The sequence below is a fragment of the Somniosus microcephalus genome, chromosome 10 (assembly GCF_052327205.1).
Source record: "Somniosus microcephalus isolate GS21.2 chromosome 10, FLI_Smic_1.0, whole genome shotgun sequence".
Taxonomy (NCBI): domain Eukaryota; kingdom Metazoa; phylum Chordata; class Chondrichthyes; order Squaliformes; family Somniosidae; genus Somniosus; species Somniosus microcephalus.
Window position 1 is genome coordinate 112,895,587 of NC_140996.1, and position 72,089 is coordinate 112,967,675.

At 46.8% G+C, this 72,089-nt stretch overlaps 1 protein-coding gene across 1 annotated transcript; it reads left to right on the forward strand.

Annotated features, from left to right (window-relative positions):
- Window positions 1–23,155: 23,155 nt before the first annotated feature.
- angptl5 (angiopoietin-like 5) lies at window positions 23,156–42,645 on the forward strand. Its single transcript, XM_085999921.1, has 8 exons — window positions 23,156–23,344; window positions 25,193–25,382; window positions 26,620–26,723; window positions 27,399–27,492; window positions 28,463–28,563; window positions 34,050–34,170; window positions 37,841–38,026; window positions 42,031–42,645. Exons 1-8 carry the CDS (start codon window positions 23,246–23,248, stop codon window positions 42,342–42,344), a joined length of 1,209 nt encoding a protein of 402 aa, XP_085856047.1. The 5' UTR covers window positions 23,156–23,245; the 3' UTR covers window positions 42,345–42,645.
- Window positions 42,646–72,089: the final 29,444 nt, after the last annotated feature.

Consider the following 72,089-nt stretch of genomic DNA (forward strand, 5'->3'; position numbering starts at 1 on the left):
AAGACTGGTTGCCCTACATTGAAGCTCCTTGTCGGCTTCTCATTGATGTGCTGGAATTGCTTATTCTCAACATCTCTTCGTACATTTGGTCTGAGCAAATCCAGACGAGATCTCAACCTTCAGTTAAAGAACATTATGGCCGGGGTCTGGTTGGTGACTGCATGTGTCGCATTTCTGTAGGCTAACAGGAAATTGTCCACCTTATGCTGCAGTGGAATGTCGTCATCGCACATGGCCCTTACTGCTTTTTTAAAGGTTTGTACGAACCTCTCAGCCAATCCATTTGTGGCTGGATGATACGGGGCGGATGTGTAATGCCTTACCCCATTCCTTTTCATAAATCTTCGAAACTCTTCGGACACAAACTGTGGTCCGTTATCAGAGCAAATCGGCTCTGGCAAGCCGTTCCTGGCAAATGTGGTCCGTAGGACTGCAATAGTTTTCTCCGTGGTGCTGGAGGACATTTTGACCACCTCAGGCCATTTCGAGTGCGCATCCATGGCTATTAAAAACATTGAGTCCATGAATGGACCAGCAAAATCAATATGCACCCGTTGCCATGGAGATGAGGGCCACTCCCATGGGTGTAGAGGGGCATGTGGTGGTGCATTATGGACCTTCTGGCATCCTGAGCAACTCTTCGTCAGGTCCTCGATTTGCTGATCGATCCCCGGCCACCACACATCAGCCCTAGCAAGGCTTTTCATTTTCACCCCTCCCAGATGGCCTTCGTGAAGCTCATTGAGCACTCTCTCCCTTAGCTTGGGTGGAATTACCACTCGGGATCCACACATCAAGGTCCCCTGGCATACTGACAGCTGTTCTCTTCTGGATGAGAATGCTGGCAACAGTGAGTCGCCATGTGTTGGCCATCCCTTCACCGTCAAGTCATATACCCGAGACAGTGTCGGGTCATTTCGGGTCTCCTTCTCTATATCAGCGTTAGTTACTGGCAAGCGTTCAATTATAGTCGAATAAAATATTTCGACAGGGTCCACTGCTGGTGCTTCCTCCACAGTAGGCAGTGGCAGGCGTGATAGCCCATCAGCGTTTCCCTGCTGTTTCGTGCCCTTATACTCGATTTCATATTGGTTCGCCCCTAGAAAAAGGGACCATCTTTGTAGCCGTTGCGCAGTCATCACCGGAACGCCCTTCTTTGGATTAAAGATGGAGACAAGTGGTTGGTGGTCAGTCAGCAAGGTGAACTTCTGCCCGTGCAGATAGTAGTTGAACTTTTTCACTCCCCACACTAGGCTGAGGGCCTCCCTGTCAATCTGGGTGTAGTTATGCTCGGCTGAGCTTAGTGACCGAGATGCAAAGGCTACTGGCCTCTCCGAGCCGTCCGGGAATTTGTGCGACAGCACCGCTCCAATGCCATAGGGTGATGCATCACACGCCAACCGAATTGGTAGTGCTGGGTTGAAATGAGCCAACACCTCTTTTGATGTGATCAATTCTTTGCAGTTCTGGAAAGCTCGTTTACATTCGTCATTCCACTTCCATGGTACCCCCGTTTGCAGTAGGGTGTTCAGTGGGTGTAGTACTGTAGACAAATTCGGCAAGAACTTATGGTAGTAGTTCACCAGCCCGAGGAACGACCTCAGTTGTGACACATTTTCCGGTGCTGGAGCCTTGACTACTGCCTCAATCTTTTCAGGGGACTTATGTAACCCCTCTTCATCAATAACGTGGCCACAATACGAGATCTGCTTCTGGAAAAACTCGCATTTGTGGCGATTAGCTCGGAGCCCATATTCCTTCAATCTAGTGAGCACCTGCTCCAGGTTGGCGAGGTGATCACTGTCATTTTCGCCCGTGACCAGGATGTCGTCCAAATAACACTGGGTCCCTGGAATCCCTTGCAGGACTTGATCCATTGCCCTTTGCCAAATAGCCGGAGCTGATGCTACCCCGAACACCAGCCGGTTGTATTGGTAGAGACCTTTATGAGTGTTGATCGTGAGGTACTGTTTCGAGGCTTCTACCTCCATTTGCAGGTACGCCTGGGCCAGATCAATCTTAGTGAAGCGTTTCCCTCCAGATAGCGAGGCGAAAATATCTTCAAACCGCGGAAGCGGATATTGTACCGTGTGAAGGACTGGGTTCACTGTCACCTTAAAGTCCCCACAGATGCGAACCTTCTTTGGTTCCCCAGGCGTATTACTCAACGACCTCTTCATTACAGGAACGATGGGTGTAGCCCACTCGCTCCAGTCCACTTTGGACAGTACTCCTGAACGTTCCAAACCTTCCAGCTCTGCTTTGATGGCTGGGCGGATCGCATAAGGCACCGGTCTGGCCTTAAAAAACTTTGGGCTCGCATTTTCCTCTATTTTGATCATCGCTGTTATGCCTTTTAGTGTTCCGAGTCCCTCCTGGAACACTTCTTGTGCGTCAGTTAGCATTTTTGACAGTCATCCAGGTGTGACGTCGTCATCCTTTTTGGCATCTACAGTCAGTGCTTGTGTGGAATGCCAATCTAGCTGCATCTTCCAGATCCATTCACGTCCTAGTAGTGGTGGTCCTCCATCTGGCAATACATATAGGTCCATTTTTGGTGTTTCCTTGCCGTTATATATAATGTTCACCCTTATTTTTCCTTTGGGGTAGACTTTTTGCCCCGTGTACGTCTTCAAAACAATCTCTGTATCTCTCAAGGGTATATGTGAGAATAGCCGCTTGTAGTCCCTTCGGTTTATGACTGTTAGGGCTGATCCTGTGTCCAATTCCATTTTCACTTGGACTCCGGCTATCTTGAGCGTGACCCAGATAGTTTGGTGATCCTCCGTTTTGATCACATTATGCAGTTTCAGACAACCCAGCTCCTTGCTTCCGGAGTCTGTATCACTTTTCTGCTCGTCTGAACTACTCTCCATCACCTTATGTACGTTCTTGTACTTCTCCTGTGGAGATTTCTTGCTGCTGGTTTTCTTTCCCGACCTGCAGACTCTTGCTATGTGTCCTACTTTTCCACACTGTCTGCACACTTTGTCCTTGAACCAGCAATCATTATGGTCGTGTGTTGTTCTGCCGCAGCGCTAGCACTTCACTGTTCCGTATGACATTTCATTTGTGCCATATTCTTGCGGTCTCCGTTGTATCTCTGCAGTGCCCCGTGCGGCTGCTTCGTGTGACACTGCCATGCTGAAAGCCTTGTCCAGCGTAAGATCCTTTTCTGATAGAAGCCATTTCTGGGTTCCTTCACTTTGAAGCCCACACACAAACTTGTCCCTTAAAGTATCTGCTAGTCCCGTTCCAAACTGGCAGTGTTTCGATAGCTTGCGCAGTTCCGTTAAAAACTCAGCATTACTTTCATCTTTATGCTGGTTCCTTTTGTGAAACTTAAATCTTTCCACTATCAGCAGCGGTGTGGGGTCTAAGTGGTCCTGTAGGATTGACTCTATGTTTTCAAAATCCTTTTCCACTGGCTTCTATGGGGTTACTAGGTTTCGCAGTAAGCCATACGTTTTCACACCCATTGAATTCAACAATACCAGCGCTTTCCTGTCATCTGGCACTTCATTCGCCTTGCAGTACACTTCTATGTGTTCGACATATGTCGTCCAATCTTCGACTTCATTGTCGAACGCTGTGACACTGCCACTCTTCGGCATCCCTGGGTGTGGTTAGACTGGCTCAAAATGGCGTCTCCCGCGCTCTCCCTTCTTCTCTGCTGTGGCTCAAAATGGCGTCTCCCCCGCTCTCCCTTCTTCTCCGCTGCGGCTCAAAATGGCGTCTCCCGCGCTCTCCCTTCTTCTCCGCTGCAGCTCAAAATGGCATCTCCCGCGCTTTCCTTTCTTCCCCGCTGATGCTGCTCGGCCCTTGAACACCGGCTGCGCTCTGCGCGTTTTCCTGCGCGCCTCTCTCTCTCGTTGACGCTGCTCGGCCCTTGAACACCAGCTACACTCTGCTCTCTCTCGTTGACGCCGCTCGGTCCTGAACACCAGCTGCGCCCTGTGCACTCTACCCTCTCTCTTCTCCCGTCGACGCCGCTCGGTCCTGAACACCGGCTGCACCCTGTGCGCTCTACCCTCTCTCTTCTCCTGTCAACGCTGCTCGGCCTTTTTCTGTGCCATCGGTCGGCTCTAGCCGCCGCTGTCCGGGAAGGGTCTGCGCCGTACCTGTTGCCAGCCCGTTTCGCTGGACCACCGTTACTGGAGAACCAAGCCCAGCTCTCAACAGCCTCCCCTGCGATGCTCAAGTCTCCGCTGGATGGTCGACGCCCGTGCTTCTGGACTCGGCCTTCTTCTTTCACTGTTCTCCAGGAGCGAATCCCTGGGAGGTGATGCAGAGTTGCAGGTAGGTTTGAATCTTCTCGTCGCCAATGTTAGATCCGTGTATCTTGATGTTGTGTGTCCTCCAATAATTAGACAAGAGACTGCAGGGAACAATCAACAGGTGTTTACTGGATGAGAGTTACTCTAAAACTAAGTGTACAGATCCCTACTCAGGGTTTATATACAGGTGTGGTCACTGCCGGTACTACAGTATACAGGAGCTGTAAAAAGTAGTTCTCCCCTTAACGGTACATACACTACAAGAACTCTCTTTGCAGCAGCAGAAACACCTGTTCGAGCAACACCCAAGTTACAAGTGCTGACTCTTCTCCTTATATCAGGTGTTGCCTATTTGAAGTTAAGCATGCAAAATCAATAAAAACTGTAACTTAACAAAAATGAAAAGGAAACTTAACAAATTAAATGAAAATACTATTCCTTGGGGTGATGATGTACTTCAGTCCCTCCGGTGCCCACCTCGAGCGTGCCAGTGGACACCGCGTGCTCCATCTCCAGGGACACCCGGGCGTGAATGTAGCCGCGGAAGAGAGGCAGGCAGTCTGGCCGAACAAAGGTTGTTGGAGTTAGACTCAAAGCTGTAGGGATTCATGGTAAACCTTGGGAATGGAGAAAAAAGTGGCTGAAGGGTAGAAGATAACAAGTACTCAAAGGAGTTATGTCTGGGGGTGGGGATGTTTTTTTTTAGTACTGGGTGGGGTACCCTAGGGTTAAGTATTGGGACTGCAAATATTAATTGCATAATTAATATGAATTCAGAAACTCAATGCAGAGTGGAACTTTATCAAATGGGGGCTATATAACTATAATTGGCTTCTTTCTTTCTGGTGGTTTTTAGAAAGGGAGTGTAAAACCTCAGTAAGTGAAGGTAAAAACTCATTTCAGAAGGGCTAGAAATCCAATATTTTAATACAGGTTGAAGTTCAAACAATGACTCCTAAGCAGCTCGGGTATGTATTACCATAAGGTAATTGCTGCTGCTCCCTGCCTATTTACCTTGATAATCTGAAAAAGGAAAGGAATCTCAAATAAAAACAGAAAGCGCAGGAATAATTTTTATGGAACCCTTCAGAATTGCATAGGTTTCGCATTTTGTTTTTATTTCAGATTGCAGCATTCATATTCTTTTTATCTTTGTAATTTTTTAAACTTTTAATGTAGGAAAATTAATCCACTGATTGATTAAATAGACAACTAGATGACTGAATGAGATATAATGGGGGGTAATTTTAACCCAAAAAACAGGTGGGTTTGGGTCAGGTGGGATGTTAAAATTTAAAAAATCTCAAACCCGAACCCAGAACATCTCAAACCCAGCCACCTCCAGTCTTAACGAAGGCGGGATGGGGGTCAGGCAACCAACCTGCACCCAGGAGGTGGGCTGTTCATTTAAATATTTTAATGAGGCTGCGTGCTTCAGATTTTATCTCCCATGCCCCGGGAAACCTGGCAGCTAAAGGGAGGTGAGTACTGCTGCGTGGAAGAGGTAAGTGCTTTTCCAACACTGCTTGTGGGCCAGAAGGAACAGGTGTGTTTCCCCCCGGCCCACTGAGCAAACCTGTTTCCCACTCCCTGCGATCCAAACCCCCCCCCCCTACTTGTGAACAGACCACCACCACACAAATTGGAACCCCCCCCACGATCACTGACTCCCACCCCCCCCACATAATCACCAAACCCCCGCGATCATCGACCCCCCCCTTATATTCGCTAGAGTTTAGAAGAATGAGAGGGAATCTCATTGAAACTTATAAAATTCTAACAGGACTAGACAGACTAGATGCAGGAAGGATGTTCCCAATGGCGGGTGAGTCCAGAACCAGGGGGCACAGTCTAAGGTTAAGGGGTAGGCCATTTAGGACTGAGATCAGGAGGAACTTCTTCAACCAGAGAGTGGTGAACCTGTGGAATTCTCTACCACAGAAGGCAGTTGAGGCCAATTCATTTAATATATTCAAGAAGGAGTTAGATATATTTCTTAAGGCTAAAGGGATCAAGTGATATGGAAAGAAAGCAGGGACAGGGTACTGAATTTGGATGATCAGCCGTGATCTCATTAAATGGCGGAACAGACTCGAGGGGCCGAATGGCCTACTCCTGCTCCTATCTTCTATGTTACCTCTGGTGTCCCCCAAGTATCTATCCTTGGCCCCCTCCTATTTCTTATCTACATGTTGCCCCTTGGCAACATCATCCGAAAACACACCGTCAGTTTCCACATGTACGCTGACGACACCCAGCTCTACCTCACTACCACTTCTCTCAACCCCTCCACGGTCTCTAAATTGTCAGACTGCTTGTCTGACATACAGTTCTGGATGAGCAGAAATTTTCTCCAATTAAATATTGGGAAGACTGAAGCCATTTTTTTCGGTCCCCACCACAAACTCCGTTCCCTAACCACTGACTCCATCCCTCTCCCAAACATTTGTCTGAGGCTGAACCACACTGTTCGCAATCTTGTATCATATTTGACCCTGAAATGAGCTTCCAACTACATATCCTGCCCTAATTTCTCCTTATGTGGCTTGGTGTCAAATTTATTTTTGTCTTTTAGTACTCCCGTGAAGCACCTTGGGACGTTTTACTATGTTAAAGGCGCTATATAAATATATTTCCACCTCCATAACATCGCCCATCTCTGCCCTTGCCTCAGCTCATCCATGCCTTTGTTACCTCTAGACTTGACTGTTCCAATGCACTCCTGACTGGTCTCCCACATTCCATCCTACGTAAACTTGAGGTTGTGGCAAAGTCACCAACGGACTCCTGTATAAATGTATAACTGCCTTTAACAGAGTGCTACAGCACCTATGTTTGTTTACTGTATGTAAATAGCCGTTCTGGATAAGCCCCAGAATCAGCGCAATGACGTCATCACGTTGGTCACGTGACGCCCCGAACGGCGGGAAACGTGATGACGTCATGACGTCAGAGAGTGGGAGGTTCCCAACTCAGACCTCGTGAAACCAGCACCAGAAAAGACCTGTTGATTATTTCTCCTGCATGCAATTGTTTGTTCTCTAGTTTCTATTAAACTTCGTTTTATTATCGGACTGACTCGACCTCAGTGCTTTTTGTCTTTTAATACTCCTGTGAAGTGCCTTGGGACGTTTTACTATGTTAAAGGTGCTATATAAATAGAAGTTGTTGTTGTTGTTGGAATTATAGGAGTGAATTCCCGTGGGGCTTCCCCCACTCGTCTGCTGTAACTTTGCTGGAAAAGTGGCAGAAACCCCCGAAATGATGAAAACAAATGGGGGAACCCCTGTGCAAAAATAACTTTCTGTGAGTAGAAAAAACTGCACATTTCACGCAGCAGTTCATTAGATGCCATACGCTTGCACTGCTGTAATTTATTCAAAGACTATTCTATTTTTGCTGAGGAATATGATTACTAAGAAGTATTTCATAAGAACATAAGTAATAGGAGTAGGAATAGGCCATACGGTCCCTCAAGTCTGCTCTGCCATTCAATAAGATCATGGCCGATCTTCTACCTCAAATCCACTTTCCTGCCCTATCCCCATATCCCTTGTGTCCCTTAGTGTCCAAATATCTAGTGATCTCTGTCCTGAATATACTCAATGACTGAGCATCCACAGCCCTCTGGGGTAGAGAATTCCAAAGATTCCCAACCCTCTGAGTGAAGAAATTTCTCTTCATCTCAGTCCTAAATGGCCAACCCCTTATTCAGAGACTGTGACCCCTGGTTCTAGACTCCCCAGCTAGGGGAAACATCCTCCCTGCATCTACCCTGTCATGCCCTGTAAGAATGTTGTATGTTTCAGTGAGATCACTTATCCTTAGGCCAACCCATTATTCTGAGACTATGAGGGTGAAATTGGGTATCGCCCCATTTGGGCCGCTAACATTTGAAATTTTGAAAATTTAGCACCAAGCACTAATGATTCTGAGCTTCTACTAAATTGGGTGTTAGCGCCCCAGGAAGGAAGTGGGGGTGCTAAATCAAGCGCTAATGGCCTCAGTGGGGCATTACAGGGGCGTTACCAGAAGAGCGTTAATGAATTTCATGTGCAATGTATTCAGCAATGATCCTTCACACTGGCTCCTTCCAGCTCTTAAAGGGGAGGTTGCATTATTGTGCAGATGCTCATTTTCAGCATTGCTGGCTTTGAGGTGACCTGCGAGCAAGTGAATCCCCTGATGGCTATGGCTGTTCCCACTCCCAGGGAGAGAGCTCGTCGGTTCACAGATGTGGTATTGGAGGCATTGGCGGCTGGAGTGGAGCAAAGGAGGGCAATGCTGTTCTCGGCCACTGAAAAGAGGCCATCGCCTCAGGTGTTCAGGGCAATGTGGAGGGAAGTGGCCAGTAGTGTGGTGGAACGCAGCCTGACACAGTGCCGCAAGAAATTCAATGACCTCAGTCGGGTGGTCAAGGTGAGTACATGCTTCAATAGCTCCTACATACCAGCATCTTAACCTCAGTCTGTGCACACTCCGCAAACAACCACACCGTCACCACTCACCTACCAAACATCTTCACTTACTCAAACTCACATCCACATCTCACGCCTTGCCTACAATCACAGCTATTCAACAACGGCAGGCATATCTCCCAAACACATAGCTGGACTCTGATTCAAACACATTTTTTTCTCTTGCAGGCCAAGATGGCCCACAATAGGAGGGAGCAGCAGAGAACAGGCGGGGGCAATGCGCAGCTCCAGCAGCTCTTAGACCTTGAGGAGCGAGTGCTGCGACTCATTGGGCAGCAGGTGGTGAACGCCATACCTGACGGCGATGTCGACCCCATTGGGGGCAAAAATGGTGTCTTCAGCCCTTCTCCTTCTTTCACCCCACTTCCCCCTCACACCATAAACCTTTCTCACTTTCCACCTCCTGAGAATGTCTGCATTCCTTGCTCCATTCCTGTCCCACCACCCTCACCTTAACGCAAGGGTTGTGCCTTCATGAGTTCAGATAATCAGCAACCAGCCTATCCCTGAGCCTCCCCACTGAGAGTTAGGAAGGAGAAGAGGAGGAGGAGCAAAGCACCGCGTCACTGCATCTCTCACGCGCAGGCACCACCTCAGATACTATGCGATCTTTAGAGGCAAGTTTAGTAGAGGGGTCTGCACTGGGTGATGCACCAGGAATGAAAGGGCTGCAGCAAGGCCAGGGGGAAAGGGTAGCTCGGGAGCCAGCTCCCCAGAGGGTGAGTTTGCTCGTGACTTCTGCTGCACAGGACTCAGGTGAGGACCTCGATGGGGAGGCGTTCACAAGAAGGGTGATGGGGATGCACACCAAGATGATAGGTGCAATAGCAAGAGTGCCCGAGAGCCTCTCGGCAATGGTAAGGAGCGCGGAGGTGTCTGTTAAGTCTGTGTGTTATAATGCGAATTACTACACAGACCACAAGAGTAAACTTTAACAGGTCTTTACTGGTTGAAGGTCAGGGCGGAACTGCCCAATAAATCATTACACAGCACTTATATACCGGTGTGGTCACCACCGGTATTACAGTATACAGCAGCCAAGATAAAGTAGTGCAACTCTTAAAATAGTTCTCTTAAAGGTGGAACGGTTACATACACTACAATCCTCCCTTTTTAGCTTAACAGTATATATTTCCCATTAAACATAACATCATAACATATATACACAACTTCATGTAAAAACAGTTCACAGATTCAGTCTCTGAGGCGGCGCCTCCTGCGCCTCCTGACTCGCCTCGGTGGTGTAGTAGTTTTCGGTGGTGTAGTAGGTTTTCGTTGCTGGGGTGACTTATCTAATAGTCCTTCACTGGACTTAACAGCTTGAATTTTCGTAACTTCAGAACCAGCATTGTTGACTTCTAAAGGCTCGAGTCCCTTGGGAAGTTTTTCTGCTTCCAGACTGATTTGGCTCAGTTCGGAGGGACCACGTGCGTGACCTGGTAGGGTTGATAATGGTTCAGATGAGTTATCATCTTCATCATCATGGGACAACTCACATGAATATACTAGATTGCTGTCCTCCTCAGTATCTACGTCCTCCAAATGTTTTATTATTTCTATTTTTGGAGCTTCAACTGTGAGTGTGGCTGTGGTCTGTGCATTACCTGATTTGCAGCTATATTCAGCAGAATCTTTGGGTGTGAGATTTGTAATGGTAAGTTCTATCACATTCTTATTTTGTTTAAATTTGTATCGGTCAGAAGATTCGATTAAGCTCTGGTCTTTGTACCATCTGACCACCTTGGAAGTAGGTGTAAACTCACAGCTCAAAGTAGCAGAATGCTTCTCTTCCACTGTAATGTTCTGTAGTTCTTTGACTACCTTTGACGGAGGCTCTTTAATAGTCAGCCTCGCCTCAGATTTTGATTTCCCTGCGATAAACTGCAGCAAGCCGGTCATCTTACAAGTTGTTTTTTTCAGAGTGAGATGCTGAATAGTGCCATGATGCTCAATGTCCACCTCTTCAGAAGCATGAAGAATTTCACTATTTAGTATCCATTTTGAAGGCTTCACGTCAGCAACTGAAAGCTCACACTCAAGAATGGCGTTACTTGGCTCTGTCACTTCCACATCACATATGGGTTTAATGATGGCAATTGATTGCTCTTCTACATATAACTTTGCTGTGCTTTGGTCATCTATGGCATCGCACATGTAGTTGCCTTCATCTTCCAAAGCGACATTATTAATAACGAGCTCCCTGTACACATCTTCACTCACAATCTCATATTTATTACTGGGATGAATCTCTTTGTCTTTGTAATACCACTTGACAGCAGCATTTGGCCTGGAAACCTTGCATTCGAAAATGACACGATGTTTCTCCATGCCAATCTTCTCTCTTAAGGGTTTCACAATTTTAACTGGCAATTCTTTAATTCGAAGCAAAGCTCTGGAAGTAGCGCTTTCAGCAACAAACTTGATCTCTGCAGCATCTTCAGTTTTTGCCTCTGCCACCAATTCCCTGAGTGGCTTATTACTGCTGACACTGCTCACAAAAGGGTGCTCTTTCTTCTTAGCTTTCAACTGATCGATGAATTTGACATATTCCCTTTCTTGCTCAGCTTTGATTCGTTTGGCCTCATCGCGCAGACGGTTTGTGTGTTCCTGTTCCATTTTCTCAATCAGCTGTTTCTGCTGTCTTTCCAGATTCTCCCACTCTGTGTCAAAGAACTTTTTCTTGGCATTCATCTCTTGCTCAAAACGGCGAATCATTTGTTCTAATTGCTGTTGTAGTTTGAAATTGAGTTGAGTTCGAGCCCGGTGTTCCTCAGAAATGTGCATGTCTGTAGACTGGACAGACTCAGAATTCTCTGTCAAACTATGTTGTTGTTGTTCAGTGGAATTCTGTTCTGATACTTTGTTCTCTCCTGAAGCATTTGTACACTCCTTCGTTTTTCCATCATTAGTCTGCAAGTCCATTTTAGACTTGTCTTTTGCACATGGGCTGGTCTTACCATCATCAGTTCCAGGGTCTGAGCTGATTGTCTTCACCGAGTTCTCACTCTCTGCTTTGTCACTGTCACTGCTGCATATGCCCTCATCCAATATTCTGGACAATCGTGCAGGTTTGATATCTTTTCTTTTTCCGGAATCTCCCGTTATTGCTTTTAGGGGGTGCCAGTCCATATTTATTTTCCTGATCCACTCCCGTCCCAGAAGTGGTGGACCTCCCTCAGGTAGTACATATATGTCCATTCCTTGGTGTTCTTTGCCCTTGTGTACCACCTTGACTTTTATCCTTCCGATGGGGTATACTTTTTGCCCCGTGTATGTCTTTAATACTATCTCCGTATCCCGTAGGGGAATATGTGTGAATAACCTTTTGTAATCTTGCTTATCCATGACCGTCAACGCCGATCCGGTGTCCAATTCCATCTTCACTTGGACTCCTGCTATCTGCAGGGTGACCCAGATAGTTTGTCGGTCAGCTTCCTTACTCACATTGTGAATTCTCAGACTACCCAGTTCCTTGCTGTTGGAGTCTGAATCCGAATTTTGTTCATCCGAACTCTTCTCAGCCACCTTGTGTACCTTGCTGCATCTTTCCTGCGGTGACTTTTTGTTGCTGGTCTTCTTTCCTGACCGGCATACTTTAGCTACGTGACCAAGCTTGCCACATTTTCTACATTCCTGGTTTTTAAACCAGCATTGGTTCTGATCGTGTGTTGTCTTCCCACAATGATAACATTTCATTGTACCCAAAGCCATTTGATCTACGCTGAGTACCGCTGCCTTCAGCTGCATTTCCGCAGTGCCTCTCGCTGCGGCTTCGTGCGATGCTGCAATAGAGACAGCCTTATCAAGTGTAAGATCATTCTCTTCAAGTAGCCGCTTTTGTGTTCCTTCTTTCGACAATCCGCACACGAATTTGTCTCTCAGTGCCTCTGTCAGTCCTTCCCCAAACTGACAGTATTTCGCTAGCTTACGCAGTTCAATTAAGTACTCCGCGTTGCTTTCCTCTTTCAGTTGCGTTCTCGCATAAAATTTAAATCGTTCCGCTAACATCAGCGGTGTGGGGTTCAAATGATCCTTCAGGACAGCAATATTAGCGAAAGTCTGATCCGCCGGTTTAGCTGGTGATAGAAGATGCTTCAATAGCCCGTATGTCTTCGCACCCATTGAGTTTAGTAAGGTTAATGCTTTATCTTCATTTGATATTTTATTTGCCTTACAATATATCTCTATGCGTTCTACATACGTGGCCCAATCTTCAACATCGGGATCGAAATCGTTGATGTTACCACGCTTAGGCATCCTCGCAATCTTCTTGAGAAACAACAAGAAATTTTTCTTTAATTTTTTTTTTTTCAAAATGGCGGTTTCCCGCACTTGTCTTCTTCCCCGCCTACTAAAATGGCGGCTTCCCGCGTTTGCTCCCGCGCTTGTCTTCTCCCCCGCCTACTAAAATGGCGGCTTCCCGCGTTTGCCTTTCTCCCCTGCTGGCTGTAATGGCGATTGCCGTATTGCTGCGTTCGCCCTCCCCAGCGGTTTTCAAATCGTGCCTCCCAGCCCCTCTTGTAGTCCGGTCCTTTCCCCCCCGGCTGCGGCTGAGTTCTCCGCGGTTTTTTTAAAATTTTCTCCCGCGCTTACGCTGTCCCGGTCGCTGCGCCTCGCGGCCTCGGTAGCTGCCCGGCCTTTTTCACCGGTCGCGGTCGAGCTCTCTCTCGACGCTGTTGCGTCTCCCAGCCCGCTATTTTCTCCCGCGCCTTACGCTGTCCCGGTCGCTGCGCCTCGCGGCCTCGGTAGCTGCCCGGCCTTTTTCACCGGTCGCGGTCGAGCTCTCTCTCGACGCTGTTGCGTCTCCCAGCCCGCTTGTAGCCCGGTCTCTCACACCGGCTGCGTTTGCATTCACCGCGGCTTCCGTGCCTTACGCTGCCCCAGTCTCAGCGCCTCTGGCCCCGACTTCTGTCCGGCTCTTTTCCCCGGCCGTGGTCGAGTTCTCCGCCCTTATATCCTCCGTTTTTTTATTTTCTCCCCTACTCACAGTCAACGTGGCCGACTTGCTGTTCGTCGCTGATCGGCTTACCCACCACCGTGATAGAAGGGATGATCACTGCCTGTTGCTGATGGAAGGCTTCGTGTCAGAATTCTTCCTTTGCTCTGTAGACCTGAGTCTTCTCCCAGCAGAATGATGAGGGCGGATGCCTCTTCTCGACGCCCGTTAAACTGCCTTGGATGTATCTCTGCCGCAGGGTAAGATCGTACTCGTCGCCACTGTTAAGTCTGTGTGTTATAATGCGAATTACTACACAGACCACAAGAGTAAACTTTAACAGGTCTTTACTGGTTGAAGGTCAGGGCAGAACTGCCCAATAAATCATTACACAGCACTTATATACCGGTGTGGTATTACAGTATACAGCAGCCAAGATAAAGTAGTGCAACTCTTAAAATAGTTCTCTTAAAGGTGGAACGGTTCTCTTAAAGGTGGAACGGTTACATACACTACAGTGTCCGCCTCCAACATTGCACAGAGCTCTGCGCACACCATGGAGCCCATCATTTCCACACTGCAGAGGATGGTGGACTTCCGAAGAGACTGTGCAGATCCAGACCTCATGACACGTGTCATGGGCAATGTGGCAGCTTCCATCGCAGCACATGTGGAGGTGACACAACATCTTAGTGCTGTAATGCAGTCAATGGTTGCTGCCATCGAGTTTCAGACTGCTCTCATGCAGTCTCTGCTTAATGCCACAAAAGCTCTGACTGTTGCCATCATTGTTGGGTCCATCACAGTCCACCGGGGATCTCACAGTGTCGCAGCAGACCAGCAATCTGTGCTCCAACAGATTGGTAGGAATGCTGAGATGCTGCCCCGGGGGAGTGGCAGTGGGTCAGTGGAGCAGGAACCTGCTGTCCTCTCTCAGGATGACAGCATTCCTGATCCCACCACTGCCACTCCGCCATTGCACTTGTTGCGACCTGTCACCCAGCCAGCCTAGACTGCCGCCGCCCAGCCTGAGGTGGTGCAGTTTACGGCCAGGCCTTCCAGGCCCAGAGCTGGTCGAGGGCATCCTGCAATGCCATCTGAAGTCTCTGACACCGACACTCAGCAGCCTTTCACCAGCCCTGCTGCAGCCACTGGGGAGACACTATGTAGGAGCGCTAGATTAGCAAGGGGGACTGTAAAGAGGGGAGACAAGGGTTTGCACAAGGGTGATTGGACAATATTGTTGTATATATGTGGTTAATGGTTTTTGATAAATTTATTACTGCAATGTTGCAGATTTGGTGCTGTGTCTCATTTCAGTTCTGGGGTGTGGTATGGAATCACAAAGTGATGGAATGATGGTGACGTGCTCAGCAACCGGAACGAGGACTCAAAGTCAGTGGAAACGAAGTCTGATGAGGCGGTCACAGACTGACCTTGCAGAACGCCAATTGAGTGGCTGCCTCCTCCGTCGCTGCTATTCGTCCTCCTGTTCCTCCTGCTCCTCTTCTTCCTCCTCCTCCTCCTCCTGAGGTGGTGCAGCTATGCCTGCTGGCAATGGCTGTGCCCTCATGATGGCCAAGTTGTGCAGCATGCAGCAGACGATGATGAAAACTGACACCCACTCAGCCGAGTATTGGAGGGCTCCTCCCGAACGGCCAAGGCAGCAGAACCGTTGCTTGAGCACGCCGATGGTCTGCTCGATGATGTTCCTGGTGGCAGCATGGCTCTCATTATATGAGTGCTGGGCAGGAGTGTTGGGGTTGCGGAGGGGATTCATGAGTGAGGTGGAGAGCGGATAGCCCTTGTCTCCCAGCAGCCATCCGCTAGTTTGATGTGGTGGCTGGAATAGAGCTGGCACAGGTTTGGCGCAGGATGAAGACATTGTGGCTGCTGCCAGGATAGCAGGCATTGACGGTGAGGATTTGCTGTGTGTGGTCACACACCAACTGCACATTAAGTGAGTGGTAGCCTTTGCGGTTACAGAATACCTCAGGATTGTTATGAGGTGCCCACAAAGCGACACGGGTGTAGTCAATGGCGCCCTGCATCATGGGGAAGCCCGCTCTCCTCGTAAAGTCACATGCACACTCGTGCTGCTTCTCTCTGGTCATGACGAAGGAAATGTAGTCCCTTCTCCTTCTGTACAGAATATCTGTGACCCGGCAGATGGAGCAATGGACGGCAAACTGGGAGATGTTGGAGATGTCACTTGTCGCGCACTGGAATGATCCGCTGGCGTAGAAATTGAGGGCGACGGTGACCTTGAGAGAGCCATAGTGGTCCTGATCTCAGCCTCAAGGTCTGGCTGAAGGAGGTGGCAGAGCTCTGTGACCATGTCCTTGCTGAAGCGGAGCTTTTTAACACACTGGTCCTCAGTGAAAATCATGTAGGAGAACTGCTGCCAGAATACCTTGGGTGGGTAAGGCCTCCTGTTGAGAGCCCTGTTGGCCCTCCTACCTTTGGCCACATTTTGCACTCTTTCTCTGTGCCTCAGTTGCCTCCGACATTGACGCTGGAGGGCAAGGTCCAGTGCCAGTACAGTCCCCATGAAAGGATCCAAATATTGCACTTTAAAATCTCCCCTCAATGAAACTGAAGAATCATTATGTGCCAGAACACTCGTTAAAATGCAAAACGCTCAAATCGGTCAACAGGCCTCTGCCTATGTGAAATTAACAATGCAGCATTGTTGGCCGACGAAAACTATACTGGAAGTGGAGGCCTTTAAATAGTGCTCCTCCAGGGGATATCCAACTGAAAGCCACCTCCGCTACCTGTCGTTGTTAATGGCAGGCGCACAAGCAGGGGGCGAGAGGGAATTTTTCATCCGGGGCGCTACACATGGTAATGACGTCATGATCTCCGGGCGCAGGAGATCTGGGCGCAACGTCTTACCGCTGCCGCAAAACTCCCGCCAAATTTAGTGGGAGGTGTTGATATCGTCGCGCCCGGTTGCAAACCCATTGGCACCCTGTTAGCGCCCCCCAGAGGTGCTAGCTGTAGTGTATGTGCCTTTAAGTCAGAACTACTTTTACAGCTCCTGTATACTGTAGTACCGGCAGTGACCACACCGGTATATAAGCTTTGCGCATGCCTCTGTACCCCCAGTCAAGAGAGTACCCTCCTCCAGTAAAGACCTGTTATTTGTTAATGTACAGCATCCGTGTGATTATTTATCCACTGAACCACGGATCCAACAGTGGCGACGAGTGTCGATTTGAATCTACCTGCAACATTAAAAAAAAAAAAAAATAGTCGAGGCCAGGAACACGGGCGTCGACCACAAGCAACCGCCCAGCAGTCAGGCAGAGATCCAACTTCGCAGGTGTGGTGTATGTAACCTGTTCCACCTTAAGAGAACTACTTTAAGAGATGTACTACTTTCTCTTGGCTGCTGTATACTGTAATACCGGTGGTGACCACACCGGTATATAAGTGTTGTGTAAGGATTTGCTGGGCAGTGCAGCCCTGACCTCCGAATAGTAAAGACCTGTTAAAAGTTATTCTTGTTGTCTGTGTCCAGTGATTGATCCTAAACATAACTGGGACACACAGACTCAACAGCAGGGGAGGCTGTGGAGAGCCGGGCTTGGTTCCCCAGCCACAACGAGCAGTAAGAGACCGACGACAGGTCCAGTGCAGACCCTTCCCGAGCAGCGGCGGCTGGAGCCGACCGACGGCGGAGAGAGAGCCGAGTAGCGTTGACGGGGTAAGACAGAGAGTGAAGAGCGCAGGGCGCAGCCGGGGGTTGAACACCGAGCGGCGTCGAGGAAAAGAAAACAAACCGGAGAGAGAGAGGGTAAGAAACAGCCGGGTTCTAGACTGAGCGGCGTCGAAAAATATCAAAGAAGAGCGCAGAGCACAGCCAGTGCTCACGGGCTGAACAGGGTCCGTGGGGCGAAGAAAGGGGAGACGCCATTGAGCCGCAGACAAGCAGGGAGAGTGCGGGAGACGCCATTGAGCCGCGGGGAAGAAGGAAGAGCGCAGGAGACGCCATTTTGAGAAGCCGTAGCGGAGAAGAAGGGCGAGCGCGGGAAGGAAGGAAAGCGCGGGAGACGCCATTTTGTGCCAGCGGAGAAGAAGGGGAAGCGCGGGAGGCACCATTGGTGATAGTTAACGCACACCCAAGGATGCCAAAGAGTGGCAGTATCTCTACGTTCGACAATGAAGTCGAAGATTGGGCGACATATGTGGAACGTATTGAGGTGTACTGCAGGGTGAATGGTTCTGTTAAATTCCATGGGTGCAAAAACTTATGGGTTACTGCGAAATCTAATAACCCCAGAGAAGCCGGTAAACAAGAATTTTGAAAGCATAGTAGAAATCCTACAGGACCACTTAAACCCCACACCGCTGCTGATAGCAGAACGATTTAAGTTCCATAAAAGGAACCAACACAAAGACGAAAGCAATGCTGAGTACCTAACGGAACTGCACAAGCTATCGAAACACTGCCAGTTTGGAGCGGAACTAGCAGACACGTTAAGGGACAAGTTTGTGTGTGGGCTACAAAGTGAGGGAACCCAGAAACAGCTTCTATCAGAAAAGGACCTTATGCTGGACAAAGCTTTCAGTATGGCAGTATCACACGAACCAGCCGCAAGGGGCGCTGCAGAGATACAACGGAGACTGCAAGAATATGGCACCAATGAAATGTCCTATGGAACAGGGAAGTGCTATCGCTGCGGCAGAACAACACATGACCAGAAAGATTGTTGGTTCAAGGACCAAGTGTGCAGACAGTGTGGGAAAGCAGGACACATAGCAAGAGTCTGCAGGTCTGGGAAGAAAACCAACAGTAAGAAATCTCCACAGGAGAAGTACAAAAAGTTACACCAGGTGATGGACAGTGGTTCAGACGAACAGAAAAGTGAAACAGACTCCGGAAGCAAGGAGCTGGGTTGTCTGAAACTACATAATGTAACCGAAATGGAGGATCACCAGACTATCTGGGTTACACTCAAGATAGACGGAGTCCCAGTGGAAATGGAATTGGACACAGGGTCAGCTTTAACAGTCATAAATCAAAGAGACTACAAGCGGCTATTTTCACACATACCCTTGAAAGCTACAGAGATTGTCTTGAAGACGTATACGGGGCAAAAAGTCTACCCCAAAGGAAAAATAAGGGTGAAAGTGACATATAAAGGCCAGGAAATACCTAAAATGGATATATATGTATTGCCAAATGGAGGACCACCACTGCTAGGACGTGAATGGATCCGGAAGATACAATTAGATTGGCATTCCATACAGGCACTGAAGGTTGAGGCCAAAAAGGATGATGACGTCACACCTGGACGACTGTCAAAAATGCTAACTGACGCAAAAGAAGTGTTCCAGGAGGGACTAGGAACACTAAAAGGAATAACAGCAACGATTAAAATAGAGGAAAATGCAAGCCCAACGTTTCTGAAGGCCAGACCAGTGCCTTATGCGATCAGACCAGCTGTTGAAGCAGAGCTGGAAGGGTTGGAACATTCAGGAGTACTGTCCAAAGTGGACTGGAGCGAGTGGGCTACACCCATCGTTCCTGTAATGAAGAGATCGTTGAGTAATACGCCTGGGGAACCAAAGAAGGTCCGCATCTGTGGGGATTTTAAGGTGACAGTGAACCCAGTCCTTCACACGGTGCAATATCCGCTTCCACGAATTGAGGATATTTTCGCCTCACTATCTGGAGGTAAACGCTTCACCAAAATTGATCTAGCCCAGGCGTACTTGCAAATGGAGGTAGAAGAAGCTTCGAAACATTACCTTACGATCAACACTCATAAAGGTCTCTATCAATACAACCGGCTGGTGTTTGGAGTAGCCTCGGCTCCGGCTATCTGGCAAAGGCCGATGGATCAGGTCCTGCAAGGGATTCCAGGGACCCAGTGTTATTTGGACGACATCTTGGTCATGGGTGAAAATGACGGTGATCACCTCGCCAACTTGGAGAAGGTGCTCACCAGATTAAAGGAGTATGGGCTACGAGCTAATCGCCACAAGTGCGAGTTTTTCCAGAAACAGATCTCGTATTGTGGCCACGTCATCAATGAAGAGGGGTTACATAAGTCCCCTGACAAGATTGAGGCAGTAGTCAAGGCTCCAGCACCAGAAAATGTGTCACAACTGAGGTCGTTCCTCGGGCTGGTAAACTATTACCACAAGTTCTTACCAAATTTGTCTACGGTATTACACCCGCTGAACACCCTACTGCAAACAGGGGTACCATGGAAGTGGGATGACGAACATAGACGAGCTTTCCAGAAGTGTAAAGAATTGATCACATCAAAAGAGGTGTTGGCCCATTTCAACCCAGCACTACCAATTCGTTTGGCATGTGATGCATCACCCTACGGTATTGGAGCGGTGCTGTCGCACAAATTCCCAGACGGGTTGGAGAGGCCAGTAGCCTTTGCGTCTCGGTCACTAACCTCAGCTGAGCGCAACTACGCCCAGTTTGACAGGGAGGCCCTCAGCCCAGTATGGGGAGTAAAAAAATTCAACCACTATCTGCATGGGCAGATGTTCACCTTGCTGACTGACCACCAACCACTTGTCTCCATCTTTAATCCTAAGAAGGGCGTTCCAGTGATGACTGCACAGCGGTTACAAAGATGGTCCCTGTTTCTAGGGGCGAATCAATATGAAATAGAATATAAAGGCACGAGACAGCATGGGAACGCTGATGGGCTATCGCGCCTGCCACTGCCTCCTGTGGAGGAAGCACCAGCAGTGGACCCTATCAAGATATTTTATTCATCAATAATTGAACAATTGCCAGTAACAAACGCGGATATAGAGAAGGAGACCTGCAATGATCTGACGCTGTCACGGGTATATGAATTGACGGTGAGGGGATGGCCAACACATGGCGACTCACTGTTGCCAGCATTCTCATCCAGAAGAGAACAGCTGTCAGTATGCCAGGGGACAGTGATGTGTGGATCCAGAGTGGTGATTCCACCCAAGTTAAGGTAGAGAGTGCTAAATGAGCTACATGAAGGGCATCTGGGGGGAGTGAAAATGAAAAGCCTTGCTAGGGCTTATGTGTGGTGGCCGGGAATCGATCAACAAATCGAAGACCTAACTAAGAGCTGCTTAGGATGCCAGAAGGTCCAAAATGCACGACCACATGCCCCTCTACACCCATGGGAGTAGCCCTCCTCTCCATGGCAACGGGTGCATATTGATTTCGCTGGTCCATTCATGGACTCAATGTTCTTAATAGCAGTGGATGCTCATTCAAAGTGGCCTGAGGTGATAAAAATGTCTTCAACCACTACAGAGAAAATGATTGCAGTCCTACGGACCATATTTGCCAGAAATGGTTTGCCAGAGCAGATTTGCTCTGATAATGGACCACAGTTTGTGTCCGATGAGTTCCAAAAATTCATGAAAAGGAATGGGGTAAGGCATTACACATCCGCCCCGTATCATCCAGCCACAAATGGATTGGCTGAGAGGTTTGTACAAACCTTTAAGAAGGCGATAAATGCCATGTGCGACGATGAAATTCCACTACAGCATAAGGTGGACAATTTCTTATTAGCTTACCGAAACACGACACATGCAGTTACCAACCAGACCCCGGCCATGATGTTCTTTAACCGAAGGTTGAGATCTCGTCTGGACTTGCTCAGACCAAATGTGCGAAGAAATGTTGAGGACAAACAATTGCAGCACATCAATGAGAAGCCGACAAGGAGCTTCAATGTAGGGCAACCAGTCTTGGCCCGCGACTATCGAACAGAGAAGTGGCAACCCGGAACAATATGTACAAGGCAGGGGCCATTAATGTACACAGTGGATGTCGGGGAGAACATTGTGAGATGCCACGTCGATCAGATCTTAGCGTCACAGGAACGCGTCAACCCCATGTCTCGAGTACCTGGGGACGAACCCGACATACCGGTAGCATCTACTTCAGACCCAGTAGCAGTGGAACCCGATGAACTACCCGATGAAAAGGGGTCAGAATCGCCTCTGCACCAAGAACAAGAACCTCTGGAAAGGCGCTATCCCGAAAGGGTCAGGAAGCCGCCCCAAAGACTGAATCTATAAATGGACTTTTGTTGTTTAATGTACAAGTTGAAATGTTAATTGTTATTTGAATATTAGGGGGGTATTACTAATCTAAAAGGGGAGGAATTGTAGTGTATGTGCCTTTAAGTCAGAACTACTTTTACAGCTCCTGTATACTGTAGTACCGGCAGTGACCACACCGGTATATAAGCTTTGCGCATGCCCCTGTACCCCCAGTCTAGAGATTACCCTCCTCCAGTAAAGACCTGTTATTTGTTAATGTACAGCATCCGTGTGATTATTTATCCACTGAACCACGGATCCAACACTAACGGGAGGTGCAAAGGAGCCCAATTTCTAGCCCATATATATATGACCTCCAACCAGGGGAAACAACCTCTCAGCATCTACACCGCCAAGCCCTCTAAGAATTTTATATGACTTCATATTAAGTCTGCAAGGTGATTCCAAATGATCTTGTCTAACTGGCTTGTTTGCTTGTGAACTGTTTCCAGACTTAAAGCATTGTATTGGACTGTATATCGACTTTAATTGCTCCACCATTGGTGGCCGTGCTTTCAGCTGCCTCGGCCGTAAGCTTTGGAGTTCCCTCCCTAAACCTTTCCACCTCTCTACCTGTCTCTCCTCCTTTAAGATGCTCCTTGAAACCTACCTCTTTGACCAAGATTTCATTCATCTGTCCTGAATTCTCCTTCTGTGGCTTGGTGTCAACATTTTTATTGATAGCACTCTTGTTAAGTGCCTTGGAATGTTTTGCTACATTGAAAGCACTATATAAATGCAAGTTGTTGTTGTTTTACATCTCATGCATATTATTTGCTTATGTGAAGTAAGTTGAGATGTGGTAGAATCCTATATACTATCCAGTAGCAAGATTACAATAAAATGGAGAATTATTTGCCACATGGCAAACAGATAAGGTTAAGTTTCAGATGATAGGAAGCATGAACATTGCCTTTTGCTGCGAGAACTAATAAAAGTATTGGGCGCAAGTCCGAATTGTAACAATCTTGTCTCCAAAAATAAAAACTGGATGCACTTAGTGTACCCTAGTATAGCCTCCATAACACTTGCTGCAGCCAGATTGAGTTGAAGGGAAGGGAAGAAAGAAGTTTAAAAAAAAAACCCTGTGGTTGTTTCATTCTATCTCCAATAAGGGTTCATATAGCATCTGTGCGCGATTTGTTTTGAACGTTAAAAATAGAGTCCTTTTTATCAAGGTTTTGAGAATTAATCTTCTGTTGTATTGCTCATTTACAAATTTGAAAATGAAGACCAGAATGTGTGTGAATAGAAGAATAGGTATAAATTTCTTATCACATTGTTTTATATTTAATTTTGTACTTACTTTGAAAAATAATGCAATTCAAACACTTTCCTGATTATTACCAGATGTGAATCTGCTGTTGGCCACATTCCCTCCTGCTCAGATGTGAAACGACCATTTTATCAGAAAGATTGTGCTTGAACCAGAACCTGTACTGCTGTAGAAAGTTAATAATTGAGTTAAAATCAAAATGAGGCTGTGGGAGATTACAACGATCACACAAATCCTTATCTGTTTCATCTCAGAAGTATCATCTGTGGGAAACAACACGCTGTCGCTTAATTCCATGGTAACAAATACTTTAAGCTGTTATTTGGCAGTTCTTGAGTTTTATGCTCTCGGTCTTTGGTTTACCTTTTACTAGATAATGTTAAGAAACTTAATTTTCTTCGTGCACATTTCAGATTAAGTAGAGATATATGTAAGTGGCATTTAACATTGGTTTTGGAGTACATTCTTACACTAGTTAAAAAAAATGTCAGAACTAGTTTTTTTTTAAAGTTATCATAAGCAGACATTCATTCCTTCATATTGTTCTGTTTCTGATGATTTCCTGCACTTTAGTTAAGTCATAATTACTAATAATCTTCATCTTTCTTCACTTCGATTCTTTTATCTGATGTTTCTGCGTTTTCATTTGATTTAGGGTTGATCTCTTTTTAGTGAAGTGTTTTGGCTCAACTGGTAGTACTCTTGCTTCTGAATCAGAAGATTATGTGTTTGAGCTCCACTCCAAGAGTTAGTATACAAATCTAGACTGCAGTAATGACAGAATGCTGTATTGTTGGAGATACTGGCTCCAAATATCCACAATGTTTAGGGTGCATCTGGGGTGCCATTGAGGTGAGTGGTACAACAATGTGCTGCTCTGTAATGTGTGTATGGACAGAAAACAGAGAGCAGGAATAAATGGGTCATTTTCATATTGGCAGGCTGTAACTAGTGGGGTACTGCAAGGATCAGTGCTTGGGCCCCAGTTATTTATAATCTATATCAATGACTTAGATGAGGGGACAGGGTAGATCTGGGAGGATGTTTCCCCTGTAATGTATCCAAGTTTGCTGATGATACAAAGCTAGGTGGAAAGTAAGTTTTGAGGAGGAGGCAAAGAGGCTGCAAAGGGATGTAGACAGGTTAAATGAGTGGGCAAGAACATGGCAGATGGAGTATAATGTGGAGAAATGTGAAGTAATCCACTTTGGTAGAAAAAATAGAAAAATAAAAAATGGTGAGAGATTGGGAAATGTTGGTATTCAGAGGGACCTGGGTGTCCTTGTGCATGAATCACAGAAAGTTAACATGCAGGTACAGCAAGCAATTAGTAAAACAAATGGTATGTTGCCCTTTATTATAAAAGGATTGGAGTATAAGAGTAAAGAAGTCTTACTGCAATTATATAGGGCCTTGGTGAGACCAAACCTGGAGTACTTTGTGCGGTTTTGGTCTCCTTATCGAAGGAAGGATATATTTGCCTTAGAGGGAGTGCAACAAAGGTGCACCAGAGTGATTCCTGGGATGGAGGGCGTGTCCTATGAGGAGAGATTGAGTAGACTAGATCTGTATTCCCTAGAACTTAGAAGAATGAGAGGTGAGCCCAATGAAACATATAAAATTCTTACAGGGCTTGACAGGGTAGATGCAGGGAGGATGTTTCCCCTGGCTGGGGAGTCTAGAACCAAGAATCACAGTCTCAGAATAAAGGGTCGGCCATTTAGGACTGAGATGAGGAGAAATGTCTTCACTCAAAGGGTTGTGAATCTTTGGAATTCTCTATCCCAGAGGGCTGTGAATGCTCAGTTGTTGAGTATATTCAAGACAGAGATCGATAGATTTTTGGATATTAAGGGAATCAAGGGATATGGGGATAGTGCAGGAAAGTGGAGTTGAGGTAGAAGATCAGCCATGAATTATTGAATGGCGGAACAGGCTCCGAGGGCCAAATGGCCTACTCCTGCTCCTATTTCTTATGTTCTTATGTGTATTAACATTTATTACTTGCCAACTGATGTGATGCAATTGTTTAAGTTAAGTGCATTTGCTTACATAATTTAAAAATTGCTAGAAAGGTCTTATTATTAAGGTACAGACTCAGCCACTGCGTAGATAACAGCAATTTAAATATTTCTCTGCTGAACAGGGTACTGAAGAAATCGTTCCAAGTTTAAATAGCTCTGTAGCAAACTTCAATCAACCAAGCAAAAATGAAGCTGAACCTAAAGCCAGAAGCCACCACAATCCCGCAAGTATTTCAAACAAAACCATGGACTGTGTTGTACCATGTGAGATGCCAGGAAGAATGTCAAAAGAAGAAAAATATTATATGTGCAGTATGTAATGTATTCTGTTTGTGATGTATGAATGTACAGTAATAGCTAAATCCAATCTTTTTGATGACTGCAAACTGCTTATATTAAACAATAATAATCAAGTGTAGTTCACTTGATAATTAACCCAAAGTGATGCAAATTATGCTAACGGATTGAATTAGCTAAGGTTGGGTTAATAAGACATCACTGTATGTATTTATAGAGCTCAGTTCTTCCCAGTTCAACAACAATTAGAGACCCTGATTTGATATTCAAAGCACTTACTGACATGGGTTCTGATGCAGAAAATTTGAATAAAGTTTATATTTTTAATTTAGATGCTCAATCTCCAAAATATGAGCCAATTTTGGAATTGCAAATATATAGACAATAATTCAGCCATACTGCAAATAAAAATAGTTTGAGAATTCAAGGATTTGTGTGTGATGTAGTAAATTAGGCTGGCCTTAACTTACAGTGAAGCTTGTACTCTTGCTAAGCTAGATGTTGTCATGCACATATTTTCTGGCAATATAGACATACTGACAAGAAATCACAATCCCTTACAGAGTTATAACTTTGATGTGCTCATTGCACTGTCAGGAAATCCATTTTTGTAATAGGTGGCAAACGAGGTTGCAGCTGGAGACAGCTGTAAAAAGGGCAGATGTCTCACAGAATTGACCCTGGTGGTTGCTGGGCACACAAAAACTTAGAGAAATTGTACTGGAGTACCAGTATGCTGTGCACAGGTTTTGCATAACCTAACATGCCCTCCAGAAATCCTACTTCAGCAGGTGATGGTTTAAATTTCTGCTTACAGAAGCGTTCCAGGCAACAATACTGTCTGGAAGAGAGTTCCATAGGTAAGAGAATTGTCATGTGGAGCCATGCCGCTGATATTCCATACATATTACATTAAGTGTAGACCCTGGCATGGTGTAGGCCATTCTTAAGTCCATTTATATGGAATTACAAAGAAATTACAACACAGAAACAGGCTGTTCGGCCCTAACACTGTGTGTTGTTGCTTAAACTCTACACGAGCAATCTCATGCCTTGTTCCCATGAACCTTTATTTCCCCTTTCGTTCAACCACCCACTGAACCTATTCTTCAATGTTCACACTCTGGTAGTGCATTCCACAGCTTCACAACTCTTTGTGTAAAAAAAATGTTTCACCTGAAACTGTAGTTTTGAAATATGTCAAGAGATCATACCTGTAAAGAATAAATATATTAACTTAATTTTTTAAAAGGAAATTTGCATGCGAATATTGTTTCATACACAAGAAACACCAGGAAACTTATTCGAAATATGATGGAAAATCAGCAACAGTCCTTGGACTATCTTGCAAACCAGGTAAAATCACTACCACGAGATATATTCTATTTAGTTTGAAACAGTTAGTTCAATTTTTGAGGTTATATAAGTGTGAAGTAGATAATAACACAGCCAAGTGGGAGAATTTCTAGGTGTAGCAAAATTGTAAATGCATTTATAAAGTAGAATGTAAAAGAAATCTTTTTACTTCCCCCTCCCACACTGGTAATCCATGATAGTTTTAAAAATAAAATGTCAATTCCCCACCATCCCCTGAACATATAAACTAAGCTGTGGTAATGTTTGAATGATGCAGGCCATGCTAAGATACCTTGCCAAATAATGCTTCTTCATATGTAAGCCTGGTGTCAACTGTTGTTATTGCCCAGCATCCATACTTTCTAGAAATCAAGAGCCGGAACGCTGGCTGATGTCTCTCTTCCCAACCCAGGAGTTATGAGGCCATCTGTAGCACAGACTAGCGATCGAACCGGAGACTCCTTTGCTTTGCATTGCTCAGGCTGAGCCATCAGGGTAGTTCTAGCCAAAATATTTTAAGGGATTGTTTAATCTGGATATTAGAGTGTGCAGGATTATAAAACTGGAAAGTGGAATAGTATTTATTGTAAAAGCTCCTTTAATTTTTCTAAGATGAAATATAGGTGATAAAGAATCTTCAAATGTTTATCATGAATGTATGAACCTCTTTAACAGGTGAGGGAACTGATGAGCAGTGTCCTTCTTTTAAATTCACACTTTCTGACAACCAATATTGAGCAACTTCCTACCAGACCAGTGCAGTCACATGGTGAGTGACAGCAATCAGTCAGTGCTAGAAGTGCACTGAAACCATAGTTACTGTACTGATGCTAGACTACTGTACTTATTGGTATGTAAGAAATTAGTATTTCTTGTATTAAGGCCAATCTTTTGCTGTGTCTTCCCGATTTTGGGTGGATCTGGGGTGGACGGGAGTGGCAATTTGGGCAAGGAGCCATTCCGCTGGCTCCCCACAGCCTGTCCCACTTCTAAGATTTTCCATTGGATGTAAATACGTCAGGCAAAATGTGGACATGTGTATTCACGAGATGCATTAATAATGGGAAAACATCATATGACATACGAACAATCATTAATGCTATACCAATGCTAGATGTGAGGTGCGCCCTTGCATTCCTGGTAGTCATTGTTGCTACGGTGGATGTGGGGGAATTTAAAATTTAAATTGAATACATTCCCTCTGCTGGGAATTTTTAAAACTTAAAAAAAATGATTTTGTCTTTATCATTGCTGGAGGCGCCTGAAGTGTGCAGCAGCAATTTTCTGTCCTCCCAGGGCAGGCTCCCTAATGTGTAAGCAAATGAGGCCCAGCCCTCAAAATGGCTTGGGCCTCATGGCAAGGACTCACTGTCCCTCCTGTCATCTGCCCAAAATGAAAATAATCTCCATATCCACGTACACGAATAGATACAGACAGAATAGCTGCATGTTTTTTGCACATTCATTTAAAATTCACAAAAGTAGATTATGTACCTGAATCAGTTTATGTTTTATTTGTGATATATTGGTTTATATCTAAAAAGCAATACATATGCAATTTAATTGTGTCTGTTAGTTTTTCTTGTTTTATCTGATTGAATGTATTCTCTAAAGTAGTTCCAATGTAGATCAAAACTAAGGGAGGGAAATTACATTACTTTGGAGTAACAACACAGTTTTTGCCAAACTTCTACATATTAACAACAGCTGAAAATGTTGTTTGTTTATAATTGTTGCAGGATTTGACTGCACTGATATTAAGGACACTGTAGGCTCTATATCCAGAACACCAAGTGGAATCTACATAATACAACCAGAGGGAGCTGATTACCCATTTGAGGTACTTATAAGTCTCGGATTCTGTTACTTCCCTGATTTTTCATCCTTTATTCTCTGTCTATAATGTATTTAAAAATCATTGTAGAAGCTAACAAACTCCTTCAGTATTTATAATGCTTTGAATATTTAAAATAATACAAGAATAAGCAAAATTAAATAATCCAAGTATATATCACACAATACATATAAAGAACCTGCTTGCTAAGAATTTGACTTCAAAAATCTACACATAAGTTACACTAGGACACTGTATACTATGGATGAGATTTCCTCCTGAAGCAACTAAGAACTAGAATGAGGAAGATATCATGAATTCCCTAAGTAGGGCAGTTACTTGAATGGATATAAAAGAGTGAACTTATAGCGATGTGCTTTCCTTTATGATTAATTAATAATTTTAGTTTAGTTGATCCACGTATTCATTTTTGAAATCCAAACAACAGCATTCTTAGGTGTAATGGTCTGGATAATCAGGCCAGTGGGAAGTTTCCCATATTTCTTTCCCCTCAATTTTCTCCACATTTCAATTTATGAATAGAGTAGTGGAGACAAAAACATTGGTATTATTTAAGAAACAATTAGATGCTGCAATGGGGGACTTTAGAGTCTTTCTAGATGTACCCAGGATTTGCCAAAAGGCCTTCCTGACCTGTAATTATCTTGTGATCTCTCCTAACAGTGCTGAGTAATGATGCCGTGTATCACAATATCTCAACCTTAGCTGGGTTTTACTTAATAACAGTATCAGAGAGCAAAGGTCAATGTCCAAAATGACAAGTTCACAGTTTGTAATCAATGTGTCTCTAGTAAGTTTGCCAGCGTTTAGTTATTCTTCTGTAATATCAGCATAAAACATACATCTGCTTCCTTTTAGTAGGTTGACTGCTGTAGTGTGGCTCTGCCTTCCTTTGGAATTTCTCGGCATCACCTCAGTGCACGCCTTTGACTAGTTGCAATCCATGGTTATTGTCTTCTTTCTTTGGTCATCATCTTCTTGTGCTAGCTTACCTAACCTTGCACGTAAGTTACCTTTATCGTATACTGATATTTCATTCTCTGGGTTCAGAGACTTAAGCAATTAACAACTGCTGGGATACACTTTAGCAGTATCACTGCTGTTCAATTAAGCATTATCTGCCCACTTTAACACTTAACAGTCTCGCTGCTTTGTGAAGAATTGTTTCAAAAGTTCTTTAGGACTTCTGTTAACTTTCTGTCCTTTCTAGAAATCTCCCAACAACCATCTTGGAAACTTTCTGCATCCTTCCGGCTAATGGGTGGACAAATTATGACGTATACATGGGTGAAAATCAATTTTGATGGGGGCGCAAAATGATCGGCTGCCCATTATACACTCCTTCCAATTTTCCTTTAAAGGAAAATCGTGTCAGGAATATAATGGGCGGGCAATCTGCTACCACTGTTTTGTGCCCTCACCAAAGTTAAATTTCACCCCCCTACACTAGTTTTTTTTTAAATAACTCAATCCCCTTTAAGGGACAGGAACTTTTGATAGGTATAGTGTAAACACTTTATGAGACTACGGGGGTGATTTTCATTCAGAAGTCGGGAAGGAGGCGGGACTACAATTTCGGGGTTGCAGTCCCGCCTCCATCGAGATGCGGCCAATCCATGCGATTTTAACTTGATTGACCTTGTTGAGCCCACCCAGCACTTCCTGTCAGACTTATGAATGGAGCATTCCCTGCCCCGATTGGCTGCCCATGGCCCACGTGATCCCAGGGGACGCATCGAACTAACTGCGCCCCTGGGATACGCAAGCACTGCGCGCCAGCAGCTGGACCAAGCCCCGGATCAGAATTCCACGGGAGCCCACAGCACAATGGCCGGCGCGCAAGGTAAGTGCAGATCGGGGGCTTGCACCCACGGGAAGCCCCCGACCCGAATTTCTGGGCCATTATGTATTAATATTCCTGAGACAAAATTATTAGCAATGATATTCCATCCCTCTAATATTCCCACTGAAAGTTCAAATGTGGATAGATTTAGAAAGGAAAAGCCAATTTAGGTAGTCTCTGCAACTGGCTGTATAACTAAAGTTTGCTTTTTAACTTGAGGGATTTAACAACAAGGGCAAGAATTTTAAATTTGAGGCTTTGGGGAACTGGGAGCCAATGTAGTTTAGCAAGGACAGGGGTGATGAATGAAGATTGAACACAAGCAGCAGAGTTTTAGATAAGCAAAAGTTTACAGAAGATGGAAAATGGGAGGCAGACCTTGGCAGCATTGGAATAGGCAAGTTGGGAAGTGACAAAGACATGGATGAGGGTTTCAATGGCAGATGGGCTGAGGTACGGGTAGAGGGGGTGCAGTGTTAGTGGTGGAAGTAGCTGGCCTTTGTGGTGGAGAGCATACAGGTTTGTAAGCTCAGCTGGGGGTTGAATATGCCGCTTAAGTTGTGAACTGTCTGGTTCAGCTTGAGACAGTGGACGGGGAGGGGGATGGAGTTTGTAGCAGTGTCCAAAGACAATGGAGGGATTTTTTTGGGGGGTTAGCGGGCGTGTTCGGTGGCGGGGTTGGGTGGGAAAACATTTTTTGACAGAGGGTCGGGACCCCGCTTCAACCTGCCGTCACGCGATGTCGGATCTGCCAGGGCTTAACAGACCTGACACACAGTGGCGGGGGAGGCAATTCAGGTAATTATGACCTTGTTAACAGCCCATTAAAAAGTATTTTGAGCTTACCTTACCATTTTCCGAGGTTGCCCGCGGGGTCCATGCTGCTCGGGGATCATGTCAGGTAAGGAGGTCGGGAGTTGTATGACCATGGAATCATTTCCTTACTTGATAGCTGCAAATGTGTTATAAAAGCTCCCATCTCACAGCTGTTCACTTTCCAAGCTCAGAAGCTTTTGCTTACTGCATTTGGAAGACAGATTGAGCTTTATGCAGGTTGCAAGCGTTTGGAGCAACCTTTGTATCCTGTGTCACCTGATTGGAACAACCTCTCTCACCATTGACAGATCGCTTCTGTCATCTCAAGTTCACCTGACATCTATTACATCAGCATCGGTGTCCTTGAAATGATCTCACCTTGGTCCTTCGAATCCCACCACAATCAGCTCCAACACTAGCAGCATCAGGCACACCAGCAGCACCAACAACAACACCAACCTTCTCGCAATCAACTGATGCTGCACAGGACAGAGGGCATCTGCACCCAACCACATTGCTGCCCGGGAGGCCAGGGATGGCCTCACCATGGACAGATTTACTTCACTTGATGCTGTACACCTTGGCTGCCACATGATACTCCAGATTGGCACCATCTCACACCAACACCATAAAGCATCCCTACAATGCCCGAGCCATTCCTTTCACACACATCAGCATTGTGGGCGGTACCGTTATGTCTCACCGTTCACTGCAACGCACTAAGCCACTTCCAAAGGTGCACACAAATCTGTCCGAGAATGCAAAGTGTTGAAAATAAAGGTTTCATTGTTTGACACCACATTAACAGAAACTTTATATGAACATTGGCTAAAACACCCAAGTGTGCTGTTAGTTGGTATGATTGGACTAGGATGAGGGGGAGTGTGAAGGGTAGCTAGTGAGATGGGGATGTGATAATGTAGATAGAGAGGGATGGTGGAGGTGCAAGGTAAGTTGGTGTGACTAAGAAGGTTCAGGAGTAGGGTAGGGAAGGCAGAGTGATGGGGATGTGATGAGTGGCCAACAGGATGAAGTTGAGTGTGGCTTTGCAGTAACGTTTTGTGATCTACTGAGATAATTGAAAGGTTTGCACCACTGCAGCCTGGTCCTCCTGATGACATCCCTGCTTGTGTCCTCCTCTGCAATGTGCAACCAGGCTGTGTTGGTCTCCTGGGGAGGCATCTTCCGCCCATTGGAAGAAAAGAGAACCTCCCTGTGTGCTGTGAGTCCTTCCATAAGCATATGGAGCGAGTCATGGGAGAGCCTGGGTGCAGCGGTGCACCTCTGTGCAGTGCTTGTCAGTGTTTGCAGTACCTCTATGCTGTAGAACACTGACAGCACAACTGTCAAAATCAATTTGCGCATGGTCCCTTTAAGGAAACCTGCTGATGACGTGTCATCAAATGACGTAATCTGACCTGCTTTCTTCAATTGGCCGGCAAATGCACTGGGCGGGCTTAACAAGCCCAATCAACATAAAATCATTCTACACAGTGGGATGGAGCCAGCAGCAGGGTCAGGAGCTGACACTGACGTCGCACGCCATGAACCCGCCGAGGCAGGGGAAATCGCGGCCAATGGCTTTGATCTTCCCAATGATTAGTTGGTGTAAATTGTGGCTCATTCAAGACTGGCTGTAAGACAAACAGTCTGACAGCATTAAAGCAATGGAGGGATCGATACAAGTGGTGGAGAGGTAGAGCTAGTTGTCATCAGCGCACATGTGGAAGCTGACTCCATGGGGTTGATATTAACCTTCCCATGATGGGTGGGGGAGGGTTGGGGGGTGTATTAAAAATTTTAAATCAGGGAACACGTCCTCAACCCACCGCGTATGCACCTGTTGCCATTTTTATGGCGGTGGATTGCCTAACATGCATGTGGCCTGTCTTGGAGAGGCAGGACACTTCATTACAATATTTTAATCAGGCTCCCACAGTGCAGTTGAGAGCCTGATTTAAATTTAACAACTGCCAGCTGGGTTTCCCAGGGTTCGGTAAACCAGCAGCAAAATGGAGATGGGAGCAGCCGGCTCCCACAGGACAGAGAATGTAATTTGTGACTGAATGGGGCCATTTCAGTGGCATGGAGGGCAGAAAATTGATTGGAGAAATTCAAACAGGGACTTACGGGAGTGATGGGCATGGATTTAAGAGGTGGCAACAATTTCAAGGACTTTGAAGACGCAAGGGAAGTTAGACATGGGGTGGAAGATGGCAATGACAGAGGGGCATGAGGAGCAAAAGGAATAATTTACAATTGTTATTATGACTAATTGTGGAGCAATTATTGGGAGAAGAAAAATGTTGTTACATTCTTCTCTTACCTCTTGGTTCTAAGCTCTTTCTTTCTCCATTGCAATCTTTCTTATCTTTCCATATTGCATCAATTCTACGATAGCCAATGCTGCTCTAAACTTTCCTTTCTTCTTCCCCCAAGCTGTAAATATGCTGTCCTACAAGCTGTTCCTGTTCTTTTTATTGTCATGAAATCAAGACTCATCGTACAGTCTCCCATTGTAATTTATTCTTTCTCAAAGCTTCACAATGGTGGATCTAATAACCTCCTATGGGTCTTTCCTCCATCAAACAGGCTTTTAAGACCCAAGCTTATATTTAGCTAATACTACTTCCTGATTGACCATGATTTCGCTTTCATTCTTTCAACCTTGGCAGTCTCCTGCACTATGGCCTTTGCTACTTCAACTGGATCTCTCAATCAAAAACATGTTTGCAATAACTTGTTTTGACCTTTTCCTCCTCAGGACAGTTACCTATTTCTAAAACATAGCTACAGTTATTTTACATTGTAGGTGTTCTGTGAAATGGACTACATGGGTGGTGGCTGGACTGTGATTCAGAAACGGATTGATGGAACCATTGAATTTGTACGAACTTGGGCAGAGTACATGGATGGCTTCGGTGACCTTGGTGGTATGCATTCAACAGTCAGGAGGAATAAAACATGTTTTTAGCCATTTCAATTCTTATGCTACAAACTTGTAGTGTGCAAAAATATTAAGGCTAACACTCCATGGACCCTCCAACTCACAGGAGTGGGCTGTAACGGTTGCAAATTATGCTGGTTTTGTGGAGTCCCTGGGAGTTTAGTGTATGGCCCGTTGGGGGCAGAGCCTTTATAGCCCCAAGCAATGCCATTGACACAGGAATGGGAAGAAATGGGGGCTCCCTACATTGGGAATTTCTGCTTTTCTGGCCCTCAGAGATGCTTGATGTTTCATCGGTACCATTATGTTTGATGAGACCTGATGTACTGACCAGCCAAAGTGTGTTGGTGGACCCCACCTTGGTTTCAGGAAGGGACCACAGCCTGGACCACTGAAGAAGAACCTTTTTAACAAAAATATTTAAATGTGTCCCCCTTATAAAGGAAGCTGCAGGAGACATCCTTCTCCCTGGCCCAGCAATCTCCACTGGACTTTCCATCATGTTTCCAAAGACAGGTACTCTAGATGCACCCCTAGTGGCGCGGGCACTTGTTATTGAAATGTAAAACAGAATTTAGCAGGATCAGTTGTGAAGTTTCCTGGAGGGTACATTTCAGCACTTACGTTGGGATATACCTCCTATGGATTTTCAACACCATTAACATTAAACTTGGATGTGTCCTGTTAGAAAATGTAATTGATGACTTTTCACATGTAATGGAGATAACTTGTGTTGCACAATATGAAATCTACGTATGCAAACTCTGGCAGTTACACTGGAATTATGCCCGCCAGTACCCACCAGTGCTGACCTTGCCAGAATTCCGGGGTCAGCAGGCACATGCACCTCTATTGGAACGTCTTTGGCACCTACCTTCGTCATAGAATGGGGGTGGGGGTGAGGGGGTGCCTAGTTCATTCCCAGACGTCATGCAGTCTTCCCTTTGCCTCCTGTGTAAGGGGATTGATAAATCTCCATTTTATTTTTTTTAATGCGGCCATTCTTCAGGGGTGCAGGTTGCTTTCCTGCCCTGGCACACTTGAGGAGCCAACCGTGATGCAATGTTTGATGGCCGATGTCTCAGCTTCCATTGCAGCACAAGCAAAAGCCACCCAACATCTGGGTGCTGCAGTGGAAGCTCTGACTGCTCCCATACAGGCTCAGCTTGCTGCCACACAAACTCAGACTGCTACCATCATTGCTGCGGATACCAGTGTTTAAAGAGGCTTGCAGGGTGTCACAGCAGTCCAGTAATCTGTCCTCCAACAGATTGCTAAGGTTGCTGGGGGAGTGGCAGTGGAGCACGAACCTGCTGTCCTCTGTCAGGATAACAGCATTCGTCCTCCCACTCCTGCCACTCTGCCAGTGTCCTTGCTGTTGCCTGTCAGCCAGGCTGCTGCAGCCCATGCCGAGATGGTGCAATCCAAAGCTGGGCCTTCTAGGCCCAGAGATGCTTGAAGTCATCCTCCAAGGCCATCTGCAGTCCCCCCCACTGAAAGTCAGCAGCCTTCCACCAGCCATGCTGCAGCCACTGGGGTAATATTGCATAGGAGTGCTAGGATAAGCAAAGGCACACGGAAGACAGGCACTAAGGGAATGCACAGGGGTGATTAGTTGACGTTTGTGTGCAATATGACATAGTTTGATGTATAAATTTGGTTTGGAATATTTACTTTATGTTGGCTTTTATTTTTGCATTGTAGCCAAGTGGACACAGTGATGGTCAGTAATGAAGGGATAGTAAGGTGTGGGACTGTTGGTGAATGTGGAATTGGGTTTGCATTTACTGGTATCACAGTTGGATGAGTCGGTCACGAGACAACCCGGCCAGAAAGGGACTGACTAGGTTGCCTCCCCCCTTCCTTTTCTTCCTCCTCCTCCTCCTCCTCCTCCTGTTCCTGCTCCTGCTCCTCAGCTGGTCGGTGTATAGCTGGTGGCAAGGGCTGTGCTCTCATGATGGTGAGGTTGTGCAGCATGAAGCAGACTATCACGAATCTTGACATCCGCTCTGCAGAGTACTGCAGGGCTTCTCCAGACCGGTCCAGGCAGCGGAAGCATTGCTTCAGCACACCAATGGTGTGCTCTATGATATTTTGTGTGGCAGCATGGCTTTTGTTGTATACATGTCGCCCACATGTGCGTGGGTTGCGCATTGGAGTCATGAGCTATGTCATTAACAGATAGCCCTTGTTGCCCAGTAGCCACGCTTTGGTTTTTCTGTGGTGGCTCAAATGCAGATGGCACAGCAGACTGCTGCAGATTGACTGCTGCCAGGGTACTGGGCATTCACCTGCATGATTCGCTGAGTATGGCCGCACACCAGCTGGACGTTGAGGGAGTGGAATCCCTTTTGGTTGCATTGCATCTCAGAGTTTACATGCGGTGCCCGCAAAGTGACGTGCGTGCAGTCAATGGCACCCTGCACCATGGCGAAGCCTGCAATCCTCGCAAAGCCACGTGCTCGCTCTGCCTGCTGCTCTCTGGCCAGAGAGAATGAAATGTATTCAGCTCTCTTGGAATACAGAGCCTCAGTTACCTCCCTTATGCAACAGTGGACGGCAAACTGGGAGATGTTGCAAATATCTCCAGCTCCAGCCTGGAAGCAGCCCGACGCATAAAAGTCCATGGCCACTGTCACCTTCACAGCCACTGGCAATGCGGTCCTCAGCCTGCTCTAAGATTGCAGATGTAGCTGCAGCAGGTGGCAGATTTTAGTGAACGCGTCCTTAGTGAAGTGCAGATGTCTGACACACTGCTGTTCCTTGCTGAGGTTCAGGTAGGTGTATTGCTCCCTGGGTAGATATGGCCTCCAACTGAGAGTCCTTCTCCCCCTCCTCCTCCTCCCTCTTCCAGCAGCTTGCCCTGCTCTGTGTCGCCTCTGCTCATTCTCCCTGTCATGCTGTAGGCCAAGGGGAATGCCTACTGCTGCACCCATGTCTGGGAGTGGTCTGTACAGAATCCTTGAAGTCAAGACAAAGTCCTTCAGCACCTGCCACACCACTCCCTGTAGCAACCTTAAAGAACTCTAGAAACCACTAAACATTTCTACAAACGCAGCAACAGCCAGTAGAAATCAATCAGCAACTAACCTGTTAAGTAGTTGATGATCCTTTTAAATAGAGCTGGTGGGGTGGGGGGGGGGGTTCTTCCTGCTGCTGAACGCGTGTTTAGCTGTGCGTGTTTAAGAGAGGGCGCTAGCTGGAGCATTGAGCTCCAAAATGGCAGCGCTGGCGTCAAATCAGCATGTACGTCACAATGTGCCTACTATACATGCTTCTGGCTGACGTTCACTGCACCTGTGCTAATGCCCTCACCTAGATGGTATCCAGTGTGACTCGCACCAGAAGTGTGTGCGCGCGGACACCATTTTGCATCCAAAACAGCACTCGTAGCGCCAAAATAGCGGCCGCTAAACAGCCGAATTTTGCAGCCGGTATTTTTGATTCTTGATCTTTATCTGTTGTTCAGTCCTATATCATGTATTCAGCCTTTGGCAGATTCCTTTTCTGATGCAGGCTCTACAACTAAAGTGCTATCCTGTTAGTCCTCATTATAGATGCTGGCAGACTTGCACTTTTTGTTTTTATTTACATTTTAGAGTCAAGAGAACAAGTTTCATATTTTCATCACAAATTTACTTTCTTCTTTTAAACAGGAGAGTTCTGGCTGGGGCTCAGAAATATCTTCCACATAGTGAATCAGAAAAACACCAAGTTCAGTCTTCTTATGGCCTTCGAAGCAAATAATGAAAATACAGCTTATGCATCTTATGAGGATTTTTATATTGATGATGAAAGTGAACAGTTCAAAATACACTTAGGTCAATTTACTGGAACTGCTGGTATGATTATTTTAGGCTCTTTGTAGATTCTTCTGTGATTTCACCTAAAAGAACCTATGTATATTCAATTGATGCCATAAGCCATTAAGTCATATCTGACATAAGGAATGACATTTGCGAGTATAAGACACAGTCTCAACATTGACTTCATAAATGAGATTTATACCAATCTGGCATAAAAGGAAATCTAAAAAGGTGACTCAACCGTGGATAACAGGGGAAATTAGAGACAGCATAAAATCCAAAGATAGGGCGTATAAAATAGCCAAAAAAAGCGCCAGAGCGGAAGATTGGGAACAGTTTAAGATAGAGCAACGGAAGGCAAAGGGCATGATCAAGAGGGGCAAAATAGCTTACGAAAACAAGCTGGCGGAAAATATAAAAACTAACTCCAAAAGCTTTTATAAATATATCAAAAGGAAAAGACTGGTGAAAACCAAAGTTGGTCCATTGCAGTCAGATACGGGGGAATATATAATGGGAAATAAGGAAATGGCAGATCAACTAAATGCATACTTTGGGTCAGTCTTTACGAAGGAAGACACAAAAAACCTCCCTGGGATATCGGGAAAAATAGGGACATTGGCAAAGGAGGAACTGACGCAAATCAATATCTCTAAGGATATGGTGTTAAGGAAGCTAAAGGGATTGAAGGTGGACAAATCCCCAGGGCCTGATAACATGCATCCTAGGGTACTGAAGGAGGTGGCCCTAGAGATAGCGGATGCACTAAGGATGATTTTTCAGAATTCATTAGACTCGGGAACAGTGCCGATGGATTGGAGGGTAGCTAACGTTACCCCACTATTCAAAAAGGGGGGTAGGGAAAAAGCAGGTAATTACAGACCTGTAAGCCTTACATCAGTTGTGGGCAAAATGCTGGAGTCCATCATTAAGGATGAAATAGCGGAGCACTTAGCAAATGGGGACAGGATAGGACAGAGTCAACATGGATTTACAAAGGGTAAATCGTGCTTGACTAATCTATTGGAATTTTTTGAGGGAGTAACTGGTAGAATAGATGGGGGAGAGCCAGTAGATGTGGTGTACCTGGACTTCCAAAAGGCCTTCGATAAGGTCCCACATAAAAGATTAGCATGGAAAATTGAGGCTCATGGGATAAAGGGGAAAGTTTTGGCGTGGATAGGGAACTGGCTGTCAGATAGAAAACAGAGAGTTGGAATAAACGGCTCATTTTCTGAATGGCAGGCAGTAACAAGTGGGGTACCACAGGGATCTGTCCTGGGCCCCCAGCTGTTCACAATTTACATTAATGACCTGGATCAGGGAGTCGGATGCAGCATTTCCAAATTTGCAGACGACACTAAACTAGGAGGTGGGGTGGGCTCAGAGGAAGAGACCAGGAAGCTCCAGAGCGATTTGGACAGACTGGGCGATTGGGCGGATAAATGGCAGATGCACTATAATGTGGACAAGTGCGAAGTTATCCACCTTGGGTGCAGGAACGGGAGGGCAAATTATTATTTAAATGGCAATAGATTGGGAGAGGGGGAAGTACAGAGAGACCTGGGTGTTCTTGTACACCAGTCACTGAAGGCGAGCATGCAGGTGCAACAGGCGGTCAAGAAGGCAAACGGTATGCTGGCCTTCATAGCAAAAGGGTTAGAATACAGGAACAGGGATACCTTGCTGCAGCTGTACAGGGCACTGGTGAGACCACACCTCGAGTACTGTGTACAGTTTTGGTCGCCTCATCTGAGGAAGGATGTTCTTGCCATGGAGGGGGTGCAGCGGCGATTCACCAGGCTGATACCAGGAATGGCGGGAATGACCTATGAGGAGAGACTATGTAGTTTAGGGATGTACACACTGGAGTTTAGAAGATTGAGAGGGGACCTCATAGAAGTGTATAAAATTCTGACAGGTCTAGACAGACTGGATGCAGAAGGAATGTTTCCCTTGGCGGGTGAGAACAGAACTAGAGGACATAATTTAAGGATAAGGGCTAAACCATTTAGGACAGAGATGAGGGGGAATTTCTTCACTCAGAGAGTGGTGAACCTGTGGAACTCATTGCCACAGAGGGCAGTGTACGCCAGCTCATTAAATATATTTAAGAGGGAATTAGATATATTTCTACGGGCAAAAGGGGTTAAGGGTTACGGAGAGAAGGCGGGGACGGGATACTGAATTAAAGGATCAGCCATGATCTCATTAAATGGCGGAGCAGGCACGAAGGGCCGAATGGCCTACTCCTGCTCCTATCTTCTATGTATCTATGTATCTATGAGATTGGGTGGAATACATACTCTCAAAATATAGAGCACATCACCTCCAGACAGCAATTTATGTTTTCAGTACCAGTTACAACTTGCTTGCCCATACTTTTTTTTACTGAATTGCAAAGGCCTTTCAATTAGTACCCTGAATTTGCCTGAGCAAAACCTCAGAATAATTATGTGACTGATAGAATTTACAATTGAGAAAACAGAGAAAATTTCTCCTCAGAAATATAAGTTATCATATGCGATGCTATTTCACTTCAGACAATAATGGAAGTGGTTGAGTGTTGTTTTTCCAAACAAATTAACTACTTAACTGCACCGGAGTAATCTTTGTGAGTTATGAATTGTATCCTAAGGTTATAACAAAGATACTGAGTGAATTTTTAATTGTGAATTCAATGTTAAAAATTAACTGTTGTTATGTTAATTATGAATTAAAAGTGTTTGTGGCAGCATTCTCAAAGTAAAAGTGACAACAAGTGTGTCACACGGTTATGTGAATCATTCAGTTTTAGAATTTACTAATTTATTATTTATTGATGCTTATTAAGGTAAAGGATGTCTCTTTTCCATCCACTTTGCATCAAGAATTTCACCTACTTATTACTTTAGCGTACCAGCAATGCACTATGCTGCCCCAACATAAGACTTTTGTATATGTTAATTAATCTTCTAACAGTGGCTTGGACAATGCTTTTAACTCCTCCTGTCCTTCTAGATTTCATGAATTAGAAAGCCAAAAATTGTATGTGCTTCACAGCAAACTATTCCAGATCAGGAATCCATTTAAAGTAATTTTATCGATTAAAACGAATGTACCTTTAGGAAATTACAATGATTTTGTGTATTTTTAATTGATATGTTAGCAGAAGGATTTAGGGAATAAAATGTGGTTCTGAATTTGTGCTTTGATTTTCGTGTTCTCAACATTGGATCCCAATGAGAAAGAAAGATCTTGCATTTATATAGTGTCAATCACATCCTCAGGGCATCCCAAAACCTTTACAACAAATAGATTAGTTTTGAAGTGCAATCACTGTTCTTATATAGGCAAACAATATAATTTAATGAAACTCCTAATGGAACATGAGGACCTCAGAATCCAGTCACTTCTATTATTAAGTGTAGTTACCGACTAAGGATCTTGATTGCTTTTTCTTAAGCGAGATTTATACTGTTCTTTGGAGATGGTATTAGTTTATTAGTAAATTGTGTCACCAAGCCTTTTGCAGGGATATTACCCCAGAATACAAGACGGGTGCATTCTTTTGGTGTTCTTTAATTTCTTTAGGGTTGTGGTTTAGGTATATAACGTACCTACTTCAGGGAAATAATATAACAGGAATATCTAATAAAAGTGAAAAGCTTGCTGTTAAACCTCAATCTCTAAATTATTAATGGAAAACATGTAGAATAATATATACTTAGGACACAGTCACAAATACGTATAGAATGACACCACAACAGACAAGCTCCAAATCAAAAAGGGATCATGTATGCTTTTCCAATACACCTGCAAACAACTTTTTCTTTTTTTAGTAATTATGATGCGATTGATGAATTTACTAAGCTAAAGTGCATTGTTATAAGTAGTAGGCCATATGGGTGAGTGGATTATCAAAAATATAGTATTATTTCATGAATTAGATTTAATTCTCTCTATAGTATATGCACAATATAACAATGTGAAGAAGCCACATTTTCACACAAAGCATTCTGCTTTATAGGATTCTAATGGCATATTTTCCATTTATCCAGGGGATGCTTTCCGAGGGTTTGGAACGCAGGATGACGAGAATGGAATGCTCTTCAGTACTTTTGATCGTGACAATGATGGTTGCAAACCACAGTGTAATATACAAGGAAGTTCTGTCGACAGCTGCAGTGTTCATCAGAATAAAACTGGCTGGTGGTTTAATCAATGTGGCCTGGCCAACCTGAATGGGGCTCACCTAGTGACAGACAAATCACTTACTTCCCATATTCGTTGGGGGACATGGAGACAAACTGGGGTACCAATCAAGATCAAATCAGTTTCAATGAACCTCCTGCGAACCAGTCCACATTTGTAGGGATGATCAATCCACCATTGTCTAAGATTCTGAAATTGGAAAATTAATATTTAGGGACAATATTGTTGCATTCATATTCGCACAATCTCTAACAGTTTTAATTCCTTCTTTTCATTTTTGATGCCACTTCTTAGGAGTGGCTGTTTTCCTATGCTTCATATATATTTCAAACTGTAAATCAATATAGTGCTGACCAATAGCAATATTAATCATATTCATTCTTTACACAACAGATTTTAAAATTCTTTTATATATGATCATTTTACCAACAGTTTATTAATAACAATTTACTATGCAATAAATACAGGAGACAGATTAGGATATGTAAATCTAAATTCTGAGACATTTATAAAACTGGAAAGGATTAAATATCTTGAGCTCTGTTTATGTTTTTGAAACATTCATTGATACAATACAGCCCTCAGAATAGGTCACTTTTTAAACCCATCTGAAACGCTGTCTTGTTTACAGTATATTTACTTCATCCATTATGGTACATATTAAGGTCAATTTCCTGCCTGGAAATATTGGTGGTGTCAGTGGGATTTGGACATTGGAGGCTGGGAAATTGGGCGATGGTCGCTTTCTCCCAGTTCCATTTGTAAGCTACCCCATCAATATTTTCCTTTATGCTGTACACATACATTATTTCACCTCATTTCAAATTTTTGCTACACGCTGATCAGGGCCTTTAGTAATCCCACTGAATCTCCCAATGTTTGAGTGGAAGTACTGTTAAAGGTAAACTGCTTAGGTAAGTCAAACATAAAAGAGCACAAGTTTTTTAGGGAAATTATTTGGATACATTTTTCCTATATAATTCTTGAAGTTATTTTGGTGCATTTTTCCTCTCCACTGCTGACCCTGTCTCCACCATCTGCTGATGCTCACTTGTGAGCTGTGAGACACCAGGTGCCAATACAGGAAACTCTTTGGTATCCGGCACTGACGGGACCGGGATGGTGCTGGTTGATTAAAAATTCCGGATGACGAAGAGGGTTATCTACCGAGGCTATTTTTAACAAACAAAAAAAAGTTAAGAAATGTGCAGTGTACAGTAATTGGGTACTCACCTGCAGAATGTTGTGTTAAATGGATGGTGGAAGATGCTTGATTAAGTACAGTACTGCCAGTTGAGGGTAATCCATAACTCTTTAATTACTTAACAGTAAAACAAAACTTGTACAGTAAATGACTGTATACTGTAGTTGACTGTACACTTATTCCAAGTCAGCTGGTTCATCAGGAATATCCATGCCAGCTGGGTCATCAGGATCATGCACTTCAACAGATTCTTCAGGCACTTCCACTGCTTCAACTCTTTTGGAAGCTTTCTTAAACATGTCCCGGATGTCTGCTTTCTTAGTGGATCGGAAGAGACTACCGGCAGCGCGGGAGAGTCAGACTCCTGTTATTGAGGTGTTCGGACTTCCGACAGCGCCAAGAAGCCGAGTAGTGGCAGTTTGGAGAATTACACCCACTGACTAACTTGGCCACCGCGGGGGACTCGGACTCGGCAACATTTCCGGTTATTGAGGTGTTGTTTTTGAGTATGAATTTTGCCGGTTAATAGAGAATTCCGGATATTTAGGTGCCGTTTAAATGAGAATTTCCTGTACTACGCTATCTCGTGAAGGTCCCACCGAGGTGTGAGTGCACTGGTGCTGGGTGCACTGAATTCTGCTGACGCTGCGCCCTCAGAGGTTGCAGCTTCCTCTGAGGAGTCTGGAAGCTCAGGCTCTTCCTCCTGGACAGTGGGGCAGGGGCTTTTGATGGTCCTGTGGGGGAGTAAAGGAAAGAGTTAGAGATGTGAGGTCGCGGTTACATGCACATTGAATAGTGAAGATGATCATAAGTCAATCTGTTAGAGCATCAGATTCATTATCAGTGACTCATGCAATGTCAATGAGAGAGATGCCAAACGATTCTGTCACCAGCTTGCTGTGATGCGCCCGCCTGTCCGTCCCCCATTTGGGAATCCTCCTCGATCCCGGCGATTTCCAGGGCCGCCTCCTCCCAGGCAGTGAGCTGGGCTACTGAGGGTGGCCCTCCTCCTGTCATGGCTCTTTCCCTCTTATTGTGGGCTCTCTTTTCCTGCAATGAGGGACACATATGGAGTTTGAGTGAGAATGAAGGAGTGAGTGTTGAGAATCCATAGCATAGATGCTTAGAAGGAGACAAAGGACTCTCCCTGTGTGTTGTAAGTTGTTGTCATTGCATCACAGTGATAGCGAGTGTGAGGGCTGCATGGTCAAATAGTTAAGTGAATGTGACCATAGAGAGAGAGGAAATGGGTAAGGATGCAGGGATGCAAGTGTCAAGTGGGATGTGGAGGAAGCGGTTGGCAAAGCAGAGTGCTGGTGAGGAGAGGTGATGGGATCAGGTTGAAAAGACTGAAAGTCATACTCACTTTTCCTGTGCGGAGAAGGTCATGAAACTTCTTCCTGCATTGCAGCCAGGTTCTATGGCTCATTGATATGGAGTTGACCTCCTCGGCCATTTGCAGCCACACAGCTTTAGTCTGTTGTGGCGGCTTTTTTCTCCCTGAGGAAGGGAAGAGCACCTCCTTGTTAGATCTTTCTCCCTGCACTAGAGCTTGGAGTGAGGGCTCATCAAAGCGAGGTGCACACTTTTGCTTGCTGGTGGACATGGTCGGTAAATTAAGTCCTTCATAGAATTTCCAGAGCGTTTCCAGTCTCCAGAAGAAGCAAGGCTGCTTGCAGGTCTTAAATCCAGCAGCATTGATGATGTCATCGGCGGTGACTTTCTGTATGAAAAGACTCATTGGGCCAGGGGTTCCCACACGCTGGAAATCAATTGCCTAATTAGGGGAAAATCGCAATTGTTCAACACTTCACTTCGGAGTCGGGGTCCTGACATGAATCCCACCTGACACGCCCCAGCCCACCCACACTGGCAAAATCGAGCCCAATTCTGTCACTGTAAAGCGATGGCCTGGTCCTAGGCCTTTATGCAGGGCTTCTTCGAAAGCAAAATATTACAAATGCTGGAAATCTGAAATAAAAACAGAAAATGCTGGAAACACTCTGCAGGTCAGGAAGCATCTGTGGAGAGAGAAGCAGATTAACATTGGGAGAATTTTAAGCTAATTGGGCAGGAAACCTATGGGATCAGGTGGAAGACTGGTTGTACACCCCGGGTAATATTACTGTCCATTGACTTCAATGGTGAATAAAATCGGGTGTGGTGTAAAAGCAGCATTGCACCTGATGTCATCAGTTTCTCAAAGGGCAGATTAGGTGAAATTTCACTAACATTTCTGGTTGACGACCTTTCATCACAACATCCAATACTTTCTGTTTTTATCGCAAAATACCAATGTTCATTTCACCTTCAGTGTGTGCCAAGACATCTAACTGGAAGCTGCAGAGTCCAGTACCTTTTGGCAATTCACTATTAACAGTGCCTATTTTATGCTTTGTCTGGTGTAACATGACAAGGAGACATTTGTTTTGTACCTTATTTAGCACCAGCAGAAATAATCTGGGCAATGTTGTTATAAACTAAACCCAAAAAAGCTGGGGCTCTTTTCTCTAGAAAAACAAAGGCTAAGGGGTGACCTGATAGAGATATTCAATATTATGAAAGGGTTTGATAGGGTAGACATAGAGAAGATGTTTCCACTTGTGGGGGAGACCAAAACTAGGGGCCATCAATATAAGATAGTCACTAATAAATCCAATAGGGAATTCAGGAGAAACTTCTTTACCCAAAGAGTGGTTAGAACGTGGAACTCGCGATAACAAGGAGTAGTTGAGGTGAGTAGCATAGATGTATTTAAGGGGAAGTTACATAAATGCACAAGGGAGAAAGGAATAGAAGGTTATACTGATAGGATTAGATGAAGAGGAGTGGGAGGAGGTGTGTGTGGAGCATAAACACCGGTACAGATCAGTTGGGCCGAATGGCCTGTTTCCATGCTGTACATTCTATGTAATTCTATGTATTTAAGAGCGCACAATCCATGTCTATTCAGTGTGTTTTACTCTCCATGGCGGTAAGGTATTCCTGTATTCTTCGAGATAGATATACTTGTGCTGGTGTGTGCACCATGAAGAGGAGTACATTCCAATGCTCTCATAACCGGCCTGCCATATTCCAACCTCCATAAATGTGAACTCACCCAAAACTCTGCTGTCCATATCCTAACTTGCACCAAGTCCCATCACCCCTGTGCTCGCTGACCGGCATTGGCTCCCGATCCACCAATGCCTCAATTTTAGATTTTCATCCTCATGTTCAAATTCCTCCATGGCCTCGCCCCTCCCTATCCCTGTAACCTCCTCCAGTCCGACAACCCTCCAAGATCTCTACATTCCTCCAACTCTGGCCTATGTGCCTCCCCCACCATTAGTGACCTTGCCTTCAACTGCTTAGGCCCTAAGCTCTGGAATTCCCTCCTCAAACATCTTCACCTCTCCACCTCTCTCGCATCCATTAAGATGCTGCTTAAAACCTACCTCTGTGGCCAAGTCATCTGTCCTAATGTCTCCTTCTTTGGCTCGGTGTCAATTTTTGTCTGTGTACGTGCCTTGGAACATTTTATTATGTTAAAAGTGCTATATAAATGCAAGTTGTTGCTGTGAGTAAATGAGACAGGCTGTGAGGCATTGGCTTCTTTTGCAGCATTGGGACTGGCACCATTTCTTGTATGATGCCTATAGAAAGAGAAGAACATATGTTACAATGCTGGCTGCATGAAACCCCTTCAAATACAGCTTATATACAGTGTCACATGACATTGTGCTTGAGTGTATGTCTGGGGGACAGTGAGTGCATAGGGCCAGAAAAAAGAACGCGAGAAGGATGATATGCACCCTAAGCATGGGAAAGATCTCTGACTTCATCCTCCTCTAATGTGCCCTCTGTGCCAATGATTTCCAGTTTGGCCTCTTCACAAGCTTTATATTATGGGGCCATTCTCCATTCCATGTCTGCTCCTTCTGTTATGCACTGCTTTGTCATGCAAGAATAGTTGAGAGGTTGGAGGTGTCATAGAGTGGCAGCTCATTGTGGGTGTAAGTACATGTATCTACATCTTACAGCTAGATGTCCATTATCGCGTGGAAAACCCGAAAGTATGTTAAACACATCTGTCAGTGGCTTGTTAAACTAGCCACCTCATTATCATTTTACTTCGGGGTTTCCCATCTAATCAACAGCAGCGGGCGTGATGTTGACCCGCATGATGTAATCTCAACTCCAGTATTTAAAGCCACTGGTAAAGCATGGCCACCAGTTCCAGTTGAAAGCAGGTCTTGCCCAGCAGGCTGCAAATGTCTGCCAGCACCTGATGCGACACCCTGAGCCTCCTGACACACTGCTATTCAGACAAGTCGAGGAAGCCTATCCTCTGCCTGTGGACCATGTGTGCCAGGTATGGCCTCCTGCGAGCTGCACCTGCCTGCTGCTCCCCTCTGCTGCTCCCCTTTCTGCTGCTCCCCTCTCTCTTGTGGAACTACAGGTCTATGACCAGCAAACTGGTGCTGTTGCTGGTTAACTTGGTCCTCATCTGAAGTCCCATCTAAGGCAGCATTAGTGGCACGTATCCTAATCTGATAGATCAGACCTCCAAAGTGTAGATCAGACCTCCACAGTGTAGATGAAACCTCCAAAGTGTGTAAAGTAACCTCAGCAAAAGTACTGTGCGAAAACCCTTTACCACTAGCAGGTAAGAAAGCAGTTGTGAGTACTACGTATTTATTGGCATATTTCCTTGATATTGAATCAGCTCCCTCAATTGTCGCTTTCACTGGCGAGTTCCAGGAAACCTGGGAAACCCGTGAATGTGATGTTAAGCACAAAAGTCTAGGTCAACCTCGATCTAATAGAGCGATTTACATACTGTATATTGATTAGCAACCTGCCTCTCCCGAAGAGGCTGTACGCATGCAGCCTAATGCGCTCCAGTGAAATGCGGAAGTCAGAGGGTTGGAGCTGGCTTCCCGACGAGCTGATATTTTAGACAGTTTTATGCCCCACTCGCACCCAAACCCACGTGCCCTTCCAGGTTACAATTCAATGGCAAGAATAGGGAAATGGCTTTGATCTTTGCAGTGAAGGTTTCAGGTTTCTTTCTGTATTTGAAATTCTGCACAGTTAGATTACTAAGTAAAAGAATAGGATTCCAGCCAACCAACATTGCCAAGATTATATTTAAGTAATACAGATTTGCTGCGTGGCAGTTTGAGCTAAATATGTTGGCCATCTGTCAGCGCCAAAAGCATCTGAGTCAAAATAGACTGTCTTACTTCTTTGGATTTAATTCAAAGTGGGGAAAAGTCATTAAAAAAATTTGTTAAAAATAGAACCGAAGATGTTCTTGCTGTTTTATAGGTCTAATGCCTAGACCTATAAAATTATTATCTGAAACAGTCTATTTAAAAATCAGATAAAAGGATAATAACACTTTCAATAGGAAAAGGCTATTGGTTTGTTAACATGAAGCATACCTTCTGCTTGTATTACAACATGACATAAAACGATTAACAACTATGCCTAATTAGGCTGGCGGCAGGATCACAGCAATTTGGTCTGCCAGCCTCATTTACTTATTACTGGCGGGCTGTGGGCGTCTGTCGCGACCCTAGAGGCAGCTTGCCGGTCCCGGGGTGCACTTGGACGCTGGCCAAAGTCGTTAGGAGAGCCCGGGGGAGACAATTGGGAAAGGGGCGAGTGGTAGTCAGCAGCAGCCCGCAGATATAATGTGGAGCCAGGAGGAGCATGCCGGCTCCACAATAAGGTAAGGTGAGTATAAAATGTCAAACTTACCTTTCTGGTGACAGTCTCCAGTGGTCCCTACACTCAAGTGCATGTTGCAATCATGTGCAATTGAATTTTGCAAAGGGGACCTCAAACAGCTAGCATACTGTGGGAACAGTAGTATAGTGGTTATGTTACTAGACTAGTAATCCAGAGGCCTGGACCAATAATCCAGAGTAATGCAAGTTCAAATCCCACCACAGCAGTTTCAGAATTTGAATTCAGTTTAAAAAATCTAAAAATAAAAAGCTGGTACCAATAAAAGTGACTGTGAAGCTTGGTCGGATTGTTGTGAAAACCTAACTGATTCACGACTGTCCTTTAGGGAAGGAAACCTGCCAGCCTTACTCTGTCTGGCTCTATAGTGAATCCAGTTTTAGCACTTCCATCATTTTATTTACAACCTGGAGAAGAAAATCGGGCTGCCAATTCGCTATTTCCCATTTTGTGCTATTGCCAAATATCAATTTCACCCGCAGTTTCTCTATTAGAGCCCCCTTCAAAATGAAACAGTTACAAAGAGTTATAATTAACTAATATCCCATTGAATTTAAGCAGTAATTTTGTTTTAATGTGTGTGCCTAAAATATATAAATACCTTAGGCATATTAATATTGCCCCTGCATCCTCCATAGCAGTTCATTGCGTACACTAATCAGATGTGCCCATTAATTAGATGTTGGGAGAATAACGTACATTATTTGAGTGCCTCATGATTAAGTCTATACTGCAAAATGTAACTATGGCTGGTGTAGTGTATGTACTTTGCAGAAGGAACGATATTCTGCAGCCCCTGTATACTGCAGTACCAGTAGTGACCACCCCTGTATATAAGCCTGTGTAGTAACTTTTGCATAGTAGTTCCAGTTTGTCTCCACTCAGTAAAGACCTGTTATAACCAACTCCTGCAGTCCGTGTCTCAATTACACACGGACATAATACTGGCGACGAGCAGATCCGAACTTACCTACAGTCTGCACCACCTCATGGGGATTCATCCCTGAAGCGAAGTTGTCAGAGGTCAAGGCCAGAAGGAAGAAAGAAAAAAAAACAAACAGAAGAAACGGGCGTCGACCGTGGGCAACCGCCTCTGATTCATCGGAGTTGAAGATTTGCAGGAGAGGCTGTCGAGAGCGGGGCTTGGTTATCCTGTCGATGGTGTTCCAGCTAATCGGGCTGGTGGCAGGTAGTACACTGATCCTTCCTGGGCTGCGGCGGGCTAGAGCTCGATCGGGTGGCTTTTCAACGGGGCCGAGCAGCGTTGTCGGGAGGAGGAGAGAGAGAGAGAGGGTGGAGCACACAGGGCGCGGCTGGTGCTATGAAGCCGGGCAGCGTACAGACCCGAGAAGAGGGAGGAAAGTGTCCCACAGGGTTGCTCTGACGACGGGGAAATAAAAGAAATTAGAAGCGCAGAAAGCCGCGAGGAGCTGCAGTTTGCCATGGGAACCGCAGAGAGCGGCGTTAGCAGCAGCGCGGGGGGAAGTGCGCGAAGACCATAGGGCGTCGCTATCAAGGCATAAAACGCCAGCAACAGCGCTAGCAGCAGCGGGGAAGACGGAAAGCGCGGGAGGCGCCATTTTGTTAAATCGGGGAAGAAGGCAAAGTGCGGGAGGCGCCATCTTAGATTTCCAAGATGCCGAAGACTGGCAATATCACTGCCTTCGATAAAGCAATAGAAGACTGGGCCATGTATGTGGAAAGAGTTGAAGTATATTGCGAGGCAAACAAAGTAGCCGATGAGAAAAAGGCATCGGTACTACTAAACTTAATGGGCGCAAGAACATACGGCCTATTGCGGAACCTGATTACTCCAGCCAAACCGATGGCGAAGAGTTTTAACGAAATTGTTGATATCCTACAGGAACACCTAAATCCTACACGCTGCTGATAGCAGAAAGATTTAAATTCCACAGGAGAAATCAGCATAAAGATGAGAGCAATGCTGATTACCTTACGGGACTACGCAAGCTATCAAAGCACTGCCAGTTCGGAGCAGGACTGGCAGATACCCTACGGGACAAATTTGTCTGTGGACTCCTGAGTGAAGGAACCCAGAAGAGGTTTGATGGGCCATCAATAACCACAAAACTAGAAGTTATAGACTTAAACAAGTTGGCTTTTAATCACTAAGATCAGAGCTAACATCTCAACACGCCGACTGGTTCACAGGAATGAGTCATACAGATCCTGGGATCTTTATGTAAGAGAAGTCAGGGGCGGAGCCAAGAGCCAAGACCTGGAACCGCCCAGGTTAGTCGGGAAAGAGGAAGTGAAACTATACACAGTGGGGGAGGGTAATATACATGAGTGCAAAACGAATACAGGATCAAGACAAACAGATTTCATTACATTCACCCCTTCTATAGATTTAGTCCATCGGGGTGATGTTTCTTAAAAGTTGGTATAAGTGAGTCTGTCAGGAGGTTTTGCAGTTCTCAGTGATCGGCGCAAAGCCGGTTGGGGTGCCTCTAGGGGAGTGGATTCTGGTTCCTCCGCTGTCCAGGCCTCCGCAGTGTCTTCCAGGTTATCTGCAGTGTCCTCCAGGTTAAAGTTGGGTATTGATACCTCTGGGCGTCCTGTCTCTTTGTCGTGTAGGTCTTCATCGGGTAGTCTCCCATCGTTCTCTCCGCTCCCCGAGGGAGCAAGGTCTTTTATGGAAACAGTGTCCTCTCGCCCGTCAGAGTATTCGATATAGGCGTACTGAGGGTTTGCATGGAGGAGCTGTACCTTTTCCAGGAGGGGGTCAGTTTTATGGCCTATCACGTGCTTCCGCAATAGTACTGTCCCCGGAGACGTCAGCCACGTGGGTAGAGATATGCCCGAGGTGGATTTCCGGGGGAAAACGATCATCTTTTCATGAGGGGTAGCGTTAGTGGCAGTACATAACAGAGACCTTATGGAGTGGAGCACGTCTGGGAGGACTTCCTGCCAGCGGGAGGTCGGAAGGCCTTTTGACTTTAAGGCTAACGTGACAGCCTTCCAAACAGTAGCATTCTCCCTTTCCACTTGCCCATTACCCCGGGGGTTGTAGCTAGTGGTTCTGCTAGTGGCTATCCCCTTCGAGAGCAAGAACTGGCGCAGCTCGTCACTCATGAATGACGTCCCCCTATCGCTGTATATGTAGTTTGGCATGCCAAACATGCAGAATAGATTACAGAGACACTTGATGACCGTGGCACTGGTCATGTCTGGGCAGGGAATGGCGAAGGGGAAGCGGGAATATTCATCAATGATATTGAGGAAGTATACGTTACGGTCGGCAGAGGGAAGGGGTCCCTTGAAGTCCAGACTTAGGTGCTCGAATGGCCGTGTGGCTTTGATAAGGTGTGCACGGTTAGGCCTGTAGAAACGAGGCTTGCATTCCGCACAGATGCGGCAGGCTCTGGTCATTGCCCTGACCTCCTCGATGGAGTGGGGCAGATTGCGGGACTTTATAAAATGGTATAGTCAGGTGACCCCTGGGTGACAGAGGTCGTTGTGGAGACCCTGTAATTTGTCCGTATGAATGCTGGCACACATTCCCCGCGATAGGGTGGCTGGGACCCGCCATATGCTAGCGTGACACTGTCGTGGTGGCACTGGAAGTCCAGGCCCAAGATTACATTAACACAGAGTTCTGGCATCACGAGGAGTTTAAAATCCTTGTAGTCCGTGCCTTTTACAGTCAGTGTTACCACACAGTAGCCCAAAATGTCCGAAGTGTGGGGCTTAGCAGCCATAGCAATTCTGCTCCGTGTAGGGGTTACCGTTAATGAGTGCCGCCGTACCAGGCTAGGGTGGATAAAACTCTCGGTACTCCCACAGTCAATTAAACATTTCGTTAAATTCCCGTTTACCTGTATGTCCATCATGGATTTTGTCAATGGGTGTGGCCTGGATTGATCCACTGTGATCGAAGCCACTGTTGGGCCCTGGGCGGCCGTTGAGTTGGGAAAAGATGGCGGATCCCAAGATGGCGGCCCGCACAGCACGCACGAGGCGGTGACGGAGTTGGAAATTGGATTCCCCTGCAGACTTTGCTAAAATGCCCCTTTTTCTTACATTTGAAGCATGTAGCGTCCTTCGCTGGGCATCGTTGTCTGGGGTGCCTGGCCTGGCCGCAGAAGTAGCATTTCGGGCCTCGAGACATTGCCGCTGTAGTAGGACTCCTGGGTGAACTTCTGTGTGGGGACTCCGGCGGCATAGAGCTGGTCTGAGACCTGGATGGGGAAGATGGCTGATTCCAAGATGGCGGCCCCCTCGGCGCGCACGAGGCGGTGAGGGCCGCATGGCCGGAAGAATAAGAGTCAGAGTTTCTCTGGGCCACGTCCAGCGATCGCGCAGTGGCCACTGCCTTTTTTAAGTCCAGGACCTCCTTCTCCAGCAGTCTCTGCTGGATATAATTCGATTTGAGGCCCGTGATGAAGGAATCGCGGACCAATTCATCAGAGTACGCGTTGGCCGTCACGGCCTTGCAGTTATAGCCCCGGACCAGGTCCTTTAGGCCCTGTAAGAAATCGTCCATTGATTCCTCTGGTCGCTGCCTGCGTGTAGCCAGCAGATGTCTGGCGTACACTTCGTTTACCGGACCTCTGGTATTGGGCCTTCAGGATAGTGATGGCCTCCGTGTAAGAGGTGGCGTCCCGGATGAACGAATAAATCCGATGACTTACGCGAGTAGTCAGTAGACTCAGTTTATCTACCTCGCTAGCGGATGAGGCCCCCGCGAAGAGTTTGAAGCATTTGAGCCAGTGTCCAAATCGATTTGATGCTTCAGCAGAATGTGGATCCAAGTCCAGACGCTCTGGTTATAGGAGTCGATCCATCCTAGTATTCTTTAGTGATTAAAATTGATGGGCCTTCAATAACCACAAAACTAGAAGTTATAGACTTAAACAAGTTGGCTTTTAATCACTAAGATCAGAGCTAACATCTCAACACACCGACTGGTTCACAGGAATGAGTCATACAGATCCTGGGATCTTTATGTAAGAGAATTCAGGGGCGGAGCCAAGAGCCAAGACCTGGAACCTCCCAGGCTGGTCGGGAAAGAGGAAGTGAAACTATACACAGTGAGGGAGGGTAATATACATGAGTGCAAAACGAATACAGGATCAAGACAAACAGATTTCATTACAAGGTTACTCTCAGAGAAAGAGCTGACGCTAGATAAGGCTTTCAGCGTGGCAGTATCGTACGAAGCAGCAGCAAGGGGAGCTGCGGAAATACAGCAAAAGCCACAGGAATACGGCACCCACAAAATGACACGGGGATTTGAAAAATGTTATCGCTGCGGCAGAACAACCCATGACCAGAAGGACTGCTGGTCCAAGGACAAAATATGCAGGCAATGCGGAAAGATGGGACACATTGCACGAGTTTGCAGGTCTGGGAAGAAGACCAACGACAACAAAGAGGCTACTAAGGAACAGTACAGGAAATTACAAAAGATGACAGACAGTAGTTCCGAAGACCAGATGAGCGATAGTGAATCCGGGAACAAGAGACTAAGCTGTCTCAAACTTCACAACCGTAATCACAAAAGAGGATCACCGAACCATTTGGGTCACCCTCACGATAGCAGGGTCCCAAGTCAAAATGGAATTGGATACAGGATCAGCCCTGACCGTCATGAATCGACGAGACTACGAGCAGCTATTCTCACACATACCCTTGAAAGAGACATCCGTTGTCTTCAAGATGTATACGGGGTAAAAAGTATACCCCAGAGGGAAAATAAGGGTGCCTGTCGAATACAACAGCAAGGAAATACAGAAATTGTATCTGTACATACTGCAAGATGGTGGACCACCGTTATTGGGACGTGAATGGATCAGAAAGATAAGTTTAGACTGGCACTCCAGTCAGGCACTGACAGTGGCTGGTAAAAAGGATGACGATGTCACACCTGGGCCATTGTCAAAAATCTTAGCTAACGCCAAAGAGGTATTTCAACAAGAACTGGGAACTCTTAAAGGTGTAACCGCCTCGATAAAAATAGAAGAGAATGCAATTCCCAAGTTTTTCAAAGCAAGACCGGTACCATATGCAATTCGCCCAGCCGTCGAGGCAGAGCTGGAGAATCTGGAGAACGCAGGCGTGTTATCTAAGGTAGACTGGAGCGAGTGGGCGACACCCCTGACAAAATTGAAGTGGTAGTTAAGGCTCCAGTGCCTGAAAATGTGTCGCAACTGAGCTCATTCCTCGGATTGGTGAATTACTACCATAAGTTTTTGCCGAATTTGTCCACAATTCTGCACCCACTGAACGCCCTGCTACAAACTGGAGTAGCATGGAAATGGAGCGATGAATGTAAGCGGGCCTTTCAGAAGTGTAAAGGCCTGATCACTTCAAGAGAAGTATTGGCTCACTACAACCCATCACTACCGATAAGACTGGCGTGTGATGCGTCTCCCTACGGCGTTGGAGCGGTACTGTCACATAAATCCCTTGATGGTTCAGAGAGGCCGATAGCTTTTGCGTCACGCTCGTTAACTGCAGCCGAGTGTAACTACGCCCAGATTGACAGAGAGGCCCTCAGCCTGGTGTGGGGGGTGAAGAAGTTCAATCACTACCTGCACGGACAGAAATTTACTCTACTAACCGATCATCAACCTCTTGACTCCATTTTCAACCCTCAGAAGGGTGTCCCGATAATGACAGCACAACGGCTACAGAGGTCGTCCCTTTTCCTAGGTGCACACCAATATGACATCGAGTGCAAAGGAACTAAACAGCATGGGAATGCTGATGGATTGTCGCGCCTACCGTTGCCGACGGTGGAAGAAGCACCTGCAGTGGATCCTGTGGAGATATTCCACTCGACCATAGTCGAATGTCTACCTGTGACGAATGCAAACATAGAAAAGGAAACACGAAATGACCCGACACTCTCCAGGGTCTATGATTTAACGGTGAAGGGATGGCCAGCACATGGCGAACCACTGTTGCCAGCATTCTCGCCGAGAAGAGAACAGCTGTCAGTGTGCCGAGGAACCTTGATGTGCGGATCCAGAGTAGTAATTCCACCCAAATTGAAGGATAGAGTGCTCAATGAGCTTCATGAGGGTCATCTGGGAGGAGTAAAAATGACGAACTTAGCCAGAGCATTTGTGTGGTGGCCGGGAATCGATAGAGAAATCGAAGAGATGACCAAGAGCTGTACAGTATGCCAGAAGGTCCAAAACGCCCCACCACAAGCCCCTCTACATCCATGGGAGTGGCCCTCATCTCCATGGCAAAGGGTACACATTGATTTTGCTGGTCCATTTATGGACTCGATGTTTTTAATTGCGGTGGATGCACATTCAAAGTGGCCAGAGGTAATAAAAATGTCCTCAACCACCACAGAAAAACCTATCACAGTCTTACGAACCATATTCGCCAGAAATGGGCTGCCTGAACAGATTTGCTCCGACAATGGACCACAGTTTGTGTCTGAAGAGTTCCGGAGGTTCTTAAAGAACAATGGTGTTAAGCATTACACATCCGCCCCATATCATCCAGCCACCAATGGATTGGCTGAGAGGTTCGTTCAAACATTCAAGAAGGCTATCAAGGCAATGTGTAATGAAGACATACCCCTACAACACAAGGTGGATAACTTCTTGTTTGCCTACCGGAATGCGACACATGCGGTTACCAACCAAACTCCAGCCATGATGTTCTTCAATCAAAGACTAAGATGCCGCTTGGATTTGGTTAAGCCAAACATCAGAAGAGATGTGGAGAACAGGCAGTTTCAGAATATGAATGAAAGGCCAACCAGGAGTTTCAAGATAGGTCAACCAGTTTTGGCCCGGGACTACCGCACAGAGAAATGGCAGCCAGGAACGATCTGTACACGGCAAGGACCTCTAATGTATACCGTGGACGTTGGAGAGAGCATTGTAAGACACCATGCTGACCAGACTCTAGAGTCACTGGAAAACGTCAAATCTACACCACGATCCTATACACCTGATGATGAAACCGAAGTACCAATTGCATCTACCTCAGAATCGGTGATATTGGAAGCAGACGAACCAAACAACGACGTTGATTCCGAATCAACTTTGCCAGAAGAACCTGATACCCCAAAGCGGCGTTATCCGGACAGAATCAGGAAGCCTCCTCAAAGACTGAATTTATAATTGATTAACTTCAGCTAATGTATCTAGCAACTGTAATTGTAAATATGTTATTTAATTATTAATCGAATGTAATGTACTGTTTAGCTAAAAGGGGAGGAATTGTAGTGTATATACCTTGAAGAAGGAACTATGGCCTAGAAATTCAGTTGGCTGCGCCAGGCGCTAACGCCAAAAAAGGGCTATATTTCCGTCGATAAAGCCTTAGCGCCGGAATGCAGACCGATCTGCGCCGACGCCCAAATTCATTTGAGATTTAGCGCTGGCGCAAAGTGTTAGCGCCCGCTCGGGTGCGCGCGCAGCTTATGACGTCATATCCTCGCGCAACGCTGTTTTAGCGCCCCAACCCGGAAATTGAGTGGCGCCCACCCAATGTGGGCGTGGTGCTATTAGGAATTGTAAAATGGAACGTTGCAGAGGCCCTGTGGGCCTCGGGGAGCGCAAATTAAAGGGCACCTCCACTGACCTATAAAGCCCAGCCATTTTGCTGCAATGACTTCACTGCTTTGGATTTCTACACAGAGACCAAGGGACAGAGATTCCAGATTTGGGACAAGATAGGAGAGGTCTTTCTGGCTTCTGGCCAGTGCTTTGACATTTGACTCTTGCTGATTTCACTGTTGCGACCTTGATTATGGGGGCTGCATGGGGGGCCAACATTGAGTTGCAGCATTATGTGCGGAGGGCTCGCAGACGCTGTGAGAGACGGGCAGCCATGCGTAGACACAGAAGGGCCATCAGGCGTCGCCAACGTAGGCCTTACGCACCCAGGCAATACCGGCAGCAGGTGTCCTATGTCACCATGTCTGCGGCACTTTGTGTAAAGAGGCTGCGCTTCAGAAGGGAGGTGGTTGGAGAGATCTGCCAGCTGCTTCACGCAGATTTGCAGCCACAGCTCATGTCCAGGACGTCTCTCTCGGTGGAAGTGAAGGTCACGGTGGCTCTCAGCTTTTATGCAAGCGGCTCGTTCCAAGCCGCTGCTGGGGACATCGCGAACATCTCCCAGTTCGCCGTACATCGCTGCATCCGGCAGGTCACCGATGCACTGTTCGCGAGGAGACACCAGTTCATCTCCTTCCCCATGACCCAACAGAGGCAGCAGCAGCGTGCAGTGGGATTTGGCAGGATCGCGGGCTTCCCCATGGTGCAGGGCGCCATTGACTGCACGCATGTGGCTATGCGGGCACCTATAGACAATCCCGAGGTTTACCGCAACTGCAAGGGCTACCATTCCCTCAATGTGCAGCTGGTGTGTGACCACAGGCAGCGCATCCTAGCTGTAAATGCCCGCTTCCCAGGAAGCAGCCACGATGCTTTTATCCTGCGCCAGACTACTGTGGCTGACATGTTCCAGGCACAGCCTCCACCAAGGGGATGGCTTATCGGGGACAAGGGTACCCTTTGTGCACATGGCTCATGACCCCGCTCCGCGCGCCCAGGACCCCAGCGGAGGACTCATACAACGAAAGCCATCAAGCAACAAGGAACGTCATAGAGCAAACCATAGGCGTCCTCAAGCAATGCTTCCGCTGCCTGGATCGCTCCGGCGGCTCTCTACAGTATTCGCCGGATAGAGTGTCCCAATTCGTCGTCGTGTGCTGCATGCTGCACAACCTGGCTATCCGCCGGACGCAGGCACTGCCACCTGACATTGCACCACCACCTGAGGAGGACGAGCAGGAGGACCATCAGGAGGAGGAGGGGGAGGAGGAGGAGGAGCAGGCCAGGAGGGGGCCAGAAGGCCCAAGGGCCGTACGCCGGGGGCTTATTGCTCGACACTTCTAGGCCCGCTGTGAGGGAATGGCCTGTGGGAATGAGCGCACCTGAAGGCAGCCGCTCCGGAAGCCGTCAGCCAGTTAACGCAGCAAACACTTGAAACATGACACCTGGACAAGCTGAATAAATAAAAACCTTTATTTAACAAACTGAGGCCCCTTCCCACATGAAACTCAAAAACACAGAACACACCCAAAAAACAGTCACAAACATATGTCACTCCCCCAACCTGGGGAGGACTAACAAAAGTTGGCCATCCACATGGCCTTCAACATTGGCCGTAACAAAAAAAGGGCCCCCCTCGCCAACAGAAAGACCCCCATAAAAACAAAAAATGCCTTCAATTTCGGCCATCCACAAAAATCAGCCCCCAAAACACAATCCCCCCCATATATACAATGCCGCAGAGACCACACTCTAGCGGCTGTGCCGAGAGGGCGAGTCCTTAGAGAGCCTTCCCCGGCCCCTGCCCGGCCTGCTGCTCTGCCTCAACGTGGGCCCTGTGGCGGCCTCAAGGCTGGGGGAAGGCTCATGAGGGCCCCCATGCATCGCCACAGATGCCCTTGGGGGTCGGCCAACACGACGCACGTCCCGGGAGGGGCCGGCTGCTGACTGCTTCGGCTGTGGCTGGCCAGCATCAGTGGCAGCAGCAGCTCCTCGCACCCTGGCTGGGGGAGTGGCAGTGTCGGATGCTCCAAGGGGGGCAAGCTGGCTGCTGCCAGGCACGCGAGGCTCAGCAGACACAGTGGCAGTCGTCCGGCCTGGCAGTTCAGCTGGCGCAGCTATGTGCTGGAGGCCAGCCCGCTGTGTTGCAGCAGGGCGGCGGGTGCGGGTGCGACGCCTCTGCGTCAAAGCGAGTGTGGCAGAAGTCAGTGACCGCACTGCCCGGGTATGTGCCTCCAGCTGCTGTGACAGTGTGTCGAAGGAACCACCTCTCTGGCGACTCTCCTCCTGCAGTGCCGCGAGTAGTTCGACCCCCTGGCGTGCGCTGCGGCCAGTTGCTCCACCCCCCTGGCCTGTGATTGGCCGAATGCTGCCACACTCTGAGCCAGGGACTCGATGGCGTGCGGCATCTGCTGCACAACCCCCATGAACTCATGGTGGCGCCGGTCAGACGCCACCGAGATCTCTTGCAGGAGGCGCACCTCCTGGCCGAGGCCACTCTCCGGACTGGAGAGAGGACTCTGCAGCTGGGGAGAAGCCGGCCGAGCTGGCCGACCCCTGCCACCTGCCTGGACCCCACTGCAAGCAGGATCTGCCCTCCCCTGCAACACCTCCCCCTGGTTCTCCTGCATGCCAGATGTCCCCCCTTCATTGCCATCCCCTGGCACGGCTGAGGGCTCGCCCGATGGCCCGGCTTCCTCCTCGTCCTGGACGTCCTCCTCCTCCAAGGGCCTGGCACCCGGCGCCTCAGGGACCACCTCCTCCTCAGCAGCTGAAAGCAGGAAGGCACAAGAGTAGCTTTAAAGTGAGGACAGGGCGTCAGCGAGGGACGCCTGAGCGGTGGCATTATGCGCATTTGTCCGTCAGTGGGAAAGGATTTAGATCGGAAGCACTAGGGCAACGAGAGAGCTGCAAGCGGTCATCTCCTTACCAGTGGCTTCCAGCACAGGGTCCGCATCCCCGATGGCTACAGGGCCAGTCACCCGGGGACGCAGGAGTCCAGCGACGCTCTCCTCCAGAGCACTTAGAGCCTGGTAGTGGGGCCGTCCACCACCGGTCTCCAGCCGGCTGCGCGCATTTCTTGCCAGCTTGGCCTGCAAGAGAAAGGACGGACTCTAAGTACAGTGTGGTGCCCTGTTGCTGTGTGTACTGCCTCCCATGGTGGAATAGCCTGGCCAGTGTGGTCAGTGCAGAAAGTGCTGCTGATGATCATGCCAGTGGCATTGCTGCGTGAGGAGGGCTGCCCATTATGCCTTTGAGGTCCCTTTGCCCATAGTGTGAGGCTCACATGCAAGGATGAGGAGGACAGTGGAAAGGGTACTCACCTTCACCAGCCGACAGAGGTCATTGAACTTTTTGCGGCACTGGTCCGCAGTCCTGGGCACATCTGAGTTTGAGGAGACCCTACGTGCGATGCTCCTCCAGGCTTTCCTGAACTCTCTCCTGGGAGCCTTTCTGCCATTGTCCGGGCACAAGATGGGTCTTCTCTCCTGGACAGCATCAATCAGCACCCTCAGTGCATGGTCTGAGAAGCGCTGGGCTCTTTCACGGGCCATCTCCATCTGTTCTGGCGCTATTTTGTCCCACCAGCACTGTTGAGGCCTAGCAGCAGGGCTCCAGTGTGCAGGGCGTGGCAGCAGTCAAAGTTGACCCTTCCCCCTTTAAGAGCAGGCCGGCGTCAGGGTGTCTGCTGTCAAGCAACACATGACCGCACCTGCGCTGCGCCCGGCATCGGCGTTATCAGGCCGCAGCGCCGGTTTAGCGCCAGAACCGAGCATTGCAACGCCGGTTTCAGCGCTCGCCAAAACTCTTGGCCAAATCCACTGAATTTCGGCGTGGTTGCCTGCAGTTTCCGGCGGGCGCTAAATTTACCGAACGCCCGACTTTAGCGCCCCAAAACTGTGCAAACTGAATTTCTAGGCCTATATTCTGCAGCACCTGTATACTGCAGTACCAGTAGTGACCACCCCTGTATATAAGCCTGTGCAGAAACTTTGTATAGTAGTTCCAGTTTTGTCTCCATTCAGTAAACACCTGTTATAACCAACTTCTGCAATCCGTGCCTCAATTACACACGGACATTACACTACCCCTGTGGCTTCAGCAGAGTTAGAGGCAGCCTCCTCACTTCCCTGCTGCGACTGCATAAACATTTTTGGCGGATATCCTCTGGGATTTGGAGCCTGTGATGGCCCCACCAAAGTCTGCTCCTCCTGCGACTGCTGGGGCAGACTGAGCCATCGCGATCCCAGGAGACATGTGTGGCTCTGACTGAGGGGGTGGCAACAGGGGAGAAGTGTGAGAGCTTTGAGAGGGGCCCCCACTTCCATGTCCCCTCTCACCATCATCGCTCTCATGGGCCACTCTCACTTCCTTGCTAACAAGGAGCTGGAGAGCACCTTGCTGCACATCAGTGGGGCCATGAGGACCCACGTCTACACTGAAATCCCTCTGCCATCTATTCTCCATAGATAACCATCTATCCTCCATAAATAGCCATCTATGCTCCATAGAGACCATGTGCTCCTGTGAGTGGCACATTAGCTGCTCCATTATGGTGGCCATCCTATCCATGGAAGTGCCTACAGTCACCATTGCCTGCGCCACAGTGGTGCTCATGTTGGAGATGGACTCCTCCATTCTCTGAACACTTGCAGACATCGCGGTCACAAAACCTGTCAGAGCCTCCTGCGCTTGTTCCTGCAGCTCTAGGATCACCCTCTTTCTGGATGGCCCGTGAGGCTCAGCATCTGCATGCAGCTGAGCAGAGCTGGGTGTGTCCTGTGCCCTCTGGCGAGGACTCTCCACTGCTGCCCCTGTCTCCACCATTTGCTCTTGCTTGGTTGTGGTTTGCGAGACACCAGGTGACAACATTACTCTATCTTGCGAGGGACCCACCAAGGTGTGCGTCTCAGCACTGGTGCTGGGTGTGCTTTGGTGACGATGCGCCCTCAGAGGCTGGAGGCTCTTCTGAGGAGTCATCTTCCTCTTGCTCCTGGACAGTGACGGGGGCTCTTGATGGACCTGTGGGAAAGTAAAGAGATGAGTTAGATATGTCATATGTAGATTGGGTACAGATACCATTATGCACACGATGACCATTCACTGGCTGCTGACATCAGTCCCCATATGAGTGACTAATATATGCCATGTAGCTGTAATTCTGTCACCAGGTTGCTGAGATGTCCCCCTCTCTCCGTCTCCCACGTCCAGGTGCTTGGCGACTCCTGACACTTCTAAGGCTGTTAAGTCTGTGTGTTCCAGTTGTATTAAGATTAATTACTGACACAGACTACAAGAATAAAGTTCAACAGGTCTTTACTAGTTGGAGGTCAGGACTATACTAAATACAATATCACTACACAGTACTTATATACCGGTGGTCACCACCGGTATTACGTATACAGCAGCCAGAGAAAGTAGTACATCTCTTAAGGTGGAACAGGCTTAAGTTCTCTTAAGGTGGAACAGGTTACATACACCACAATCCCCCCTTTTTAGCTTAACAGTCATATCCCCATTTAACATAACATCATAACATATATACATATATAACTTCAGGTATAAACAGTTCAAAGGTTCAGTCTCTCAGGAGGCCTTCTGATTTGGTTTGGATAATGCCTTTCAGTGGTCTCTGATTCTTGTTGCTGAGGTGACTCTTCTTGTTGGTTTCCTATGTATTGGACGTCATCATCAGGTACAGTCCCTGCCGAGGTAGATGCTTTAGGTTCATTAACGTCTTCCACAGTTGTCTCTGTCGCAACCATGGGTTCGACCCTTGCTCTTGATTCTACCAGTTGATCCGCATGACGCCTTATCACATTGTTACCAATATCTACTGTGTACATCAGAGGTCCTTGTCTGGCCCGAATTGTTCCGGACTGCCATTTTTCGTTTCCATAGCCCCTTGCCAACATGATAGTCCTACGTCGAAACTTCGAGTGGACTTGTTATTAATATGCTGGAAGTGTTTGTTTTCCACTTCCCTCCGCACATTTGGTTTTAACAAGTCCAACCTGGACCGCAACCTCCTGTTATAAAACATCATGGCAGGACTTTGGTTAGTCACTGCATGAGCGGCGTTTCAATATGCCATTAGGAAATTGTCCACCTTGTGTTGTAACGGAATCTGATCATCATTCATGGTCTTTATTGCCTTTTTGAATGTTTGGACAAATCTCTCGGCCAACCCGTTTGTCACCGGATGATATGGGGCAGAGGTATAATGTTTCACCCCATTCTTCTTTAAGAATTTTTGGAATTCTTCCGACACGAACTGTGGTCCGTTGTCCGAACATATCTGTTCTGGCAATCCGTTCCTTGCGAATATTGTTCTTAACACCGCAATTGTCTTTTCTGAAGTAGTGGTATTCATCTTGATCACTTCTGGCCATTTGGAATGTGCGTCCACCGTAATTAGGAACATGGAGTCCATGAATGGACCAGCAAAGTCAATATGTATGTGTTGCCATGTGGCTGAAGGCCATTCCCATGGGTGTAGCGGTGTGATCGGAGGTGCATTTTGCACTTTTTGGCACCCAGCGCAGCTTTTTGTCAACTCCTCTATCTGTTGGTCAATGCCCGGCCACCATACATAAGCCCTAGCAAGACTTTTCATCTTAACTCCCCCCAGATGACCTTCATGCAGTTCCTTTAGAACTCTTTCCCGTAACTTGGGAGGAATAATCACTCTTGTCCCGTACATCAAAGTACCATGGCAGACGGACAGCTGGTCTCGCCTTGCCGAGAATGCCGGTAACAGAGGATCACCATGTGTTGGCCATCCCTTCACTGTCACCTTGTAAACTCGGGACAGTGTCGGGTCGTTCCTGGTTTCTCTTTCAATACTTGCATTGGTGACTGGTAAACACTCGATGATGGTCGAATGAAATAACTCAACAGGGTCAACTTTCGTCATCTCTTCTGCTTCAGGTAGTGGCAGGCGCGACAGCCCATCAGCATTGCCATGCTGCTTCGTACCTTTGAATTCTATTTGATATTGATGTGCCCCTAGGAAAAGGGACCATCTCTGGAGTCGCTGTGCTGTCATCACCGAAACACCCTTCTTAGGGTTAAAAATGGATACCAATGGCTGATGGTCTGTCAGAAGTGTGAATTTTTGGCCCTGCAGGTAATGATTAAACTTCTTCACTCCCCATACAAGGCTGAGAGCCTTCCTATCGATCTGCGCATAGTTGCGCTCAGCGGAGGTCAATGATCTGGATGCAAACGCGACTGGCCTTTCCGTGCCATTTGGCAACTTGTGTGAGAGTACTGCCCCAATACCATATGGAGAAGCATCACAAGCCAACCGAATAGGCAGTGTCGGGTTGAAGTGAGCCAACACTTCCTCTGAGGTGATCAATTCTTTGCTTTTGCGAAATGCCTTCTTACAGTTTTCGCTCCATTCCCATGGTACCCCCTTCTGTAAAAGAGCGTTCAGCGGGTGCAGTACCATGGATAGATTCGGTAGAAACTTATGGTAATAGTTAATCAATCCCAGAAACGACCTCAACTGAGAGACATTATCCGGAGCGGGAGCCTTTACAACTGCCTCTATCTTGTCAGGAGACTTATGAAGCCCCTCCCGGTCAATGACATGACCACAGTACGAGATCCGCTTCTGAAAGAACTCACATTTCTGCCGATTAACTCTAAGTCCATACTCTTTCAGTCTGTTGAGCACCAGTTCCAAGTTTGCGAGGTGTTCTTCATCACCATCACCTGTAATCAGAATATCGTCCAGGTAACATTGTGTGCCTGGAATTCCCTGTAATACCTGCTCCATGGCCCTCTGCCAAATTGCCGGAGCCGATGCCACTCCAAAAACCAGCCTATTATACCGGTACAAACCTCTATGCGTGTTGATCGTGAGGTACTGGCGTGACTCTTCTTCAACCTCCATCTGCAAGTACGCCTGCGCCAGGTCTATCTTGGTGAAATGTTTCCCGCCAGACAACGAAGCAAAAATATCCTCAATCCGCGGAAGCAGATACTGCACCGTGTGACGCACCGGATTAACGGTGATCTTGAAATCTCCACAGATGCAAACCTTCCCTGGTTCTCCTGGCTTGTTGCTCGAAGGACGTTTCATAACGGGAAGAATGGGCGCAGCCCAGTCACTCCAATCTACCTTAAACAGTACACCTGAACGTTCTAGCGCTTCCAGTTCCGCTTCTACAGTAGGTCGTATTGCATAGGGTACCGGTCTGGCTTTGAAAAATTTTGGTTGTGCATGTTCATCAATCTTGATGTTTGCCGTAATTCCTTTCAGTGTTCCCAGTCCTTGCTGGAACACCTCTTTAGCATCATCCAATATTTTGGACAATCGTTTAGGTTTGACATCTGTTTCCCCGGAATCTACCGTTAGTGCTTTTAAGGAGTGCCAGTCCATATTCATTTTCCTAATCCACTCCTGTCCCAGTAGTGGTGGACCTCCTTCAGGTAGCACATATAAGTCCATTACTTGGCTTTCTTCGCCCTTGTGGACCACTTTTACCTCTATCTTTCCGATGGGGTACACTCTTTGCCCCGTGTATGTTTTCAATATAATCTCCGTATCCCGTAGGGGAATATGTTGGAATAGCCTTTTGTAATCTTTCTTATTCATGACCATCAATGCCGATCCAGTGTCCAATTCCATCTTTACTTGGACTCCTGCTATCTGAAGAGTGACCCAAATTGTCTGGAGATCTGCATCCTTACCAACGTTGTGTACTCTTAAGCTACCCAGTTCATTACTGCTAGCGTCTGAATCTGACTTCTGTTCGTTCGAACTGGTCTTTGTCACCTTGTGCACCTTTATGTATTTTCCTTGTGGTGACTTTTTGTTGCTGGTCTTCTTTCCTGACCGGCATACTTTAGCTATGTGGCCAAGCCTGCCACACGTTCTGCATTCTTGGTTTTTAAACCAACACTGGTTCTGATCGTGTGTTGTCTTTCCACAACAATAACATTTTACAGTACTCAAACCCAATTTATTTGTACTGAGTTCCGGTGACCGTAGCTGCATTACTGCTGTGCCTCTCGCTGCGGCCTCGTGCGCTGCTGCCATAGTGACCGTTTTCTCAAGCGTCAGCTCATTCTCCTCGAGCAGTCACTTTTGTGTAGCTTCTTTTAATAATCCACACACAAATCTATCCCTTAGCGCGTCTGTCAGTCCCGTTCCAAACTGACAGTACTTTGCCAGCTTACGCAATTCCATTAAATATTCAGCATTGCTTCCATCCTTCAGCTGCCTTCTGCTGTAAAATTTAAATCGTTCCGCTAGCATCAGTGGCGTGGGGTTTAGATGATTTTTCAGGACAGTAACAATCTCCTCGAACGTCTTATCCGCCGGTTCATCTGGTGATAAAAGGTGTTTCAATTGCCCGTATGTCTTCGCACCCATTAAGTTCAATAAAGTAAGTGCTTTCTCTGCAGCTGGGATTTTATTTGCTTTACAATAATTTTGTATGCGCTCTACATACATGGCCCAATCTTCGATGTCGCCATCAAAGGTATCAATGTTCCCATGTTTAGGCATCGTTGCAATTTATTTTATCCCAAGATGGCGGCTTCCCGCTCTTGTCTTCGTCCTCCGCCTACAAAATGGCGGTTTTCCCGCGCTTGGCGGTCTTCACCCACTGGCTGCAATGGCGTTTGGCGTGCCGCTGCTGCTCCCCTTTCCCAGCAGTTAGTAACTCCCCCGACGCTGTCTCCGCTTCACCGCGGCTCCCTCGGGCATTCGCGCTTCCCTGATGTCGCGCCTCGCAGCCCTTCTTGCAGCCCGGTTATTAGCACCGGCTGCGTTCGCCTTCACCGCGGCTCTCGCGCCTTCAGTCGCCCCAGACGCTGCGCCTTTTTGGCCCGAAAGCGGCCCGGCCCTTATCACCAGCCGCGATCGATGTCCCCGCGCTGCGCCTTTCGGCCCAAATGCGGCCCGGCCCTTATCTCCGGTCGCGATCGATCTCACTGCCCTTATTCCTCCGTCTTCCTCCCCCCGTCTGTACAGCCAACGCGGCCGACTTTCTGCTCGCGTCGCTGACCGGCTTACCCACTACCGAGGTAGAAAGAAGATAGCTGACTGCCGCTGATGGAGGCTTCGAGTTCAGGATGTCTTCTGCACTCCGGGTTCTCGATGCCTGCCGCGCGACGTGTCTTCCAGCAGGGTGATGAGGGTGGATGCCTCTCTTCGACGCCCGTTCTGTGGATGAAGCCGCCGTGGATATAAACTGCCGCAGGGTAAGAATCGGACTCGTCGCCACTGTTAAGTCTGTGTGTTCCAGTTGTATTAAGATTAATTACTGACACAGACTACAAGAATAAAGTTCAACAGGTCTTTACTAGTTGGAGGTCAGGACTATACTAAATACAATATCAATACACAGTACTTATATACCGGTGGTCACCACCGGTATTACGTATACAGCAGCCAGAGAAAGTAGTACATCTCTTAAGGTGGAACAGGCTTAAGTTCTCTTAAGGTGGAACAGGTTACATACACCACAAAGGCAACCTCCTCTGATGCTGTTATTTGGGCTCTCTTTTCCTGCAAGGAGGGAAAGAAGAGAAGTTTGAGTGAGAGTGATGGAATGAGTGTAAGGAATGGATGGGTTACATCTTTAGAGGGTGACTATGATGGAGTGGGGTAGCAATTCCAAGTATGTGTTGTTAGTTGGTATGATTGCATTAGGATGAGGGTAAGTGTGAAGGGTGACTAGTAAGATGGGGATGTGATAATGTAGATAGAGAGAGAGGGATGGGTGGAGGTGCAAAGTATATTGGTGTGAGTAAGGATGTGCAGGAGTAGGGTTGGGAAGGCAGAGTGATGGGGATGTAATGAGAGGCACAGCAGGATGAAGGTGAGTGTGGCTTTGTACTCACCTTTCCTAATCTAACAAGATCATTGAAATGTTTGCAGCACTGCATCCAGGTCCTCCTGACCACATTCCTGCTATTGACCACGTCTGCAATTTGGAACTATGCTGTCTTGGTCTGCTGGGGGGTCTCTTCCGGCCATCAGCAGGGAAGAGGACCATCCTGCGTGCTCTGACTCCCTCCACAAGCATATGGAGGGACTCATTGGAGAACCTGGGTGCAGCCCTCTGCCTCTGTGCAGTCATCTTTGCTGGTCTGGGCAGCAGTGGAATTGTGCAGTGTGCTGCCTGCACTACCCTAGATAAACCTTCAAATGCAATGTGGCCATGGCTCCTTTAAATATCACGGCTGAAGACGCGTCATCAATAATGTCACCAGACCTGCACCATGTAATTGGGCTGGGTAATGCGCAGGGTGGGCTTAATAGGTCCTATTGACATAAAGTCATTTTGTGGAGTGGGATGGAACCAGCAATGGGCTTGCGATCTGCTATAGTGGCCGCCCGCACTGGACCCGCCCAGGTAGGGAGAATTCCGGCCTATGAGTCAAATTTTTGGAGTCTCTGCTGGTGGCACAGAGCATTGCATGTGGCACACGTGGGTCCTAAAATTGGCAACGTGACATTCTACAAGGCACAATTTGTTGAGGAAGATGGAGGCTGCACTATGGGCAAGCGCAAACAAATTATAAACAAATTATATATGAGCCACTTGTGTTAATAAGGCTGCAGATTAAATTGGGACTGCCCACGGCATACAGCTCATCCATATAAACTGGGCCCATGATAGTTAAACGGTCGTGGCTTGCTTTAGTGAGAAATTTAAAATAAGTTTGCGCATTGTGTTCAACAACAATTTTATAATTGCCACCATTTTCTATATCTATATTTAATATTTGGCATACTTTTTTAGTCTTCTACATTGGATCCTAGTTGTTAATTCCTTCAGTTTCCAAAACTCCAGCAATTTTATCAATTGCTGCTGCATTGAAAATTTCATCTGACAAAGCATGGGAGCATGGAAACCCCTTTGGCTGTTCCTGTTGTGCTTCATGAATTTAATGAGGAGCTTGAATTTAATGAGGGCTCATTCTTCAGGTGCAAAAACACCTCAGGTGCGCTCTGGTCCATACCCAAGGAGACATATTATTAAAACATGCCAGTCCTATCTGGGTATGTCAGTTAAGACCAGTGGTTGCTACCTCTACTAAATGCCTCTTGCTTGTTTGGGGTAGGAAATAGCATGCAGGATTTAAACACCTGCAGCAGCTTTGGGGCCAGGCACACTGAAAACTGACTGGGATAAAAAAATGTCTGTTAACTCTGCAGCAGCAGTGACGGAGCTGTACTATTTCCTGCAGGCTGACTTATAGACAACTTCAACGAGTGGGACAGCTGTGCCTGTTACTATGTCACGATGGCATTAAGCTTCTATGCAACAAGATCTTTCCAGGTGACCATAGGGGGCATCTGCCAGATAGACATTCTGCATTTCTTACCTGTATAGAACAAGAGACTGACGCATTGTTTGCCAGGGAAACAATTTTATCACTTTTTCAGTGGAAAGGGGGCACCAACTGGAGAATGTAAACATGAATAGGAAAGGATATCAATCCAGAAATATTCATGTGGTTTCTGACCGCAGAAGTGTAATCCCGTTAGAAGTTAATGCCCATTATCTAGACAGCATCCATGATGCTTTTATTATGCTACAGTCTATGGTACCAGCATTATTGGAAAGTCCTGAAAGAATGAACAGATCGTTGTTGGAAGACCAGGGCTATGTTTTCATCCATGAGTGATGACCCCAATTGACTCCCACACAGTAGCAGATCGTCAATGTATTAAGACCCATGCCACCGGCTGTGTTATCATTATACACATCAAAGGCATGCTAACGTTGTGATTGCACTAGTAGGTCTATTCAGGTGGGGTGCTGCTCTAAAGTCCAGCCAAGGTCTCCAAAATCAAGGAAGAGAAAGTAAGTAAGATTTACAATATTTCCCTCAGGCAGTGCTTCAAAGACAGGCACAATCATAAGACATTTATTGCATTATGCGGCTACTTTGTAAATGTAACCCTTCGTTGTGAGGATTTAGAAATTAAGTCAGTGTGTGAAAAATCATAACAAGTGGAGGATACTTGCTATATGATGACACCATACCTCCAAACTCACCGGCACCAATGACTTTAACAGAACCTTAGCTAAAAAGTGAAAGGTGATGCCTGCCTTCTGACAGTCTTATGTTAGAAAATTGAGGCAGAACACAGCTGCGGGTTGGTCACTGCCCAAAAGATGTCTAGGCCCAACATTTGGGAGAGATTGCATTTCATGTAGCTTAAGATGAGTGAGCCTCCAAGAGTAGTGACCCAGACTGCTTGGTGTTTCTCCAGTTCTAGGCAGAGAATTAGGGGTCAATTTTAGCCCCTAAGTGGGCTGGGGTCAGGTGAGATGTTAAAATTTGAAAAATCTCAAACCTGACCTCAACCCGCCCATTTCTGGTTTTAATGGAGGTGGGACAAGGCTGACAGCCTCAGATTTAACCTGTTTTGCAGATTTAACCCTGGCCAGCCAGATTTCTCAGGCCGCGGGAAACCCGGCAGCTGAAGGGAGGCGAGAACAGCTTTGGGGAGAAGGTAAGTGCCTTTACAGCACTGCTTGTGGGCCAGGAGGAGCAGGATTGCTTTTCCGGCTCCCCAAGCTTACCTTCTTCCCTTTGATCGGATCCCCTCACCCCCATCAGATCCCCTCCATACAAAGATCCCCTGGGATCGGAACCCCCACCCGGGTCTGGGATCCAACCCCCCCTACGCTCCCACTAGCAACTGCAGGCACCTTACTTGGGGCTGCAGCCTGGTCCGGAGTGCTCCACGTCTGATTGGAAGTCAAGCCTGTCAATCAGACTGACATCCGGGCGGGGATCCTGCTGTAAAACAATCTGGACTTTCGGGGTTCATGACCAAAACTCCACCCCCCCCCCACTACGCAACCTGCCCCCATCAATATTGGGGCCTTAATATCACTTTCTCTGATTGTTCCACATGTGCTTCAGACACATGTTTGTTCTGAAGAGGGCTCCATATTAGCATAGAGGTGGGATGCATCTTATTGCAGCTATAGCAAGAGTTATGCTAGCCTGCAAGTTGTGGAGGCCTTTGCTCTCCAGTGGGTAAGCCCAGCAAGCACTAAGCAGGGTTGTCTGGGATTTAGGTGTCAGCCTTAGCTGAGTTAGCACTCTTGCCTCTGAGTCAGAAGATCATGGGTTCATGTCCCAGACCAGGTATTTGAGCACATAATGTAGGATGATACTTCAGTGCAGTACTGAGGGAAGTGCTGTCCTTTGGATGACACATTCAAATGAGGCCCGGTTTCCCTCGCAGGTAGATCTTATTGCACTATTTCAACATTTATCCTTTAAGCAACATCACTAAAAAACAGATTATCTGGTTATTGCTGTTTTTGGGACTTTGCTGTGCACAAACTGGCTGCTGCTTCAGAAATTGGCTGCAAAGCACTTTGGGACGTCCTGAAGTGATGAAAGGCTTTATATAAATGCA

Coding starts and splice junctions, on each gene's coding strand:
- angptl5 (XM_085999921.1), top strand. CDS start 23,246: ATGAGGCTGTGGGAGATTACAACGATCACACAAATCCTTATCTGTTTC. Junction 25,383..26,619: donor AGAAAAATATTATATGTGCA/GTATGTAATGTA, acceptor ATTTTTTAAAAG/GAAATTTGCATGCGAATATT. Junction 28,564..34,049: donor GAGCTGATTACCCATTTGAG/GTACTTATAAGT, acceptor TTTACATTGTAG/GTGTTCTGTGAAATGGACTA.